At 34.5% G+C, this 72,089-nt stretch overlaps 3 protein-coding genes across 5 annotated transcripts; 1 reads left to right on the plus strand and 2 right to left on the minus strand.

Moving 5' to 3' along the window:
• Nucleotides 1–12,228: 12,228 nt before the first annotated feature.
• On the plus strand, nucleotides 12,229–18,307 carry LOC131662197 (internal alternative NAD(P)H-ubiquinone oxidoreductase A1, mitochondrial-like). Of its 3 annotated transcripts, none has more exons than XM_058931913.1 (9): nucleotides 12,229–12,807; nucleotides 13,176–13,389; nucleotides 13,783–13,943; nucleotides 14,080–14,145; nucleotides 15,163–15,326; nucleotides 15,962–16,076; nucleotides 16,211–16,390; nucleotides 16,470–16,653; nucleotides 17,866–18,307. In XM_058931913.1, the coding sequence occupies exons 1-8, from the start codon at nucleotides 12,241–12,243 to the stop codon at nucleotides 16,620–16,622; spliced, it is 1,620 nt and encodes a 539-aa protein (XP_058787896.1). In that variant the 5' UTR covers nucleotides 12,229–12,240; the 3' UTR covers nucleotides 16,623–16,653; nucleotides 17,866–18,307. The 3 variants fall into 3 exon arrangements, with proteins under 3 accessions (XP_058787896.1, XP_058787897.1, XP_058787895.1); XM_058931914.1 differs by having other exon boundaries at nucleotides 16,470–16,648; XM_058931912.1 differs by lacking the exon at nucleotides 17,866–18,307 and having other exon boundaries at nucleotides 16,470–16,870.
• Nucleotides 16,851–17,994, minus strand: LOC131662198 (jacalin-related lectin 3-like). The gene is made up of 3 exons (XM_058931915.1): nucleotides 17,841–17,994; nucleotides 17,445–17,666; nucleotides 16,851–17,345 (listed from the first exon to the last, which is right to left on the minus strand). The coding sequence occupies exons 1-3, from the start codon at nucleotides 17,841–17,843 to the stop codon at nucleotides 17,049–17,051; spliced, it is 522 nt and encodes a 173-aa protein (XP_058787898.1). The 5' UTR covers nucleotides 17,844–17,994; the 3' UTR covers nucleotides 16,851–17,048.
• A 2,022-nt stretch (nucleotides 18,308–20,329) lies between the features above and the next one.
• Nucleotides 20,330–23,290, minus strand: LOC131662196 (jacalin-related lectin 3-like). Its single transcript, XM_058931911.1, has 7 exons — nucleotides 23,042–23,290; nucleotides 22,709–22,912; nucleotides 22,055–22,510; nucleotides 21,752–21,979; nucleotides 21,283–21,654; nucleotides 20,879–21,100; nucleotides 20,330–20,779 (listed from the first exon to the last, which is right to left on the minus strand). Exons 1-7 carry the CDS (start codon nucleotides 23,051–23,053, stop codon nucleotides 20,483–20,485), a joined length of 1,791 nt encoding a protein of 596 aa, XP_058787894.1. The 5' UTR covers nucleotides 23,054–23,290; the 3' UTR covers nucleotides 20,330–20,482.
• Nucleotides 23,291–72,089: the final 48,799 nt, after the last annotated feature.

Here is a 72,089-nt window from a genome sequence, read left to right on the forward strand (position 1 = left end):
GAGTGGAGATTGAAAGATTGAAGATAATTTTCGAATTTTCTTCCGTGTTGGTGATTTTCTGTTACGGTTTCGGTTAGAGGTGAAGGATTGAAGATTTCTAAGATTGCAGAGAAGACTTTGTTGATTGAGTTTGCAGGTCAATGATGGAAGATGAAGGTTGAAGAATTCGGTTACGATTTCTATCACAGGTTTGTTGAGAGAAAAAGATGAAGAGTGATTGGCGAAGGTTATGGTAAATGGTGGATCATGGAGAAGGTGATTCCTTTGGTTTGTTCTCTTAGATTTTCTGTTATGGAGATTGTAGTTGAGGATTCAGAGATTGTCAAGATGATGAAGGTGAGAATTGGTTGAAGAAAATCTCAGAATTGTTGAACAATCAAGAAGATGGATGAAGAAGATTCAAGAGGTTCCGAGAGAGTTTGTTACAATTCAGTTATAGGTTTGTTACTGATTTTTCGTTATGGATCCCTCCCCCCTTTCTGTTATCGAGTTATCTGGTATATGCATCTTTCCCTTGGCTGAACCGCTGCTGTGTTTTTTTGTTAGAGTTATGCGAACCGGTTCAGTTTATTTCTGCCTTGTGAAGCCGTGTGGTTGCAGGATAGCTTTTGGATTTGAGTTAGCTCTTCTAACGTTGCAGGGATGCGTTTTTTTTTTTTATATCAAGTGCAGGGATTTTTGTGTAGCTTTTTGGACTGAATTTTTATTGATTTCTTGATACAACAGGTTTGTTATGCAACTCGGATTCGGTCCCTTCGATGCGTAGAGCTGCCTCTTTGTCTTTGGCATCGGAATATGATGTTGTAACCGACTATGGTTTTCTTTTGAGTATGCAGGGATGAAACGGTTTAAAACTTGGATTGGTTTCAGCCTGTTTCCTTTTGCTGCTGGAATCAACTCTCTTTTTGAATTTTATTGGTTTTGTAAAACATTTGGATATTGAATGAATTTTGGATTATATTTTTGTATAACTTTTTGTCATTTTTGTAATGAATTTGAATGGGCTTTTGGATGTAATTTGAACGTGGACATTTTAAATTCCAATTACTCTTGCATTTCAACAATCCACATGAATCTTCTTTTCACATTAAGCACACTTAAATACCGATTCAATCGATTAATTTGAACACACATTTGAATTCATAGCATTAAGTAATCTCTTGAATGAGTGTTTCCAAATAACAATTCCAACTTAACCTTCACTTCTTAAAACCTTAACTTCCATCATCGATCCAAGTCAACTTATATTGCAAACAAAGTAACAATGTTGAGAACAAAAACTTCCTTAATCACAATGAAACCTTAAGTTCATCTTTCACGCCATGACTCACATTGGTATTTCAATCCACCATAACAACAATGCCTTGAGTAGTCTTTGAAGAAAACAGTATTTGAGGCATAGAGGAAACCTCAACACATAAGCCAATTAATCCTCAATCAAACCTCCACAAATTCAAGCACTCACATGAGAAACTCTTTATTATTCTTTCTTTGACTTTTGAGCGACGAAATACACGTCCTTTCATAACTTATAGCACAGGAAAGAGGGCAAATTTTGGGGTGCAACAAATGTTGGCTAAGTTTATTCTGTTACGCCTTAAAATCACTTAATACCAATCTCTTAAAATCACTTACATGTGAGAGTTATATTTAAGTTAGTTAAAATCCATTCCCATAATTTAAAAAAACATTTTAATACGCAATACATTGCGTTTTATTTTTCATATTTATTTTATTTTTATTATTAAGAATTTTAAAATTTAATACAATATTAATTATTATTTTAGAAATGTCATTCTTAATTATTTGTTAAAGAGAGATAAATGAATGTAATTAATATAATATTATAATCTTACTAATAAAAAATATTTACATTTTAGTCAAGTATAAAAAAATAGATAGAAGTGAAATGCAATATAATAATTTTAGTTGATTGATTATCAACCATTATTTTGAAAAATATGAAATTCAAAGTAACTCTCTCAAATATTTAACGTGAGATTAGATATAAAGAGATATGCTTTGATATTGTCATTGTTGCTGATATGTGAACCTTTACACATATTTCAACCCTTTTTCAAGTTGTTACATCAATTGTGTAGAAACAAAATAAACAATTATTATTAAAACATTAACAACAAAGTTGCAGATAATTTTTTTAAAAGTTTAATAAAACAAAAAAAAAAAAACTGCAACACATCTTGATCTTCAATTGATCTACAATCTTAAAAAATAAAAAAAGAATGAAAAGTCATAAATAATTCAGATTTAAATGATTCAAATCTAAAAAAAATTAAAAATTAACACAAATATAAAAATAGTCATAGTTGGTCACGTTCATTTTTTTCTTCCGTAGAAAATCCTTGTAATTTTAATTTTTAAAACTTCCTAATATAAAAATAGGAAGAAAAAAAGAGACATCAGACTCCACTTTAATGTGAATCTTTTTCAAATCAAGAAAAATAATATACAGATCATATCGATCCAAATATATTCAAAAATCAAAAGATTGAAAATCAAAGATCCAAAATAGAAATCTACATAAAACAAAATCAACAGGGTATGAGTAGTTTCTTACCACTGACAATATTTAGTACTCCTGGTTACTTATGATCACAGAAGTTGTGCTCTCATCGTCATTGCATATAAATTTTCACTATTGTTTTACTACCCATTTTCATCTTCAATTGATCTATAATATGAAAAAATTAATTAAAAAATGATAAGTCATAAATGATTCAGATCTAAAAAAGTTGATGCAGATCTAAAAAACTTAAAAAAAAAGGTAGTACTGTTGAGATTCATAGACATAAAAACAAAATGTATATCACTCACCTGTTATGATGCACCTTAACAACAATCTTCCAAAGGAAACTTCAGTTTAATGGGTATGGAAAGAATGGTGCGTTTTGGTGGAAGTAGGGTTTGTTTAGTCCAAACCAAATGGCCAATGCTGATTTAATGAGAAATAAAAGATGGGTTAAGTAGACATCTGTGATAGCAAAGAGTGATCAAATAATAATAAATGCTTAATTGTAATTTTGGTCCCCCTATTATCTTTTTTTTTGGGTTTTGGTCTCCCTATTTTAAAATTCGGAATTTTAGTCCCTTTATTTTAGTTTTTTTGAGGATTTTGGTCCCCTTGCAAATCTGAAGACAATTTTTAATGAAATGAAACTCAAATTGATGACATGTTCAACATAAATCTCAAATCAAATTAATTTTTTTGAACAGTTCATTGTTGAACTGACACTAACACATCATCAATGTGAGCGTCATTTCATTTAAAATTGCCTTCGAATTTGCAGGGGGACCAAAATCCTCAAAAAAATTAAAATATAGGGACTAAAATTCCGGATTTTAAAATAGAGGGACCAAAACACAAAAAAAGGATAATAAAGGGACCAAAATTGTAATTAAGCCAATAATAAAAAAATGGATATAGGTTGTTGGGAAAACACAAAAGCAAATCTTATAGGTTGCAGAGCATTTAATGAGAAACAATGGAATAGTTGTATCATGGTAATATTAAATTTTAACAAATAGTTTGCAAATTCAAACCATCCAGCTTCAGAAGTAAGTTTTCAAATGACAACCAAAGGGAAGCTATAACACCCCAATTTTAGTAATTACTTATAGGGTTTAATATACTTCACCCCCCTGCCATTATAGCGAGTTTTGGTTTGAGCCCCCTGAAGTTTTTTTTTTTATTAAAAGCCCCTTATAAAATATAAATCCTGGATTTACCACACCCTTTTACCCTCTTTGCTGACTGGGCTTTGATGATGTGGCAAAATAAGACTTAATGATTGTATATGACCATGGCTTTTACCCTTTTATCCCTTATATTCAATTAAAATATTAATTAAGAAGCAATTGAAATAGTTTCCTAGTTCTCATAACATCACAGCAATGCAAACCAACATCATCATCAGCACAGCAACGCAAACAACAGCAGCATCATCATCATCATCACATGGACACGTGCGCGCTTACTCATTTGGTGAATTACCCAGTCCCTGGTGCCAAGGACCCTCTCTGAACCATATTCCATTCCAACATACACGCCAGCTATAGTTCCTATAACCATAGAAAAGAAATACGTTAAACAGAGCTAATGCATTTACTAGTTGAACTTGCCATGCTACAAAATGCAACACAAAACTTACCCTAGTATGCACCTTCCTTACACATCTTCTTCAGCTGCAACAAGACTAATTCTCATCAACAAGGAACCAACCATACCATGCTCAACAAAATATAGCGTAAATCAACATTTTAGTTCTTGAAATTGTAAAGGTCAGTCAATTTAATACCTAAAATTTACGGGAAAAATTAAACTGAACAATGTAACCGAATTAAGTTATTTCTCTAAATTTAGCACCACAATTTTGAAGGTTATACATTTGTCCTCATGTAGCAAGAGACTATTTTTTAAGTCAATATAGATCTTTTGTTGATTTTGATGAATGTAAACAAAGATGCATATATTCCAATATGTAAAATAGTTATAATTGCAGTATATACAACTGAAAATATCAATGTTAAATTGGAGAAATGAAATCCATCCAAAAGAATCAACCATTATACCAACAGTGTTAAATAATGAACTTACAGTTTTCTCAAAATCATTGCTCGAGACACTTCCTGAAACATACAAGTTTAGTTAGTTAGACAAAGATCTTCACAAATGAAAATAATAATTTAAAAAGAAAAAGTATAATACATTGGTGTTGGTCTATTAGTATAATTTATAATCCAAATCTAAACAAGAAAGTAATATATATAATAATAACCCAAATCAAATTCAGCTGCACTCTTTTCATAGATATATACCAATCTTTTAAATATAGCTGGTTGTTACTTAAAAAATTGTCAAAATTGCTTAATATTTAAATTGAAGGTTAACTATAAACTACTACTTTCAAGTTATTATTACTATTATTTTCTATATTCTGTTAAAATATTGTCATGTAGTTATTTTCTTGACCCTGGTTTATCTATGTTTTAAAGATAGATTAGCTATGTTTATTATGCTACCTTACAAAGGATTAAATTAAGAAATAAGAGTGAAACACGGGTGTATCATGCATATTGAATAATATTGTATAATATTGTCATGCAGTTATCTTTTACTTCATCCTAAGAAATAAGAGTGAATCATGCATGCATATATACACATTGTATTATATCTCCTTGTCTGGTCTTAGAATGGATATGATGTAATGCAAACACAAGCCATGGTTGGTGGCTACCAAGGGGATTGGCAGGAGTACCAGTATGTTGAACACGTAAGCCAAAAGCTGCATTCCAGTTTGGTGTGAAGATGCAAGAGATGGTCGGAAAACACGTAAGCAAAACAAGGACCAGAAACTCAATAAGTGAGAAGAAAATGATGAAATGCTGAATAACACATGGCTGTAGTGGCTTCATGCTTGCTTTGGTTTGTTAATGGCTGAACAATGGAAAAAGAAGAAGGAAATGTTTTTCAACCAGGAAAATATAAATAATAAAGAGTTTCATGTTTTTTTAATTAATTAAATAGTTATTTTACTGCCACCTAAGTCAATATGACATTGCCCAGTCAGCAAGTGTGGTAAGAAGGAGTGGTAAATCCATGTTTTGGGTTTTATAAGGGGCGTTTCGTAAAAAAAAATCTTCAAGGGGGCCAAACCGAATCTCGCTATATTGGCAGGGGGGTGAAGTATATTAAACCCTTACTTATATATATATATATATATATTTATATTAATTAATTAATTATTTGATGTTGTGAATAATTGATTTTTTTTTTATTTGAAGGATGTGTGCTATGTGATGGGTTAGTCAGGTTAAAATGGAGAACCGTATGATTATAATTAGTTTTAGTGTCGGTTAGTAAATAATTATTTTATTAGTGATAATTATATATTGAAATAATAGAAATAAGGTAATTGGGCCTAATATTGATAATAAGAAGAGTAAAAGTGGGGGTATGTGTTAGTAAGCCCATTAGTTACTAGAATAAGAGTTTATATAAAAAGAGAAAAATAGAGTTTGTAAGAGAAAAATAAGAAAAGGGGCTAAAGTAGAGAAAGGGGGAAAAGGGAGAAAGAGGAGAAGAACACCAAAGAGAAAAATCAACGAGTCATCAAGAAATCAAGGTAAGGGTGAATTTTCATTTGATTATGGGTTTTCATTTGGCATACTCCTCGACAACGACACCAAAAATTTGTTGCTTGAAAATGTATGGTGTCAGATGCAAGTATAAATGTTATTTTAGAGTAGAAAGTAATATAATAGTAAGGATGTCGAACCCACAAGGAGTGGAAAATAAATAAGATTGATTCGTAAAATTTTCTTTTGTAAATGAGCTTAAGAAAGAATAATTATAGTTGATGGTTGTCACAGGTTCAATTTTTAAAGTAAACAGTGAGAAATATATAGGCAAGAGTAAATGAGAACAATAACGGAGAATATGTTAGGCAATGGTCCATTAATATAACTTGTTTATTGTGTGTACATGATATGTTATGTCGTGCCAGAAGAGGTCAAAAAGTGATCTTATGGTATATCTCTACAACACTAGTAACATATACAATAAAGTAAGGGGACAAGTCTCTATGCCTCACTTGAAACTTTAATGCATGTATGGTTTCATTCCAAATTTCCTCATGATTGTAGCTCTTTATGTCTAAAGTAGGTAATCTAGTGAATATCTCTATCCTACTATTTTCAATCACATTTATCAAAAGTTCCATTTATTGTTGGATGTCCCACAATAACAAGCTCATAGCTTTTCCTAAGTTGATTAGTCAAAGAATCAGATTTATAACAGTATAATGCATGAAAAAATAAGGCACTAACAACACATTATTTAATACAAATGACAACTTCATATTAATTTCACATTGCTCAACATAAAGGAGTTTATCTCATGATGAGTTTAGTATATACATCAATACTGGATCCTAAACTAAACATTCTTAAACACATAATAAAAAGAAATGAAAATTTAAGAGTAACTTCTTCGTCTTCTTCCAATCTTCAATCAGAAAGAGACAAGCTCAGTCACACCAAATACTGGTAACATACACTTGAGATGATGAGATGAAGAAACTGTCTTCTCTTGTTCAGCTTACTCTAATCACCAAATTTTATCAAGTGTTTTTCTCTTTGAATTGCTGAACTCTTTGCATCTCCTCAAAAAGGTCCTTTTATAGTCACTTTCATCTAGGTTTTTTGTGTTGTCTTGGATCATGGGCTTTTGGATATTCGTGATTTTTGGCCGTAAATAATAAGTAAGTTTCCCTCCAATTCCCCCTTTTTCGTACCACTGCAAAGCCATGTACAATCAACATGTGGGAGACAAAGTGTCTTGTGGCAGGCTAGTGGCACATGTATTCAAGAGGCGGTGTCTTGGTGCAGTCCTTTGTAGTAGGGTGACAAGATGGGTGCTATTATGCAAAGTTATATCTTTTATCGCATTGCATTTATATCTTTGCTATTTGATTCAAATACACTCCATCCTGCAGATTGGTGCCATGTATGCCCTAAAACTGTGAATGTCTCCTTTTTGTAACTTCCATTGGATCCAACTCTCCACTTTCAACTATGCTTAAAACGCTGTTCCAGAACTATTTTGCCAAGACTTATCAGAAGTCATCTCTACACAAGTAATACACATATAAAAATTCACAAACACGAGCACCTATTATGCTCTTTATAATCTACTCAAAAATAACAAAATGCATTACATTCAACTAGTAAATAAATATATTAAAAATATAAATTTAAGTGTTAAAGTTTATAATAACTCACAAAATGTGAGTTATCACATGTCAAAAAAGGTTGTCAACACATAAGAGAAACTATAAGAAAAACGCAAGGTAAACACAAAAACAAACTTTGCGCCCCATTAAAGTTGTGTATAGCAATGTAATTTCACTAAAGCATGAAGCGAAAAAAACTAAAACTCATAACTGCCCTACAAAAACCCTAATAATATAAGAAAATGCAAAAAGAACAGAAAATTCATACTAAGACATTACCTTGAAAAGATGAACTCAATGACTTAGATAGTGTATGTTCTATACCAAAGGAGATGTCACAAGCATGAATCAACAAATAATGAGAGAAGATTTAGGAGGATCACATAAATGAGAGAGGAGCTTTCAAAATTTCATAGATGGTGAAAAGAATAATACGATAACCTGATTACTCGTTATATATATTCCCTAAGAAACGTGAACCATACGATACCTGACATTGGGAAGTGCGGACCACATCACAAAAAACCAAGATTTTCACACAAACTATTTAAAGATCACTCGAAAGCCCTTTAATTAGAAAGAATCATTATTGTTATACATATGGACATGTGTTTAGATGTGCTTACAAAACAATAATACCCATTAAGACTATTCTGCTCCCTTTCGCCAGAGTTCATACTCAAGACAAACCCGACAAAACCCTTGCCGTACAATGTAGGAACAAGGGCTTAGGAGGAAATTGTTTCAGGCCGTCCATAAGGCCTACGAAGAAGGCCCAATAACAAACGCTGAAAGAGAAGTCACACCGAACAAGTGAACCCCCATCTCTATCAAGGACACACGATAATGCCCTCCATTGCATCTCTCGCCGTTGATATTTACTTGAACGATCATCTGCACAAGGCTGTGAATCACATGCGGGCTATTTTAACCGCTCATGCTATATAAAGATCAAATCAGTTCATTTCAGGTATTCAATCCATTATCACCATTGTACTACTTTTCACTCGGCAATTGACTTAAGCCTAACTTTGAGGTTCACCTCCTATTCACTATGAGCCTTAAAATGCTAACTTTTAGGGTATGTTTGGATTGATGGAATGTGGTGGAACAGAGCAGAAAAAATCTATTATCTAGATTTGTAAATGAAATGGAATATGGTGAAATCCATTTCATTCAATCATTTTCTATTCATCTAATTTGTGGCGTATGCAATCGAATGAGATATTTTTAATAAAATTTCCAATCAATAGAGTGAAATGTATATTCCTGCTCGGTTCAATTACATTATGTCATCCCCTTTTGTTCCATGGAGCCAATTATAGCCTTAGACTATGTTTGAATATTATAAAATGAAAGGAGTGGAAAATATAGCCTTAGACTATGTTTGTCATTCCATCCAAATCGAAGGATATAAAAAATGATAGAAAATGATGGAATGAGATGAAATGCATTCGATCCAGTTCCACTATATTCCATTCCTTTCCATTTCATTTCATCAACCCAAACATAGGTCCGTCCTCTCCACCATATGGGAAGGTCACTCTAACTTGCCAAGATCTCATTTGATCACTTCACTGCATATTTTAGTTCTCTAGTTCGCAAAGGGAACACCTTTATTATTTACCCCAACCAAAGCCATAGCTTCCAGAATGATTCGCTCCAATTAGGGTTGCACAAATTATCCGGTTAGAAGAAACCGATCCATATCCATATCCCAACCATATTAAAAAAACCAGAATATGTAATAACCGGTTATGATTGCATCCATTTATTTTTTAGAAAACAGTTTGGTTTTATAACCGGTTGAAATACTAAACACCGTATCCAAATTTTTAGCTGACTCATTTCATTTTAGTGGCACACCATTAAAGTAAATTGCATTTATAATATACTTTTAAATTTAAATTGCTATTAAAATACAACGTGTAAACGATATGGTACCGTTAAACATGTGTGCAACATTATGAAATAAACTCTTCAAAATTGAATTTTGGTGGATGCAACAATTGCCTTAATAATTGATTTATGGTATGTTTGTAGTATATATATTGTTTAACGAGTAACGAATTTTGTTAAATAATAGAATCTTTTTTAAAAAAAAAATATTTTAACTGAAAAATTGATTTCAGTTTTGTTTATCTAAAACAAATTTGAAGTATTTTCATTTATTTATTATAATTTTTAAATGATAAATATTTAAATAATTTCTCATAAAATTTTTTTAAAAACATAATTGTTTAAAAAATATGTAATTTTACTATGTTTAATTTTTAAACAATAAATATTTAAAATAATTCCAGTTACTTCATAATAAATTCTAATAAAAATCTTATCAAAGAAAAAAATCTAATAAAATTAATTTTAAAATAGATTAATTGACATGCACCATTAGTGTAAAAAAATTTACATCATTGATGCATCACATTCATTCATAGAAGATATTTTAGATGCGATTAAAGAAAAAATCAAATATATATAAAAATTCAACAATTATAGATTTTAAATGTGATTAAGGAAAAAGTCAAACATATATAAAAATTCAATAGTTATAATAGACTGACAGTATAAAAATTCTTTATAGTATCAATGTATATCAATTAAATTCTTTATAAAATTTAAAATTAAAATTAATTTTTGTTCAAAAGCTGTAGCAAATGTGCATATTACTTTTGTTAATAAATTTTGTTTCGTCAAGTTGGAAGCAGAACAAGTATAGTACTATAGATGATTTTTCAATTAATTTTCCATTAAACTTTCATCAGGATAAGTATAATACTTAAGTGTTACTTTCACTAAAACCGGTTAGTTAAATAAAAACCGGTTATAAAACCAGTTTTGTTTTGCTTAAACCAGTTGTAAAAAATGGTTTTTAAATCCAATCCATATTATTGGTTATTATGTGGATATGGTTTGGGTAATAGAAAATCCAAACCATGAACACCCCTAGCTCCAATGGCATGAAGCTTCTTTCATCTTCTCTCTTCCGCGAGGCCTGCGAATCCTTACATGTTGTCACACGCTCCTTAATCTGTCCTCCACTCACCACCCAAACGTTAAACGGAAAATAATTTCAGCTATATGAACAAGAACTCCATCCATTTTCGTTTCCGTTTAGCTTTTTGGTGTTGTATGAATTTCAAATACATGAAGAAGTTTTCAATATGACATTGGATTCTCCACTTTCCAGAGTTTTCAGAGGTAATTGATTCACCTTTTTCATTTTCTAAACAACATCGTGCATGCAATTTAATCTTGTTCTCTCACCTTTTACAATTACAGTTCATGCATGCTACTTGTTTGATTATTGTCCTTTAATTTGTATGTTTTTTCCCATTCAGTATCACTGTCAACAGATAATCATGAAAGATGAGAGTTCCAAATATGGAATAAACCATTTAATAATGAAGGGTCTTTTGGAAGAGTTGAGGTGCACAAATTTACTTCTTTTTTTCCATCTTGGTTTGCTTTCCTGTATTCCTGTTATTATGGTGGCTTTAAGTTATAGTTTTGTAGTAAATCAAACATGTTGGAGTGCCAAATAGGTAATGGATTGGAGTTTTGTGCTTTCCTTTAACATACATGTAATGATGTCCGTCATTGCCACAATTTATTATGTGTTATCAACCCATTTATGTAAGAAAATATAATTTATTGAATTGTTGTTGTATCAAACATAAATTTTTTACATTATAGATAAAGGAACAGTGGCTATTATGTGAAATTGGTAGCTAATGTTGGCTATTCAAGTACAACTTTTATTTTTGACTTTTGATTGAGAATATGGATAGCTTCGTTGCTGTTGTTCATTGGCATTTCTATGTCCTCTAATCTGATTCTATATTTGCCATATGTACCAATGATGGTTGCACGCTACTTTCGATTATATGTTTTCATTCATTTGTTCTTTGGGTCTAACTCTAAATAGGTACATTATGGAGCACTAAGCAAAAACATTTACAAAAAGCTTAACTTATTGCCTTTAGCTTTATTAGAAAGATCCTAAAGTCCCATCAGTATTCATATTTTGACGAAGAAAACTCTGTATCACAAGTTCTCATTGAAAGTCAGCGTAAACTATTTTCCTAAACAAACCACACACAATCATAAGTAAGTTTTCCTTGTTAAGATTTTTTTTCTTGCAGAAATTCCTTTTTCTGTCAAATAGTTTAATGGCGATAGTCAAACACCCTAAGTGTAGAAAAAGAAGAAAATCGCGGGTTTGAACTCGCATGACAACACATTAAATATCACCACATACCATTTAAATTATACTTACAAAACAAATAATTTCTTATTATCCTTTATAAAGAATTATAAAAAGACAAGTGTCAAAAGAAATGAGCTACCTTAACTAAAATCCAAATGTTCTACACACATCAAGCTGGCCCACCATATATAACTACCAAAATAACTAACTCATCACAAAGCCCACATCTATGGATCTTATTTACTTGGTTCACTTTCCACCCCCAATCTATATTTTGTGATGGATATCTTCCATCTCATATATTCTAACACACACCATAAAGAAACACACCAAAAAGAATCCATAAAAAACCCATGTGAGGTTGAGACAAAGACCATAACCAGAACTAGCATGGCTTGGTTAAGAAATCTCTCAAAATTTTCCAACATTAAATCATCTCAAAGACCCAATAAGACTGACCCATTTTTCCTTTTACCATCCTTCACATTTTTCTCCCATTTCAGCTCCCAACCCATTGAGGAAAAGCCTTATGTTAAGCCTGTTGAGCATTCTTCAGGTTTGGAACCAACAAAGCCTCATGAGAAACCAAGGGTGGTTGTGTTGGGTTCAGGCTGGGCTGGGTGCAGACTTATGAAAGGGTTGGACCCTCATATTTATGACATTGTTTGTGTCTCACCTAGGAACCACATGGTGTTTACCCCTCTACTGGCTTCCACTTGTGTTGGAACTCTTGAGTTTAGATCAGTTGCTGAACCCATTGGAAGGATCCAACCAGCTATTTCTAGAGAGCCTGGTTCTTATTTCTTTCTTGCCAATTGTACTTCCATTGATGCACATAATCATACGGTGTGTTAAGCATTACCTTGATATGATTTGTTTTTTCTGATACTTGTACACTGTTTTAAATATCTGCTGCATCATGATATGTGATATTTGTGGAGAATAACATTCATTCGTGCGGTCGGTGCGGTTTCTATCCGGCACTGCGGCTGCGTCATGACAATAACGTTGACACACTCGTAATAATTTGAAAACAAAACAGATTGAATATAATTGCATCTGTTGGAGACCGAAAAGACCCTTAATATAAAGTGTCAGTGCTACATTGTGTGCGACCACTAGGAACAGATAATTTGATATTAATTTTGGACGGAATATTGGTACTTGCAGTGTGGCTTATATGGGATATTTGTATTTGATGTTTGGTTTTGAAGGTGGAGTGTGAGACTGTAACTGATGGAGAGCAGACAATAGATCCTTGGAAATTTACAGTCTCTTATGATAAGCTAGTAATTGCATTAGGATCACATCCGTCTACTTTTGGAATTCAAGGAGTCAATGAACACGCCATTTTTCTTCGCGAAGTTTACCATGCACAGGAAATTCGTAGGAAGTTGCTCCTAAACTTGATGTTATCTGATGTTCCAGGTCTGATATAATCTTTTAGCACATGTTTGGATAAACAACGTAGTTAAGCACTTACAGTATGCATGCTTATCATAGAAGTGATTATGTATAAACTATTTCTATTATAAGAGGTAAAATAAAGTTAAGTTGTTTCCATTTAAGTAAGTTGTTTTCATAAGCTAATATGAAAAGCTTATGTGAATAAGCTTAAAACATCTAACAAACATATCATAAGTTGTTTCTGTAAGCTCTCTAAAAGTAGGCGCACAACTGTTTATACCAGTAAATAAGATAAAATAATTAAATCCTAGCAAACCCTTAATCTTAGTAATAGTATGTTAGAAAAATGTATTTTTGAGTTATGTGACATTTAGCTTTCTGTTTATTACTTATGTGTTTTTATTTGGGATACAGGAATTCCAGAAGAGGAAAAGCAAAGGCTTTTGCACTGTGTTGTTGTTGGGGGTGGTCCTACTGGAGTTGAATTCAGTGGTGAACTTAGTGATTTTATCATGAAGGATGTACGCCAAAGGTATACACATGTGAAGGATTACATCCGTGTTACTTTAATTGAGGTATGTTTAATAGCATAAAAAATTTAACACAGTTATGGAAGTCATATTTGGTTTAAGTAAATTACCATTTTATTCATGCCAAAGATGTCTTCTAAGGTAATTTATGTTGTTAACCAATTTGTTCATGTTCTATCAGGCAAATGAGATATTATCTTCTTTTGATGACCGACTCAGGCTCTATGCTACCAAGCAGTTGACTAAGGTAAGCTATATCTTGATCGATGCATTCTGCAATTTGGAATGTTCCATATGAGTAAAATTTTAACATGATTCATTAACATTATCTTGAGGTGTTTTTGATTGGTTGTGTTGTGTCTAAGGACACTATGTTGAATTGTTTATCCTCAGAATTATGATAGGACACCTAAACACCGGCATGTCTAGAAGGCTGCAGGAGAAGTAAAATAACAGTTAGTTAGGATAGTAGGAGCTTTGCGCTGGATTTGGAGTCTTTGACTCTAGTTTATCATTTTCTTTTTTGTTTGGTCACCATTGTAGAGCTCTTAAGCTCATCTTTTTTCATTCCATAATATACATTTTCATTACCTTGAATTTACGGGCTCTATCATTGGTTCGACCTGTCGGGTTGTCGAGGGAGAGCCAGCATTCGTGAAGTTAGATGAATGAAAGAATTGACACATTGAAAGAAAGAACAAGAAGATTGAAGGGATATGTCAAATCTTTTATGGCGGAGTTTCATCAATTGTTACATGCAGAGGTGGAAAAGTGTTTGGGGGTTGGTCCACGGAGGAGGATCTCAGTGACGATGGTCACTTGTTTTCTAGAGATACGTCACTGGAAGGAGGGAAGATCAATCCTCGAGTTCTTGTGGAGAAGGAATCAAAGGATAGCGAGTTTTAGGGTCGACTGGAAGAGACCCTTTCTCGGCAAGTGAAAGAACAACCACAGTCAATGGTAGCAATCCTCCATATGAGTATCACAAGAAGAAAATGAGTGAAAGAATTTGAGATGTGCTCCAGTGAATCTCAACTTCTCTTCCCCCTCTCTTATAACAAAATTCCCCTAAAATCAAGGAATATTTTACTACTTCTACAACCTTCTAGAATAGAATGTGCCTAAGTGTTTAATGTCCTATCAAATTATGTCTTACACATACAGAAGAACTCTTCATGATAGTAGTACTGTCTGAGTTGACAAGTTAGTTGTTAAAAGTTTTCCATATTAGTTTTATATTTTCCAATATTGTAGTTTATCTCAGTCAGGAGTTCGTCTTGTTCGTGGCATTGTTAAAGATGTTAAAGCTCAGAAGATTATCCTAAATGATGGTACTGAGGTTCCATATGGTTTGTTGGTATGGTCTACTGGTGTTGGTCCATCACCTATTATTCAATCTCTAGATCTCCCAAAAGCTCCTGGTGGAAGGTTAGTCTCATTTCTCAACATTGTGGCATCACTTCACATCACAGTTATCAAATCGAATTTCAAATCGTGAACCAGAAGACCTTTTTTTTTTTTTCCAAATTATGAGTAAAATCTTATTAATTATTATAAATTATAAGATACATTTTTAAGTGAAAAACAAATCACATAAAAAACTTTAAGCTGAAATATCATACATGAAGTTTAAAATAATTCTAGATTCAAGTCATATATCAAATGACAAGAAAAGTGCTTGGTTATACAAAGTTGACCGCATAAAGTAGCTGGCTACACTAAGTTTAGGCAGTAATTCATTAAAATGAAATGAGGTTCATCATAGAGAATTGGATTTCATCATAAGAATTGAGATTCATGTCCAGATAGATACACACTAGAGATTCGTATCAGGTGAGTTCAATTTTGTTCAGAGTGAAGATGCGACTCACATGTATTGTAAGATACTGACGACCATGCTTCACATTGAAAACCAGGAAAATTTATGAAGTCAGCTAATTTGTGGATAGACTTGGATCTTTTATCTGTCATGTAAGGAAAGAAGGATTAGCTACATAGTGTGACCCCATCTTTTCTATAGCTTATCATCTCATAACTAAATTCTGAGGGTTATTTTCTTTTAGGGTTGGGGTTGATGAGTGGCTTCGTGTTCCTTCAGTACAAGATGTGTTCTCAATAGGTGACTGCAGTGGATTTGTTGAAAGTACTGGAAGACCAACACTTCCAGCATTGGCCCAAGTAAGTGATATTTCTAGTACTGGAAGACCAACACTTTCATTTCATGTTTTCATCCTTTAGTAGTGCTGCTAGTTTCGAATTTTCCAGAAACTTTGTTTTCGGGCATTTGATACATAACCGTTTGGATTTCACAGGTGGCAGAGAGACAAGGTAAATATTTAGCAAATACGTTGAACAAAATTGGTAAAGCAGGTGCAGGACATGCAAACAGTGGAAAAGAAATAGAACTTGGGGATCCATTTGTTTACAAGCATCTTGGAAGTATGGCAACTATTGGCAGATACAAGGCTCTTGTTGACCTTAGACAAAGCAAGGTAATTAATATTAACATCATTCCCGAGCTTTAAAAACTTTCATGTTATTATTATTACCTTACCAACCAATCTCACGTAGGAGGGAAAAGGGATAGCACTGGCAGGAGTTCTAAGTTTTTTTATTTGGCGTTCGGCGTATATTACACGCGTCGTCAGCTGGAGGAACAGATTCTATGTATTTATCAACTGGATTACAACTCTTGTGTTCGGTCGTGATATAAGCAGACTATGATAAAAAAACAGTGGCAGAAGAAAGAGGTAAGGTAATTGACTCCCGAACTTGAACCTTGAAGGACAAAGCAATGAAACTTGCATCTTGAAACCAATGAAGATTCATTTTTTTCTCTTGTAGATTTTCATAAATCAGAAGTATGACTATCCTAAGTCCTATTGTATATATTGAAAACCATGAAATCATTTTTCATGCTCATAAATAAACTATTCATGAAAAGTATGATCATAATGAAATCAATTTTATTTGTTTACATGTACATAGATGATTGGACTGAAAAATAATTGTCACATGTTACTCTTGCAATTGATATTATGTTTGAATGTATAATTAGGAACTTAGAATAGAATAAGGACAAATCATTATTTAGATAGTATACAAGTAACAATGTGATCACACTGCTCACACTTCATTATTCTTCACAAATCAAAATAGCTTGAAGAGGGATGATGATCTTGAAGTTTTCTGACTTCCCAACCAGTGCTGCATATGGACCCCAATAGCATCCAAATACATGCTACTCCTCCCATGAAAACCTACCACCTTTCCCTCTGTTGTGGTTGAAGTAAAAAATTTCCCTACTTCATCACCAAATGGTCCGTATTTTCCTCTACTAGTATAGAAAGTCAGGGACTTAATCACTATCTCTTGTTCATCGGTAGTAAGTGAACCATAATAGCCGGATATGCAAGACAGAACCTCATTTGGATACTCCAATTTTATCTAAAAACACAATATAGACATTATTAGTAAGACACAGAATAATAAGCAAGTCCTTTCTGTGTTAGCAACCATGAATATTCTTAAGAATCATGTTCATACCCTATGTGTGGTGCTTCCCCCATTACCGCCATGCTTCACAGACCATACAGATTGCTTGTTTCGATCATACTCGATTTGAATTGAGCAAATTCCTTCAGGTGATTTTGTCAAATAAATCTGCTTAATAACAGAAAAGACTCCATCATCCCAGAGTCTACCTCCTTCCCCACCCCATGGACCTGGTCCAAATTGAGCTGGTTCTTTAACCACACCACGAGAAACCTGTCAAATAGACGAGAAATTACTGTGAAGATACCATAACATAATTTAACAGATAGATTAGTAAGTTTCATATTTTTCAAAAAGTTATTAACTTATGTATGTGTTAAAATAACTGCGCATATAAAAGTATTTTGATTCACAAGTAACATAAGCTGCTATGAACATGCAAACTACCATCTTCTTTTTCCTTTGTACTTAGGTAGAGAAAGTGTTAAGATGGCTATTTTGGAGAAGGCTCAAGAGGAATTTATGGCAGCAAAAAGTGGGGTTTATGCTTGACAGATTGAAGAACAGGTTAATTTGGAATCCACCATTAAAGGAAAGGGTTGAATGGTAGAGAATCAGGTTCCATGTTGAAATCAGTCTCATGTTTAGTATAAGTTTCATGCATTTGTGTGAGTGTCACTTACAAACAGTGTATTCATACAATCTTATTCTCCATTTTCATCATAAAATTCTCTTTTAAAAATGGAATGAACTTCTCATGTTATCCTAAATTCTTCATTTGGAATATAGGAAAGTGCATTCTACCTATGTAGGTTGAGCTGGCAAGTAGAGAATCCCTAAGTAGTATTTTTTTTTTTGTTTACTCTAACTACTTTAGATAAATGCATATTATACACCCTTCATGTTGATCAAAAGTCTAGTAATCCTGTCTTAAATTGAAATTCATGTTGATGATGCGTATGTAATTTAAGTTAACTCCTAATTCTAAGTTAAACTCAAGGATTAGAATAAATCAAACCAAGCAAATAAGCTTTTGCTAGAATTTCAAAGTTATCACACCATGAACTGATGTTCGTCATGTACCTGCAATCCTAATATGTGATTTGAAGACAAGAATAAGATTTCTTATTATAATTGAGAATCTGCATAAAACAAGATTGTTGAAATACAAGAGACTAAGAGACATTTGAATAAACCGTGTGTTTTGTAAAGCACTACGGAGACTTTATTATATATAGAGAGATTACAACTAAATACATGATATAGTCGATGTGGGACTATTCTATATACAAATATTCTTAACACTATATATTTATAAATATCAACAAAGATTTTCAGCAAGATTTCTTGTTGGCATAGTGATATACGTAATAACGTTCTGTGGTAGTAAATTGAATGTCAATTTCCATTCAATTTTCATACGTGTTTCAATGGAAGATATTAGGCTTAAATGCAATTTTTTATCTCCATGTTTTAATTTAAAATAAGGTTATAGTTTCTCCATTTTAAAACTCACTTTTAAAATGAAGTGTGATGGCTTATGTGGCTCCAACTAAGCAGTTTTTTTCATGTCACTTTTTATAATTACAAATTGATATTAAAATTAAAAAGAATACAATTGATATTTGTTGAATATGTATGGATCTTAACCCCAAAAGCTAACTCAAGAGGTGAGGTTGTCCTCACATATTTATACACCCAACAGTCCGGGAATCTAAGCAATTTGGAATTTCAAACAAACTCTAACAAACACAAATACCAACTTCAACACCCACCCTCCCGCCTAACGTGGGCATGGGTCAAATGCCCACATTGAAGTTCTTAACCCGACTGTGATACCATGTTAAATATGTTTGGATCTCAACCCCAAAAGCTAGCTCAAGAGGTGAGGTTGCCCTCAAATATTTATACACCCAGCAGTCTGAAAACCTAAGCAACGTGATCGTAGCCTTGTCGGAGCATTGCAATACTTGACGTTCACTCGACCAGACATCTCATATGCAATTCAACAGGTATGTTTATTTATGCATAACCCAAAAACTCAACACATGTCTGCCTTGAAACGCATTATTCGATACATTAATGGTACCATAGATTTGGGCCTCCATCTGTACCCTTCATCTGTCGACAAGCTCATTTCTTTCACAGACGCAGATTGGACCGGTTGTCCAGACACAAGAAGATCTACCTCCGGCTACTGTGTAAATCTCGGTGACAACTTGATCTCATGGTCCGCAAAACGCCAACATACCTTGTCTCTTTCAAGTGCCGAAGCCGAATACAGAGGTGTAGCTAATGTTGTGTCTGAATCATGTTGGTTATGCAACTTACTCTTAGAACTATGTTGTCCTCTCACAAAAGCTACTATGGTATATTGTGACAACATCAGCGCGGTTTATCTTTCCGACAATCCTGTTCAACATCAACGCTCCAAACATATTGAAATGGATATACATTTCGTGCGTGAGAAAGTTGCTTGCGGGCAAGTACACGTTCTTCACATTCCCTCGCGTTTTCAGATTGCTGACATCTTCACAAAGGGACTTCCGTTGCAACTTTTTGATGACTTGCGTGATAGTCTCAACATTCGTTCGCCTCCAGTTTCGACTACGAGGGTGTATTAGATATGTAGATACAGAAAGATTATTATTAAGTATTGATTACAAATGATTATTAGAATCATAACCTCATATTTTTATTGTGTATATAAATGACTATCAAATCAATGAAAAGGCACAGCCTAGTTTATCTTACATACAGGTTTGTATCAAGAGAGTTCTATTTAGTACCAATTGAAGATGCGACTCACATGTATCGTAAGATACTAATGACCATGCTTCACATTGAAAACCAGGAAAATTTACGAAGTCAGCTAATTTATGGATGGACTTAGATCTTTTATCTGACCATACTTACATGTACATAGATGATTTGGATTGAAAAATAATTGTCACAAGTTACTCTTGCAATTGATATTGTGTTTGAATGTATAATTAGGAACTTAGGATAGAATAAGGACAAATCATTATTTAGATAGTATACAAGTAACAATGTGATCACACTGCTCACACTTCATTATTCTTCACAAATCAAAATAGCTTGAAGAGGGATGATGATCTTGAAGTTTTCTGACTTCCCAACCAGTGCTGCATATGGACCCCAATAGCATCCAAATACATGCTACTCCTCCCATGAAAGCCTACCACCTTTCCCTCTGTTGTGGTTGAAGTAAAAAATTTCCCTACTTCATCACCAAATGGACCATATTTTCCTCTACTAGTATAGAATGTCAGTGACTTAATCACTATATCTTGTTCATCGGTAGTAAGTGAACCGTAATAGCCGGATATGCAAGACAGAACCTCATTTGGATACTCCAATTTTATCTAAAAACACAATATAGACATTATTAGTGAGTCACAGAATAATAAGCAAGTCCTTTCTGTGTTAGCAACCATGAATATGCTTAAGAATCATATTCATACCCTATGTGTGGTGCTTCCTCCATTACCGCCATGCTTCACAGACCATACAGATTGCTTGTTTCGATCATACTCGATTTGAATTGAGCAAATTCCTTCAGGTGATTTTGTCAAATAAATCTGCTTAATATCAGAAAAGACTCCATCATCCCAGAGTCTACCTCCTTCCCCACCCCATGGACCTGGTCCAAATTGAGCTGGTTCTTTAACCACACCACGAGAAACCTGTCAAATAGACGAGAAATTACTGTGAATATACCATAACATATTTTGACAGATAGATTAGTAAATTTCATATTCTTCAAAAAGTTATTAACTTATGTATGTGTTAAAATAACTGCTCATATAATTTGATTATGTTCAATTGTGTTATTTGAACATCAAATTACATACACCTTTTGACTGACCTCTTCAAGTGGTGCTAATTTAGAAGGCACAATTTTTGCTGGCCACTTAGCACTGTTTATTTCTGTAATACTTGGTTCTCTTGAGATGATTTCCATGGAGGGAGATGTTGCTACTGGAACTATTACTTTTCCTTCTATCACATGTACACCAAGAGCATCTAGAAATAAACCTTTTCTACCATGAATTCCAACTACCTTTCCTTCATTCAGCTTTGTTGTGAAATAAGTTCCATATTCATCTCCAAATGGTCCATAAACCCTCTTGGTAGTGTGGAATGTAAGTGACCTTATAGTAGAAGGCCCCATATACATCAAAGATCCATAGTAGCCTGACATATGTGTTAGGACTTCATATGGAAAATCAAAGATAATCTGCAAAATGATGCATAAAAATAATTAGGTCCTGTTTGGATAAACTACTAATGTAAGCAGTTATAGCATAAGAGTTAATTGCTAAGGTTTATTAAACCTTTTCATGTTTGAATCCTCCAGCCCCACCGTGTTTGTATCCCCATACAGCCTCTCCATCCAGATCATACAAAACCCTAATCCACACAATTCCAACGTTGCGTGACAAATCGATTTGTCTGATTCCAGTGTAAGGTCCATCATCAAAGACATATCCACCACTACCACCCCAAGGTCCATATGTGACCACACCTTCAACTATTGACGGTGCCTTCACCATCGAAACTATCTGAAGTCGATGAAGAGTTTTCAGTTTCACATGAAAAAGTTGAGAAAAACATCAAGGAACACTTTTTTTCCTTACCTTTTCTTTTGGCTCAATGCTGTTAGGTTCTTTATAGGAGAAAATCTTCTTGGTTGGTGAAGCTTTGACAGAACTATCTTTCTGTTTTACAGCAACAACAATGTCAAAGCCTTGGCTAACACTTCCTTGTATTACAGAATAACCAACACTCTCAGTAGTGTTAGTCATGTGGTTCTGTGAGCTTGACAAAGCTTTGGATGGTTTTGGCTGCTGATGGGACCTCAAATGGACTCCAATGGCATCTATGTGCCAACCATACCTGCCATGGAATCCAACAATCTGGGCTCCTGTCACTGGCAAGGAAAAGTATGTTCCCTGTACAACTCCATATGGTCCATAGATTTTCCTGTTACTCTCAAAACTCAGTGATCTGATGAAGATTGGCCCCCATTGATTTAAGCTACCATAGTATCCATCAATGGATGTTAGGAACTCATTTGGGTAATCAAGCATGATCTGCACCACAGTCATAAATATATAGATGATATGATGCTCTAGTTTGATTAGTAAAAACTAGCAACATGCACAATCGCATATGGCAGAAAATAACAGTTTGTTCAATTCTGCAATGCTACAATACTCTTTGTACTAAATAGCGTATCGCAGAACAATAACAATTAGTCTGAATTCTGCAGAAGGGCATGGAAAACTCACCTTGTCAATTTTATGGCCTCCACTTCCACCATGCTTAACTGACCAAACAGAATTCTCGTCCTTGTCATATTCAATTTGGATGGAGTCAATTCCTTCATCATGAACTATCACCAATTGCCTTATTGTTGAATAAACACCATCATCCCAACTGTATCCTCCACTGCCTCCCCATGGTCCAACTGATACAGGTTTCTCCTCTAAACTCTGCACTCAAAAACATCATTCAATTCAAAGGTGTTAAAAAGTGTGAAAAAAAGACAAGGTAGTTTCACTTGAACACATAATTTGAAATAAAAGTATATTGATACATAAGTAACATAAGCTACTATAAACATGCACTACCATCTTCTTTTTCCTTTGTAATTAGGCTAAGAGAAGTTGAATACAGGTGGCTGCAAGTGTTAAGATGGCTACTTTGGAGAAGGCTCAAGAGGAATTTATGGCAGAAAAAAGTGGGGTTTATGCTTGTCAAGATGATGAGAAGGCTAATTTGGAATCCACCATGAAGGGAAAGGGTTGAATGGTTGAGGAATTAGGTTCCATGTTGAAATCAGTCTCATGTTTAGTACAAGTTTCATGCATTTGTGAGTGTCACATAGCAAACAGTGTATTCCTACAATCTTATTCTCCATTTTCATCATAAAATTCTCTTTTTAAATATGGAATGAACTTTCATTGTTATCCTAAATTCTCCATTTGGAATAATATAGGAAAGTGCATTCCAACTATGCAGGTTGAGCTGGCAAATAGAATCCCTTAGTAGTATTATGCACCCTTTCATGCTTAGTTGTTCAATAGTCTAGTAATCTTGTTTTGAAATTGAATTTTATGTTGATGATGCTGATGGAATTTAAGTTAACTCTTAATTCTAAGAGAAACTCAAGGTCTAGAATTAATCAAACTAAGCAATTAAGCTTTGCAAGAAGTTCAAAGTTATCACATCATGAACTGATGTTCATCATGTTCCTGCAATCCTAATATGTGATTTGAAGACAAGAATAAGATTTCTTATTATAATTGAGAATCTGCATAAAACAAGATTTTCAGCAAGATTTCTTGTTGGCATAGTGAGGTACGTAATAATGTTCTGTGGTAGTAAATTGAATGTCAATTTCCATGTGTTTCAATGGAAGATATTAGGCTTAAATGCAATTTTTTATCTCCATGTTTTAATTTAAAATAAGGTTATAGTTTCTCCATTTTAAAACTCACCTTTAAAATGAAGTGTGATGGCTTATATGGCTCCAACTAAGCAGTTTTTTTCATGTCACTTTTTAAAATTACAAATTGATATTAAAATTAAAAAGAATACAATTGATATTAAAAAAAAAAAAATTTTAAAAACATTTCATAAAATAAAAAACTTAAATCAAAACTATGTTCATGGTTGGTTCATCATGTTTCTTCGCACATGAACCCTAGTACCTCAAACCACAATTGATTGACGTGGTTCTCCACTCATGTAGTTGCCATGTTCTCATATGCTAATCAATTTATCGATGTTTACCTTCATCTCAATTTCATGTATGACTATTTGAGTTCTAAGATGGGATATTTCGTGTCCTCTTTAGTATGAATGTAAACTTGGTCTCGATTCTCAATTGATGACATCTTTGATGGATGAGAAATCAGTTATCGTTTGTATGGATGTGAGATGCATAAGTTAATTTTGATGTGTTATTTGTAAATATGTGTTCCTTAACAATAGTTCTATGCAAATTGATAATTCTTCTCTTTCGAACTTTTTAAAAAAAAATTGTGATGTGTTTGAAGGGAAAATGCAAACTTTTATTTGCTATGGATCCTTAAGAATGATTATTACTCAAAGATTAATTGATTATCTATTGTAGTGTAGAACAATTGATCGTTGAAATAAATTGATAACGACTACAACATGAACGATAACTCATCTATTTAATCCACACGAACAAAATCTACAACAAAAAATTCTTTCGTCTACAATGCTAGTTGTGAACGAACGAATGTCTTATAGAGAATACGAACTTAGAATTAGTGCAAATATAATTTTGAGAATACAAAATGAATGACTATTATTTTAATAAAATTTCTGGTGAAAAAACTGGCATGGCTCGTCCATTTAGCTTGTCTTTGGCAGCATCAACAAAGGTTTTTGGTCTGCCCCCTCTAATTTGCCCTCCCTACCCTACATCATACTTTAGCGGGCTTTGACATGATGGACATGCCCATTTTCCATCACTAATATAAGAGATATACTTATAGAATAAATTATTTGCACCATATCTTACGGTGTACGATATTTCTCTAATTAGTGCTAATGTATCATAAAAATACATCATTGAATCATAAATGAATCTTATTTAATCTCTCGTTTATCTATCTTTGTGTGTGTAACTATGTAAGTTCACGTAATATTGACGATAATAATAATTTTTTAATATAATAAATAAAGAGCAATGTCTAGCAACACATCACTATTATTCAAGTGATGAGAAAGTCATGTGACATAACATAACCTTTATGAGATAATGATCACATGTATAATCAATCAACCTTTTTCTTTTATATCTATATTGAACACAATGCATAGTTTGTGTCAGCCAATGTTATATTTCTTGATACCCGAATAACATAATAACAACAAACAATCGCAATATCTCATATTGACTTATTTCAGCATGAGCATGCATTTATGGTCATACTTGATAAAGATGCATATAGATATTACTTATATATGTAGAAGAGAAAAACCACATCTAAGTCACTATGTCTCTCCTCATGACCCGTTGACTCGTTGAGTACCTAGTTAACCTATTTTTATATTTGTCTTGTTATTGACAACGTTTGACGACACTAAACTGACTGATTTCTCAAGTAGGGACTATAATGATTTCAGGTTAAACGGTGTATACACTACTATCACTGTAAGGATAATTTATGACACTTACATAAAATATTAGGTAGTTTTTTTATGTGGGGAAATTCAATATATATGAGGACGTATCAAATGAGAACTTTGATTATTATGAGAACTGAGAACTTTTAATAACAACCATACGATTTAAAATCAATGCTTAAATCAGCATTTATGTGATATGTATTTAAACCAGAATCTATCTATTAATTATTGTCTCTTAAAATTTGAGTGAAATCTGAGGCATTCATTTTAAATCGTATGATTATTATTAAAAATTCTCAGTTCCCATTATAACCAAAGTTCTCATTTGATACGTCCTATTTATATATATATATATATATATATATATATATATATATATATATATATATATATATATATATATATATATATATATATATATATATATATATATATATATATATATATATATATATATATATATATAGGGAGCATATCAAGTGAGAGCATTTTTAAATGAGAGATGAGAGAAATAAATATTAACCATTGGATCCATCAAGAGAGAGAATGTTAATACATTAATGTGGCTATTAATTTCTCTTTCTTGATGAATCTAATGGTTGATATTTATTCCTCTCATCTCTCATTTAAAAATGCTCTCACTTGATATGCTATATATATATATATATATATATATATATATATATATATATATATATATATATATATATATATATATATATATATATATATATATATATATATATATATATTCAATCCATGACCTATGACATATAATCATGAGTCTACTCACATATTAGTCTCTATGCACTATGGTTGTCCTATTTGACAATAATATTTGACTACAAATAATTTTAGAATGACATCCTTATATTTAATGGTGTCTCACATTTAACTACACTTAATTATCCACGAAATATTTTAACTATTCTATGAACTTTATTACTAATTTGCTTTGCCCTTTATGTCTTAATGTGGAGGAAGACTTAAACCACCTCTTTTTTCGTGTCCTTTTACTAATTTATGGTGGAGAAAATTGCTTCTTTGAATAAGATTGGTTGATGATTCCGTGGTTGATTCGATATTGTGTCGTCTTTGTTGGTTGAAGAAGCATTTTGGTAAGGTGGGTGGTGTTGATTTTAGGTGGTTCTTCAGTTTAAGTTTTTGTTGGATTATGTGGAATTGTAGAAATAATGTTATTTTCAATGGGTTTGATGTGTCTTCTTTTGATGGGTTAATTCTAATGAAATCATGTAATAGGTCCTGGGAGAATTGGTTCCTAGACCCGAGACTTTTCTTATTGTGATTGCTGGTTGGGTTGTTTTGTTTCGGGGTTGTGGGTTCTATCCCAACCGGTTTTTCTCTCTCTTTGTATTTGGGTTAAGCACCCCTAGTGCTCTTTTAATCCAATTTTAATTATAAAAAAAAAATTTATTACTTTAAAAACAAACATAATATATTAATTAATAGACATATATATATATATATATATATATATATATATATATATATATATATATATATATATATATATATATATATAATGATACTTCTACGTAATAAGAAGCTCTGTGAGTGGATTAACTTGTCAAGCCTTGTACTCTGCACAACTTTACATCTCCCATTTGATTATCTCACAAATGAGATGAAAACACTGAAGTATGTGTTTGATAAAATTTGGTTGTGTAAGATTGACATAGTTAGATATTTATTCTATATAGCTTTATTGCAGGTTAGCGCCATTAATTTTAAGGGAAAAGCTAACGTTAATGAGATATTTATAGAATTTTTTTTGAAAGGCGTGCATTTAATGTATCGAAACTATAAATATAACTTTATTGCATTTAATTATAATTAGGGCACATGTTAGCACGACCCTAATTTTAATGTTTTTGCATTGAAAGAAATCCAATTATAAAAATCAACATTAATGCAAAATTTCTAGCATATAATAATACTTTTGTGTAGAAATTCAAGATCCAATAGTCAAGCTAAACCTTTGTTTTCTCAAGAGGATTCCTACCTAGGGAAGGGACGGTTGTGTCATAAGTAGTACTCCCTCCGTCTCATAATAAGTGTCTCATGTGCATTTTTTCCTTGTCTCAAATTAATTGTCCATTTACAATTCCAATGTATCAATCATTATTATTTTTCCACTATTATACCCCTATTTATTAACTTTCACGTTATTCAACTACTATTAATAGGGGTATTCTAGTAAATGACATTAACCTTTTTACTAAAACCAACACATCCAATCATTTTCTTAAAAACCGCGCATTGCTCAAATAGGACATTTATTATGAGACGGAGGGAGTAATATTTTGAAGGAGACCAAATTTCCTTGCCACATATCGGGAGTTGTAAAGTTCAATTAAGGTTTTGTTATAGCTACAGTACAACCTAACTCTAGGCTATACAATATATTTGTCATTCAAGGTTCTTGCCAAATTTTCCATCACTACACTCTAAGCCAAAGAAGAGAGGTTAGTGTTTGTGGTGTTCAAAAAGTTGGAACACGTTCTTAGAAGGGGGTAGGATCCCAATTGGTTGAATTAAAGGAGTATAAGCGTTTATCACATCTGAAGTGTCAATCGAGGAGATATGATAACAAACTAATGACTCGTGTATATATATATATATATATATATATATATATATATATATATATATATATATATATATATATATATATATATATATGGCTCGCACGTTAGTTAGTTTTTCTAAGATGTTGAACAGAGAACGATAAAGTAGGAAATAAACAGAGAGTTAGGATTGGGCATGGCAACAAAATCAGTATCTGCGGGTACCTACTCAACACGTTTTGAAGCTGATGGAAAAATTCGTTTTGATTGGGTTTGGGCTCGGGTTTGAATTTTTCCCCATTACAAAATATGATGATGAGTCGGGTAATAGGAACATTAGTACCCACCCAAATCTGTTCCGTTTATTTGATTGTGTATATTATTATATATTTTTGATAATTTATAATATTAAATATGTGGTCAAAATTTTAATATTTTGATTTGTATTTATTATTTAAAATATTTGAAATGTATGTGAAGTATTTTAAAATTGTTTTATTTTATTATTTATAAAGTAATTTAATTTTGGAAAAATAAGTATTTATACTAAAAAAAATTGATTTCACTAAATAGATGGTGGCGGAGCAGGGATACTCAAACCTGTTTAGATTTTAATTTTCCATCTCCGTTTAGGTTTAGGGCGGAAAACGGAGATTGTTTGGAGATTCGCGTTTGAATTTGGGGATGTAATAACCGTTCCTGATCCGCGCCGTTGTCATCCCTACATAGGACGAATCTCTTTGGACTATTTGGCAAGTACTTACAATCATAAATTTTGGACTATAACTATAAAACCAACTTATACATAGAATTTACTGAATCAATAGAGTAAAAAAAGGTATTTTGATTTGCGCATGAAACACTACTAATGGTCTTGTTATTGAGGTCTAAGAATTTTTAATAACTTGAAACCTTTTGAGAGAAATAAAAACTCTAGGTTTAGGATGTAGGAATCATAGACATTTGAAACCTCATACCCTATGATTAGCAAGCCAAGAATGATAATCACATGATGGACTAAGGAAGCTATGTACATGTGGATAATTGAAAACAAGAAATATTGAGAAATAGGATAATTGAATCAAACGTGAGACACAACGTTTTTTGGATAGGGAAAAAAAAAATCCTTGCATCACGTGCATAAATAGTCGAGCAAGATTACTTTTTTTAGGTCATGTTGTTTTGACTAATAAAACTAATGTCGTCCTATAAATATTAAACTTGTAAATATTTTTAACACATAATTAATAAAACAATCTATTTAATGCATTATTATTCTTTAATATTTTCTTATTTTTCTTTTTATGTATTTTTTAGTTTAGTAAATCATGACACTGACACTATTTAACATTCACAGTAGATGAATATAAAGCAGGTAGCCCTCAATAACCATATTAGAAGATGAATACAAAGCATATGTATATATATAGAAGAATGCAAAAACAACTTTCATGGAAGAATGATTTGGCCAAACGGTTATACGCTGCTCACGGTGGTCGCCCTTTGGTCGAAATTCTCATCTTTGTGGTTTAAATTGAAATGCTGGGGAGTTCTTTCTATGGGAAAAGGTTATTACGAATTCACGTTTTCAAACACAGAGGATATGAGAAAAGTTTGAGCCACCGGATCCATCAGCCTCAATCCTTGCTCTTTGAAATTGTTTTCGTGGACCAAAGACTTTAACCCAGCTTTACAAAATAACACTTCTGCTCAAGTTTGGGTGCATTTTTCTCGGGCTTTCACAGGAATATTGGAGACCTCGAATCTTATTTGCGATTGCAAGCTATGTAGGTACTCCTATTTGCAGTGACTTAGCCTTTGCTAAATCTCGTGTCGATAGAACTTTCGATCATTTTATGAGAGTGCTTATTGATATGGATTTGTCTTTGCCCCTGAACCATAACGTTTTGGTTGAAAGAGAAGGATTTTCATTTTTCTCTGACATTGAATACGAGAACGTACCAGCTTATTGCGGGTATTGTAGGAAAACGGGACATGTTGTTCAAGATTGCAAAATGCTCAGGATACACCATTCTAATGGGAACTTGAAGAACTAATAGCCTAGGAGTCAAAAAGTTGGGACAATTCCTCCTGAGACTGTTGTAAATAATGAAGAGCATTGGGTGGAGGTTGGAAATAGGAAAGTTGTGGGGCCGGTAATACATATTCCTGCCACCGTTACTGGAGCCATTTTGGAACCTAATAACCATGTTGAAGCTCTTACTAGTCCTGTTGTTGGTGGATCCATTTTGGAACCTATTAACCATGTTGAAGCTCTTACTAATCCTGTTGTTGAATTTGCAAGTGCATATATTGCAGTCGGTGTCATTGGTCTTAACTGTTACGATTCTTAAAATTTTGTGGTGCAGCCCCCGGATGATTCAGGGTCGACTCTTTCAGTTTTCTTGGATGCAACTCAGGACCTTCTCGAAAGCAACAATGAGGGTTTTCTTCATAGTTCTTAGGCTACTTTTGCTGAACTACCTGAGCCAGATGGTGCTTTTACATTGTAGGGCTAAAAGAGAAGAAATCTTTAAAGGCTAAGAAAAAGCACTCCACTAGGTCTCAAGCAGGACCAAAGAAACCTTCCTTATGAAGTGTGTTTTTCGGAATTAGGAGTCTGGCTAATGCCCCTTCTCGATTAGCCCTGAAGCGTATTCTTAATACACATAATCCGAATTTTGTTTTTAATGTTGAACCAAAAATATATTTTGTTAATTTATCCAATAACTGGTTCTCTAGATTGGTTTCAAGCTTTTCTCCACTAATGATTTGGATAAACCGTTTCTTTGGTGTGTTTGCAAGGAGGATTATAATACAATAGTTCTTTCGATATATGATCAATTTGTTGCCTTTACGGTCAGTTTGGATAATAAGGTTTTGTCTATTGCTATGATATATGCTAATACAAATCTTTGTAAAAGGAGGGATATTTGGAGTGGGCTCATTGACATGCAAGTTACTCATTCTCTTCCTTAGGCTTTTTTTGGAGACTTCAATGCTATAATGGATGCTCATGAGCATAAAGACATGCTTAGCCCTGCGAAGAGGCCTATGGAGGAGTTCTAGAATTGGTCAAATAGCAACTCTCTCATTCACTTTCCTATTGCGGGTGCTACGTTCACTTGGTCTAATAAGCAGGAACCGCAGTTTTCTGTCGAAATGAGGCTTGACTGTTGCATTGGGAATTCTAGTTGGATTGTTATTTGCAATTTCATTGTAGTCTCCTCCCTTCCCAAAACCTGTTAAGATCATCATCCTCTTATTCTAGAATTCCACGTCAACTTTGCGCGAACTGTTTCACAATTAAAATTTCTGAGTACATGGTCTCTTCATGACGGTTGTAAACAGGTTATAATCTCTTCTTGGTCTCGGAAGTTTGTTTGTTGCCTTATAGTTATTCTCTCCAACAAGCTTCAACTTCTAAAAGGGGACCTTAAAAATTGGAACAAGCATACTTTTGGAAACATCACTGACAACGTTAAAATTGAGGAAGAAAAGTTAAGAATTATTCAAAACAATATTCAAATGGATAGCTTAAATGATTCTCTCAAGTTTAGGGAATTTGATGCTCAGTCCAAGCTTTCTAAGGCCCTTGCTATGGAAGAACAATTCTGGCGTAGTAGATCCAAAATTAAGTGGAGCTTGGAGGGTGATCGTAACACGACGTATTTTCATAGAATATCCAAAATTAAGCAAAAATCCAAGCCCATATCCATGCTTTTTTCTGGAGATAATCCCATCACAGATCCTATTGAGATTGTCAATCACACGGTCCAGTATTTTGAAAATCTTTTTTCTGCTAAGTTGTCTTCTGTGCAGGATTTCTCTATGGTGGATCACACTATTCCTACTATGGTTGATGCGGCGTCAAATGGAATCCTGACCAACATTCCTTCTATTGAGGAAATTTCTGCAATAGTTTTTAGTTTGAATGGTACAGTGCTCCCGGTCAGACGATTTTGGAGCGGCGTTCTATCATACATATTGGGACATTATCAAGCAGGACGTCTCGAATGCGGTGATTCAGTTTTTATCTTATGGTTGGGTGCTTCCGAGTTTTAACGCCAATATGATTATTCTTATTCCTAAGATCAAAGGGGCAAACTCGCTTGATCTTTTCAGTCCAACAGTGGTGGCCAATTTTAAGTTTAAAATTATATCTAAAGTGCTTGCGGACAGACTTGCAACCATTATGTCGTTGCTTGTTTATAAGGAGCAACACAAATTTATACACGGAAGAAGGATACATGAGTGCATTGGTTTAGCATCTGAGGCCTTCAACTTACTTGACACTAAGTCTTGGTATGGTAATATCGCTCTTAAAGTGGACATCTCGAAAGCTTTTGACACTTTTCGGTGGGATTTCTTGCTTAGAGTTCTGTATAATTTCTGATTTAATGCAAACTTCTGCTGCTGGATCAATTGTGTTATGCATTCTCCCCAGCTCTCGGTGAATGTCAATGGTAGTCTCAATGGGTATTTTTCTTGTTCTCACGGAGTCCGTCAAGGGGATCCTCTCTCTCTCTCTCTCTCTCTCTCTCTCTCTCTCTCTCTCTCTCTCTCTCTCTCTCTCTCTCTCTCTCCCTCTCTCTCCGTTACTTTTCTGTCTTACGGAAGAAGTCTTGAGTAGAAAGATTAACTTATTGGTTTCTTCGAAGCTGCTTGAGCTTTCCAAGGGGCCTTATAATGTTACAGTGCCATTGCACATACTGTATGCTAATGACGTCATCCTCTTTTGTAAAGGAAAAATTTTCAACATCAAAGTCTTCATCTCTACTTTGGGTGATTATGCAGCCGTCTCGGGCCAATATGTGAATTGTGTAACACCCCTCTAATACCCCGCGGTAATTAATAAAATTAAATCAGAGTAAACATGCAAAGGGTGTCACAATTCAAAAATAAAAGAAAACGCACGTTCGACATATGTCATGCATTCACTGAAACATCTGAATTATAACTCATTAGATAAAAATCATGTTTACACAGCGGAATCAAATCATCAAGTCAACATTACATCGTTAATGTATCAGACTTCAAATAAAATAAACAATAGAGTTATAATCGAAACTCAAAACATCGCATTCCCAGTGTTACATCTATCAGAGCATGACACCGACACAACAACTAAACCGACTTATGAGCTAATCCTCACCAAGTCGAAAGCAGCTATCCTCAATCTGAAAATATCAACAGTAAGGGTGAGTCTCATCACAGTTAACAAATGTTATTGCATCTTAAATAACAACACATCATAGTTTATCATTCACCCAATTACATCATATTCAGATTATCAGGAACATCCATTGTTTACACAAACATCATCAGAACACATCTTTCATACAGACAATCATACCCAACACTAGTTCAACAAAACACGCAAGCAACACATCATCAATATTTATAACACTTGAATACTTCCAATCATGTTATAAAAGTATGCATATGTATGAACTGACACTATGCATGTGGTACCAACATCATCAAATGGGAATAACCCATGACCGATCTAACATCATCCAGATACGGCCCTGCCAGCACAGATTCCTCACAATGGGAATCATGCCCTTCACTGATCCAACACACCCTTATGGATACAGTATCATCAATGCACATGAATGAATGCAACATATACAACATACTTATACCATCGTCAAGTCTAATGAGTAACATCATCAAATACTCATTTCATCATCATCATTAACATCATCATCATCATCAAAGTATGTTTATATACATTAGCATCATTCAATACAATCAATCATCATCATCATCATCATCATCATTTAAAGAACATACATGTGTCCACATCAATCATCATCATCAATAAGAAGAACACACATGTACCCACATCATTCCAAAACAAATCAATCAACATCATACAATTCTCTACAATCATCACATTATAATGTTTTCAAAACAACATCTTATACTGTCACATTTCATCATATATGTCAACAATACATCATCCAATCAAACAAATCGTCACATGATTAATATTTCAACATAGCATGTATTTACACATCTCATCACATATATGTACAATACATCATTCATCAAGAAATAAAATCATATTAAAAAAAATAATTGTATTCACACCTCATTTCATCATTTAAACACGTAGGTTATCTCATAAGATTCATCGTGCACGAAACGGCACTAAAAACGGACCTACGGTTCGAAAGTTACACATCATTTAACTTTTCCAAGAAAACAACTAACGCTACAGCACGCGGCGCAACCAAAGTTCGCGGCGCGACCTGAAACACAAAAACACGTTCGCGGCGCCAACCTATGCACGCGGCGCGAAACGAGAAAAAGTTACGCCTTCGCGGCGCCAACACGGGGACGCGGCGCGAACTGGCGATTTCGCAGACTATCGGGTCTGCGTCAGATCCTGCGATCTGACTCAATCCGAGTCCAAAACTGTCTCTAAACGTCATATATAGGCAGTTAATCATCAATTGCATCATTATTCATCATCACACATCAAAACAACACATAATCAACCAATAATCCATGCAATTTTCATCAATTCATAACCTCCCTAAACCTAACATATGATCCAATTGACTCAACAACATCCCTAATCAATATTATTATCTAAGAACACGATAATAGATGATAACCAGAGAGTCCCCCCTTACCTTAGCCAAAGATTCTTGATTGGTCTCTCCCTCCATTGCTCCTCTTCACCTACCAGCTTTCCAATCCCTCATCTCCTCTGCTCTGCTTTTCACGTTCCTTTTTCCTTTCTCCCAATTTTCCTTATTTTTATGAAAAAAATAACATTTTAATTAGTAAAGGGCTTTACTAACATAGCACCCCCTCTTTACTAATACCACACTTGGCCCAACACTATAAACCATCTTTCTTCCAATTAAATCCCACAAACCACCAATAATTCAAATTATAAATTAAATTTCCATTTAAATTAAAATTAAAATATACGGGTGTTACAACTCTCCCCCACTAAAAGAGTTTTCGTCCTCGAAAACATACCTCAAGTAACCAGCTCGTATAAGAGTCCTTCACCTGACTCTCCAGCTCCCAATTAACAGTACCATCAGTCAATCCTCAAAATCCATCCGACATAACCAACAGGAAACATGTTTCATACATTCAAATCCCAGTTCTTACGTCGCATTTGACCATCCAATAGTATACCACTCGTAATATCTCCAAAAGGTTAACAACAATAGAACATTGAGGTACAACCTATACCATACGCTCAACAACTGAGTACTACAATTACACAATCCATAGTATAATCACACTTGATCAACAATGCAGTAATGCATTCCATCTACCAACATACCAACCTTAGACACACTCTCCCATCTGAGCGATAAAATAATACTTACACTTTTCACCAACTGCTTCCTTCAAGAAACTCAATACTCATATTCCCATACCATTGAATTCCAATTATCTGAATCCTCTTAAGTCACGCCATCAATTATCCAACACGTTACATTCCGCTTTTGTTGCACTATTCTGATTACTCATTACAACCATCATTACCAATTAGACTTCTGAGTTATACCCAACTCTGGCCCTCTTTACTCATTCGTTCAAGAATCATTCTTTACCATCCATGGTACTAATCCACCACTCATCAATACTTACTCGCACTCAAAACAATTCCTGAGTTACCACATCTATTAAAACATTCCAACCATCGGAATGAGTGCACACACAAGTAATTATAATCACGCTCATCAGCCCCTATACGCCATTTCTTACAAAACAACTCAAATTGAGTTTCACTCTTTTCTAAGAATTAAATCAATTTCTCTCTTCATAGAGTATAATTCTTCATTATATCTGGAATCTACAATGTCACCTCAATAACAACGCAAAATTATTACAACATCATATAGCATCAACTCTTCGTTTTAATTTCGCCGAATACATACTTGTTAACTACGTACAACCGTAGTACATATTCATCATCTCGGTAATTATTCAAAAGAGTTACAATCCTTCGACACGACATCCTCGCATCCACTGGATTCTAAATCCAACATATAGATCAATACATATTCTCTATGTAGGCTTCCGACATATTAATTCCTTACTTCCCGCGAGTAGTACTCATAACACTACTCCACATCACACTTTCGCTGCGCGACTCTAATTACCCGTCTTAAGTCATCATCCAATATATTGCACTCTTTTGTATTCACTTCTTCATAAGTTCACACAACATAGTGAGTGATTATTCCCACGGCTTCGCATTCATCACATCTTATATCATTAAGGTAACAAAACAAGCTCATCTCATCTATATGATTCCATCTACTACCAACAAGAGATTTAGGGTGATCAAGTCCTAAATTTGTCAATAAGTTGAAAATCATATTTAAGCATAAACCGTCGTTACTACATAATAGTGTCCTTTCCGAGTTTATACCCAAACCCATTAACATCGTCATAGTTCAATAATCCACTACGGTGCCGTTCTTCTAGAATATTCTTCCGAAGCTCAAAACATCAGTTACACAAATCCAATCACTCAACCTCATTACACCGTTCTCGTCGATTCTGAATTCACCGCCTTTACCTTGGTAATTCAAAGTCAACCTATCGATCAACTCAACATCCTCTTCCTAACCTTCTCTAATCTCGTCAAGAATACCACTAGTCATCTTCTAGCATACCCAATCTAACACTATTAGGAGTGCCCTCACATACCAACTAAAGTCTCAAAATTGTCCAATTAAATTCAACTCATTCACCATTAGCACCGACATCATGCAGCGACGCTCAATACGGTATTCCCAAAACTCTCCAAATGGTATACTCAATTCTTAAAATTACTCCTCAAAAAACCTTCTAATTATTCCTTCAATCCGTTCAACACTGACACTAACACCCCGTGCAGTACCAATAGACAAGTCTAGTTATAAGAACAAGAGTAACCGCAACTTCACTTCTTTCCAATGTCATCCTGTCACGATTAATTATGTTACAGCTGATGCAACTATTTTTATAACAAAGTTCATCTCGTTAGCTTTACGACGCTTCAAACGGAACTCAAATCGGATGCCCGGAACTCCAGTTATGAATTTTCGAAGTTCTGCAGCTATTCAGCAATTTTCCTGCGTTTTGCTTACGAAAATCTCACTCCAAAACTCATTTTCTTCAACTCGATCACATTCCAAACAGCTCCTTATCATATCTCTTCACTTCCAAACATTCTTATAACTTGAGCAACACATCCTATCGCTGAAGTGCAATTTCTGGAACATTACGACAGTAATCCTCTTCGCAAACTTGCAACTGAATCTCTTCCAAGACCCAAGGCTACTCAACTGGCAACTTCGCAGCACACCAGCAGAGCTGACACATCGCAAATTTCCAATTTTCCTCTCCTACAAATGATCACCAAATACCTCTAATCATCTTCCTTCAAGATGTTCCAACTCAATTACCAGTCAAATCTTAATTCCAAGTCACCTTCGATGCGGAAAACAACAATCCCAACAACACTTGCACTATTGCCAACCACGGCCTACAGAATCAATCATCTTACAACTGAAACATAACCGAGAAGCCAAGCTTCTCCCCCACTTATTTCAATCCAACACCTGCAACAAGAAAAACAAGTATCGACAGTGATTCACTCACATGTCGTGTACCAAGGGATAAAACACCGACAGTATACAACTGTCGTGCAACTCAACTGACTCGACAATTGGCCGGACGGACCGACCTGCTCTGATACCACTATTGTAACACCCCTCTAATACCCCGCGGTAATTAATAAAATTAAATCAGAGTAAACATGCAAAGGGTGTCACAATTCAAAAATAAAAGAAAACGCACGTTCGACATATGTCATGCATTCACTGAAACATCTGAATTATAACTCATTAGATAAAAATCATGTTTACACAGCGGAATCAAATCATCAAGTCAACATTACATCGTTAATGTATCAGACTTCAAATAAAATAAACAATAGAGTTATAATCGAAACTCAAAACATCGCATTCCCAGTGTTACATCTATCAGAGCATGACACCGACACAACAACTAAACCGACTTATGAGCTAATCCTCACCAAGTCGAAAGCAGCTATCCTCAATCTGAAAATATCAACAGTAAGGGTGAGTCTCATCACAGTTAACAAATGTTATTGCATCTTAAATAACAACACATCATAGTTTATCATTCACCCAATTACATCATATTCAGATTATCAGGAACATCCATTGTTTACACAAACATCATCAGAACACATCTTTCATACAGACAATCATACCCAACACTAGTTCAACAAAACACGCAAGCAACACATCATCAATATTTGTAACACTTGAATACTTCCAATCATGTTATAAAAGTATGCATATGTATGAACTGACACTATGCATGTGGTACCAACATCATCAAATGGGAATAACCCATGACCGATCTAACATCATCCAGATACGGCCCTGCCAGCACAGATTCCTCACAATGGGAATCATGCCCTTCACTGATCCAACACACCCTTATGGATACAGTATCATCAATGCACATGAATGAATGCAACATATACAACATACTTATACCATCGTCAAGTCTAATGAGTAACATCATCAAATACTCATTTCATCATCATCATTAACATCATCATCATCATCAAAGTATGTTTATATACATTATCATCATTCAATACAATCAATCATCATCATCATCATCATCATCATTTAAAGAACATACATGTGTCCACATCAATCATCATCATCAATAAGAAGAACACACATGTACCCACATCATTCCAAAACAAATCAATCAACATCATACAATTCTCTACAATCATCACATTATAATGTTTTCAAAACAACATCTTATACTGTCACATTTCATCATATATGTCAACAATACATCATCCAATCAAACAAATCGTCACATGATTAATATTTCAACATAGCATGTATTTACACATCTCATCACATATATGTACAATACATCATTCATCAAGAAATAAAATCATATTAAAAAAAATAATTGTATTCACACCTCATTTCATCATTTAAACACGTAGGTTATCTCATAAGATTCATCGTGCACGAAACGGCACTAAAAACGGACCTACGGTTCGAAAGTTACACATCATTTAACTTTTCCAAGAAAACAACTAACGCTACAGCACGCGGCGCAACCAAAGTTCGCGGCGCGACCTGAAACACAAAAACACGTTCGCGGCGCCAACCTATGCACGCGGCGCGAAACGAGAAAAAGTTACGCCTTCGCGGTGTTAGCTGAAGATTTCGTTGAACAAATATATGTGCTTCGAAGGAGTGTATGATCGAAGGCAAGGTGGTTACTGATGACCATCTCTGAGAAATATAAAATGGCTACTGATGGCCATGTTTCGATAGCAAGAAACGTCTAAGTTTTTTATGAAGGTGATGGCTACTGAAAGCTATTGGAAGGACATATCCTCGAAGACTTAGACAAAATTTATAAATTTGCTTAAGTATTATTATTTAGCGTGTTTGTTAGTAAGTGTTTATTAACATACTGCCACGCGTCGAAGATAGACTCAGGCGGGAAGATTTGAAATTCGAAGATAGTTGCGTAACTGCTTATTCACAGATGTCATCGCTGGAAGTTCTTATGAGAAACGTGGCAGCGGATTAGCGTAGGGCCGTTATGGTCGAAACTAGTATAAATAGGAGTTTTTTATGATAGAATTCCGTGTGTTCATTTTGTACAAATCACTCACATATTTACTCAAGTATCAAGCGTTAACGAGAACGAGTTCGCTGAGAAAATGTACGTATGACACCACCATCTTAATACATGAGTATTATCTTTTATTGCTTTTCGTTTTCGAATATCTTTAAATTCTTGCATTCTATTTACTTCTTGTCATTTACATTACTGTATCTTTACTTTCATGTTATTTACTTTCATGTTATTTACTTTCATGTTATTTACTTTCACGTTATTTACTTTCATGTTATTTACTTTCATGTTATTTACTTTCAAGATCTTTAACAGTTTTATGTTTTAAGATTCTTTACATTTAAACAGAATTGCATGTTACGTTATCTGCGTTGTTTACATTTTAAAGTCATAATCACATATAATCAAGTCATCACTAAAAGTGTATGTTTTCAATCGAATAACATTTGTCGAAGACAACGAATCATGAACATGGTTCCAAAGAATATTGATAACAATCTAATTGACTATGTGTCCTAGGATCAATCTAGTCGATCCTGCGAGTAACCAAATCATATTTATTATAGTTTGGAGGACTAGCGGTTGTTTACCGGAAATCACCGTAAACAAATTGGCACGCCCAGTGGGACAGTGTCGAACGGATTGTTTTAATCAATTGCTTTGTTTTGTCTAGACAATATCAAGACCTTGTATGAACCTTAGGAACGGTAAATTAACAAACAGTGCACAACCGGTTCCCAAACGAAGGTACAACAAGAAAATGGCTGTTACAGCCAGTGCAGGGGGTGATCAAGATCCCTCACAAGGCACAGGATCAGGAGCGGCAAATTCGAATTCCACTCAAGGAACAAGGGATACAACGGGTCCAAATGGATCGAGACCTGCAGATAATTCCCAGTCGGTGCCTGAAAATAATACAGGACTTTCAGGGACTTTGCCAGTTTCAGTGTCAACAACTGCACCTTCGACCACGAGTGCAGAGGAAGTATTACCGTTTCCCTCAACAAATGCTGCGAATAACTTGTCTAGTCAAGGCACGAATTCAACTTTCGAATGGAGGCCAAATCCTCCATACGGGATGCCATTTCCTTTTGGATCAGGCGTACGAGGGGCCGGACCTACTTATGTCCCAACTAATAATGCGACATTTTCACCAAATGTGGGATCTGCGAGTCGAAGTACACACAACGTTGGTTTTTCTACCCAGGTGCCTCATTATACCACAAACAGCCAAGCAGCATTTCGACAAGAAATGGATGCAAGCAACCATGATATGCTAGGGGCTTTAGCCAAAGAATTGACTTCAATCTTTACCCCATTGTTGACAAACATTACTTGCACAAATAGGGAAAATGTAGAAACTTTCCAAAAGATGTCATCTCAAATGAATCGGATGGCGGAGTTCATGGGTGTAACACAACCAAAAAGGAAAGATAAACAGCCCGCATACCAAGAGGGAATGCCCGTTTTAGAACGTATACAAGATGAGGGCCCATCATCGAGACCAACCATCCGAGATATAAACTCCTTGCGGAGGACGAATTGGACGGAAGAAATTCCAGTAATTAATTTAGAGACTTCAAGTCAAAGAATCGTCCCCGTTCGACAAGAAACGGAGGAAGAACAACCCAGAGTAAGAGTTGTAGGTAGAAATGAACATCCAGATGGGGTTGTTCAAAGAGTCAGAAGGGAAAATCTGGCCACAGAGAATAACTTGACTGCTATGATAGAAAGGGTGATGGCCAATAATGGCCTAAGTACTGGACTCAGACGTCCAAATTATACATCCCCTATATCAGACTATATTATGCAGACAGAATTACCTAGGGGCACTAAGGTACCCAAATTTACAAAATTTTCAGGCGAAACTAACGAATCGACAGTGGAACACATTGCTAGGTATCTAACAGAAGCAGGGGATTTGGCAGGAAACGAGGACTTGAGGATCAAGTATTTCCCTAGTTCGCTGACAAAGAATGCCTTTATCTGGTTTACTACTTTGCCACCCAATTCGATAGATGCGTGGGCATACCTAGAAAGATTGTTCCATGAGCAATTTTACATGGGTCAAACTAAGATAAGTTTGAAGGAATTGGCCAGTGTTAAGAGGAAATTCACGGAGACTATTGATGATTATTTGAATAGGTTCCGTCTGTTGAAATCTAGGTGCTTTACGACAGTTCCTGAGCACGAACTTGTCGAAATGGCTGCAGGTGGTCTAGATTACTCAATAAGAAAGAAATTAGATACCCAATACCTTAGGGACATGGCCCAGTTGGCAGATAGAGTTCGACAGGTCGAACGCTTGAAAGCAGAAAAGGCTAGGGCTAACAAAAGTCATAAGAAGGAAAGGATAGCGTACGTCGAAGCCGAAGACGCTGATGATGAGTCTTTCGATGACTCATATAGCCTGGAGGAAGTCGAAATAGACTTAGCAGAATTAAAAGAGGCACCACCTTATGCCTGCAAATTGTTAAATCCTGCAAATGGAAAGAACCCTGTAGAAAGTGATAAGAATGATAGGTTTCCTAAGAAAACTTATACATTTGATATTACTAAGTGTGATGAAATATTTGATCTATTAGTAAAAGATGGCCAAATGATACTACCTCCTAATTCCAAAACTCCTCCGTTGGAACAACGGAAGAAAAGAGGTTTCTGTAAATATCATGGGTTTTTAGGCCATAAAACTTCACAATGTTTTCTTTTCAGGGATCTAATTCAAAATGCTATCAATGATGGAAGGTTGAAATTTGCTGACAAGACCAAGAGTCACATGAGGGTCGATACCAATCCCCTAAACATTGCTGATGCTAGCCTCTGTGAGGTAGAAGATATCAACATGGTGGAAGTATCGGAGATCGAAGTGGCGGAAACTAAGGCAATGCTCAACGGAAAGCAGGCTACTGAAAGCCTAAATGATGAAATAATCTTCAATACTGAGATTGAAGAAGCTTCCCAAACAGAGATGACTGAAGCACCAAAAGAAGAGAGCAATGAGGCCACTGAAGACCTCAGGATAAAACTCCAGAAAATCCAAATCTCTGAAGTTGCTCCAGCGGTGGTCAACATGGTTAGCGCCAGACACCCAACATCTGAGTTTGGCGAACTAGAGACACGGCTGACAAGGCAGAATGGGGGTATTAAAGTTCCTCTAAGAGCTGAAAACCTCAAAGACTACCTATGGAATTGCCATGAGAGAAATGGTGGAAAACAATGGATGTGCCCAAGGTGTTCGATCATGCTGAATCGAAGAATCGAAGCCAATTTCGAAAGGGCTCGACGTGAAAGATGGGAACACCCAGGGAGAGAACCAAATCCTTTACTACAAGTGTACCCAAGGATGGATGAAAGCTTATTAGGATTTTTGATCAGATGCCACAAAGGGAACTCTGAGGTTGCACTCTGCCCCAGATGTGGGGCAGCCTATGATGAGATGCTAGCACGATCATTTGAACGTGTGCACTGCTCCATGAATCAAGAAACTCAGGGGCTACGTCCTGACTTGTATGGTTTCGATGTATGGACCCCAACGAAGAGACCAGATAGTCCACACCCTAGAGTTCGAAGGGTAACGTTCAAAATCCCTGCAGATCCACCTAGGGATAGATGGGTACAAGCCGATGCAAGAACCAACAAACGGCGTAGTTGGGACCAAGGAGGAAGAACCGCAATGGCATATAGGAGACAATTTCAAAGGCCAAATCGAGAGACATATCGATTGGAGAACTATAAGGGAAAAAACCCTATGTCTCGGTCCCAATGGAGGAGGCACCAGAGGATGAAAAAGGCCCAGAAGGAATATAGACCAAGAGAAACTGGAGAAACTAGCAGCAACCAAGTCCCATACCAGGGAACAAAGTCAAACAAACCTCCGGTGGAACGTGCATTGTTCGAAGCTGAAAAGCTCTTGGATGAAGAAGATAAGATGCGGTCAAATTCCCGGAACGAAGAGGACAGAATGACAAATGATTTTGATTCTGATGGAGTCTCGTCTATAAATTTAAATTGCAATGTTGTGTCCGTACTCCCTCACGAGTTTAACCAGGAAACTGAGGTAGAAGACTGTGAGGAGGCTGATATCGAAGAAATGGCAAAACACAGACCTGTGTGTTACTATGTGCTAAATAATGGTGCAGTCGAAGAGCAGAATGCTTTCTTCGAGAGGCCTGATGAGGGTATGAGAAATCATTTGAAACCACTCTATATTAGGGCTAAGATTGAGAATGTTGGCATCAATAAAGTCCTAGTTGATGGGGGAGCAGCAGTAAATTTGATGCCCCAGTATATGATAAAGAGAATTGGCATGTTCGATACGGACATAAGACCACATAACATGGTCCTGTCTAACTATGAGGGTAAGATAGGACAAACACTGGGAGTTGTTCAAGTCAATTTGACAGTAGGCTCAGTTACCAGACCCACTATGTTCATGGTTATACCAGCAAAAGCAAACTATAACCTGTTGCTCGGAAGGGAATGGATTCATGGAGTAGCAGCTGTACCCTCAACAATGCATCAAAGGGTGACAATCTGGAGAGAAGATGGCGTAGTAGAAAACATCGAAGGTGATCAGAGTTACTATATGGCTGAAGTTAACCAGGTAAATAAATCCAACTTCGATAGGAATCTGGCAAATATAGGACCTTGTCATACTGCAGAAGAGATGTACACCCCAAATAAGAATGCATTGTATTATCTTACTTTGCACCCAAACGGATTCCAATGGGATAGAGAGATCATGGATGGTCCAACGGATACAGCACCTTTAGAAGATCATGCGGCAATACGGCCAACAGGCTGGGACGATGACATAAATCATGTCTGAGTCTTCATTCTTCGAAAAGATTTCGGCCTACGTGGCCGAGAACAAACAGAAGGCGGCTCTCGAGGCCGAATTAGCAGATGTAAAGGTAGATACCATCCAAATCAAAGAAGAGATAGCAGAATTGGAGGTGCATACAGATTTCGAACACTCCAAAGATACGATCCTAGACGAAGAGATTATGGACGAAGGATCAAACCAAAGATTAGATGCAATATACGACGAAGAACCTTTAGGGTTCGAAAAAGACCCAATGGCTTCTAATATAAAGATGTTAGCCCAAGATCCACTCGAAGAAGTAAACCTCGGAGACAGGGATCAAAAAAGGATAACATATATCAGCGCGAAATTAGAGCCAGAACTAAAAGCAACGGTCATCAAAATGCTGAAAGAAAATAGAGATTGCTTTGCTTGGGATTATGATGAGATGCCTGGTCTAGGAAGGGATCTAGTCGAATTGAAGCTTCCAATAAAAGAAGGGAAGAAACCTGTGAAGCAAACTCCTAGAAGATTCGCGCCAGAGATCCATTCGAAGATTAAAGCAGAGGTCGAAAGGCTTTTACGTTGCAAGTTTATCCAAACTACAAGGTATGTCGAATGGATTGCCAATATAGTACCTGTAATTAAAAAGAATGGCTCTTTACGAGTATGCATAGACTTTCGTGATCTTAATGCAGCCACTCCTAAAGACGAATATCCCATGCCTGTAGCAGAAATGCTGGTAGACTCAGCCGCAGGTTTTGAGTATCTAAGTATGTTGGATGGATACTCAGGATATAATCAGATCTTTATTGCAGAAGATGATGTATCCAAGACAGCGTTTCGTTGCCCAGGGGCAATAGGCACTTACGAATGGGTTGTAATGCCTTTTGGTTTAAAAAATGCTGGGGCAACTTACCAAAGAGCAATGAACTCTATATTCCATGACTTTATAGAAACATTCATGCAAGTATATATAGACGACATTGTGGTAAAATCTACTTCGGGAATGAGTCATCTCGATCATCTAAGCCAATCATTCGAAAGAATGAGGAAACATGGGTTGAAGATGAACCCCCTTAAATGTGCTTTCTTTGTACAAGCAGGAGATTTCTTGGGTTTCGTAGTCCATAAAAAGGGAATAGAAATCAACCAGAACAAGACAAAAGCCATCATGGAAACCAAATCTCCATCCACGAAGAAAGAGTTACAATCATTATTGGGAAAGATAAATTTTTTAAGAAGATTTATCTCTAACTTGAGTGGACGCACGCAAGCCTTCTCGCCTTTACTACGGCTTAAGCAAGGAAAGTTCGAATGGCGTGCTGAACATCAAGAAGCTTTCGATCAGATAAAGCAATACTTGACTTGTCCACCAATCTTATCTCCCCCAAACGGGAAGAAACACATGCGCCTGTACATTTCAGCATCAGACAAAACAATAGGCAGCATGCTGGCACAAGAAGATGAAAATGGCATCGAAAGAGCCATTTACTACTTAAGTAGAGTACTCAATGATGCAGAGACTAGATATACTGCTATAGAAAAACTCTGCCTTTGTTTGTATTTCTCTTGTATTAAACTTAAGTATTATATCAAGCCAGTTGATGTTTACGTTTCGTCTCATTGTGATGTTATTAAGCATATGTTATCCAAGCCAATATTACATAGTCGAATTGGCAAGTGGGCTTTAGCCCTAACGGAATATTCGCTAATATTCCAACCTCTCAAGGCAATGAAAGGCCAAATTGTGTCAGACTTCATTGTCGATCACGCAGTGGTTGAGAATCATCAGCATTACGTGGACCTAAAACCTTGGAAGTTGTACTTCGATGGGTCGACACATAGAGAAGGTTCTGGAGTTGGAGTGTTGATAATTTCTCCTGATGGAATTCCAACAAAGCTCAAGTACAAACTCGAAGGACCATTATGCTCCAACAATGAAGCTGAGTACGAAGCGTTAATCGCCGGACTTGAGGCTTTGTTAGAACTGGGGGCAACCAGAGTCGAAATTAAAGGAGACTCCGAATTGGTTACCAAACAATTAACAAAAGAATACAAGTGCATCAAAGAGAATCTAATCATGTACTTTGTCATTGCAAATAGGCTACTCAAGAAATTCGAATATGTAGAATTGAAACACGTATCAAGGATGAATAACCAAGAAGCGAACGACTTGGCACAGTTGGCTTCAGGATACAAAGTATCGAAAGAAAAATTGGAAGAATTGATCGAAGTAAGAGGAAGAGCAATGTCTACTAAACTTTCTCCGAGCGATCTAGAGAATTCACAATTGGGTTATGCCAACAAAGAAGAGTTCGAAGTCCTAAATATTAACTCTTTGGCAGACACGGATTGGAGGAGCCCAATAATCAACTATTTGAAGAATCCTTCGACGGAGACAGATAGAAAAATCAAGTATAGAGCCTTGTCATATTTTCTAATGGGGAATGAATTGTTCAAGAAAACTCCTGAAGGGGTATTGCTGAAATGCTTGGGTGAAGCAGAAGCATACTTGGCTCTATCAAACGTACACAGTGGGGCATGTGGTGCACATCAAGCAGGACATAAGATGAAATGGCTTTTGTTTCGTTATGGGATGTATTGGCCTTCAATGTTGAAAGATTGCATAGAATTTGCCAAGGGGTGCCAAGAATGCCAAGAACACGCAGGTATACAACATGCTCCAGCAAATGAACTCAGTACAATAGTGAAACCTTGGCCTTTCAGAGGATGGGCTTTAGATTTAATTGGAGAAATTCACCCCAAATCATCCAGAGGTCAAAGGTACATTTTGGTAGGAATAGACTATTTCACAAAATGGGTCGAAGCAATACCATTGGCAAATGTGGACCAAGAAGCGGTGATTGAGTTTATTCAAAAATATATTATATATAGGTTCGGAATCCCAGAAAGCATAACAACTGATCAGGGATCAGTCTTCACTGGACGAAAAATGCAGGACTTTGCCAAGGAAATAGGATTCAAGTTGCTAACATCCACACCTTATTATGCTCAAGCAAATGGACAAGTCGAAGCAGCAAATAAAATTATAATTGGTCTTATTAAGAAGCATGTGGGGAAGAAACCCAAGAATTGGCATAAGACTTTGGATCAAGCACTTTGGGCTTGTCGAACATCTCCAAAAGAAGCTACAAATACAACTCCTTTCCAGTTGACGTTTGGACATGATGCGGTACTACCAATCGAAATATGTTTGCAGTCAGTAAGAATACAAAGACAAGCAGACATTTCTCCCAACGTTTACTGGGAGTTAATGATGAATGAGTTGGTAGATCTAGACGAAGACAGGCTTCGAGCATTGGAGATGATTAAAAGACAGAAAGAAAGGGTATCCAGAGCATACAATAAAAAGGTGAAAGGTAAAACTTTTGTTAATAATGATTTAGTCTGGAAAGTTATTTTACCTATAGACCGAAAAAATCAGGCGCTTGGTAAATGGTCCCCACATTGGGAAGGACCTTTTCGAATCTTAAAAACATTTTCGAACAATGCTTATGAAATCGAAGAATTAGCAGAAGATCGTAGGATCTTAAGAGTAAATGGGAAGTATTTGAAGAAATATAAGCCAAGCATGTTCGAAGTTAAGATTGCAAAAACGTAGACACTTGAGGTGTCACGAAAAGCCAAAATGGTTAGCCATGTGTCAAAACACATGAGCCATATTGATCAAAATGGCTTTACATGCAGAATAACAGACTTAAAAAGGAAAAGTCTAAAGAAATTTCAAAATATTTGTCATTCATAACTTGGGTTTGCATGCATTACAAAAGATCCAAACAGGATCTGAAAGTACAACAAAAAAAAAAAGAAAGCATAAAAACCCTAAGATAAAGAAAAAAGGAAAGTTGTTAGTTAATCCTTTGGTTTAAACCCTCCAAGGACAACACGGGTGAAGCTTCAGCTTCGAACATGTCGATGGCTCCGCCCTCACGCATGCGTCTCACTACACCCTTCCTTTGAAAGATGAAAGTAAGAAGTCTTCCGTATGGGAGGCAAGTCACGTTCCTCTGCCGTTCAGTACCAATAGAGACAGCTTTCACGAGACCTTTGAATATCATCAAAGGAATGTTGATCTTCTTCCCTCGAAGACCACAGAAGATGAACTCCAAATCTTCAACCAAGATGTCGTTTTCGTTGATCCTCCGAGGCTGGAAGTTGCCCACGAGCATTTGATGCCAGATCCTAACAACTCTGGCACTAAAAGGATCATTGTCCATGACGGACCTCAGCATGAGATGCGTGGTCATGTTAAAGCCATCGTCATCAAAGCGTTCCCCAGAGTTACTACACCTGATTAAGTGAGCAATGGTGGCAGGAGTAATACTGAAACGTGCATGCCGAATCTCAGAATCTATGGTGGTTCTACCTTCAGGATCTATGCGTACAGTAGCATTCATCCAAAACTCAGCCAACATGTTTGGATAAACAGCACCTTCCAAGACTTCCTCAAAGTAGAAGTCCAACTCCTGATTGACAAACAAAGTTTCAAGAGTGACAAAGTGGCGAAGGAGTTCATCCTCAGAAAGTCTGAACTCGCTCCGGATAAGGGTTTTGATTTCATTGAAAGAGAGGATTTCGGCCATTATGAAAAAAGAGAAGAAGGTTTTGGAGGAAGAAAGATGGTTTCTCTTTTCTGAGTTTAGGAAAGAAGAGAATGAGTGAATGAAGAAAATAAGGGTGATATTGGACCTTTATATAGAAAGGGAATACTAAAGGTTGGTTTAGTTTCTTAATAATTGATTAGACTGCAGTTGGTTTTTCCAAAGAGAGGAGTTATTACATCCGCCGTTTCCCGCCCTTGGAAGTTGAACAGCAATCATGAAACTGATTCACGCACGTCTTGAAATGACGTTTTGAAAAAGTAACGTTACTGTTTAGTCATGATTAGGGCTAAAGAAGTAGAAACGTCAAGTCCAAAGGCTAAGAGGTCGCGAAGAGTATTCGGAGTTTACATGTTGCATTAATGAAGAGTACTGTGGAGGATCTGAAAATATATTTTGACAAGAGATTGAAAAGATTTGCTAAGAAATAGTGCTGATAAATATTATATTTAAACGAAGGGAGAAGTTAAGCATATAAATAAGTGCTTTTACAAAATATATGAGGTTTCGATTATAAATAAGAACGCAACAGATAATAAGGTGCGAAGCAGCTAGTTGAAACCCTCAGGGAGGTTATTCTTGATCTTTGAATATTGTGACTCCCAAGAAGTCATGCGGAGTTCAATCACCGATCGTTGTTTTTTCAACCTTTCGATCTCAGGAATCAATTTTTGAGCAGCCTCGAAATGTGTGATCCCTGATTGTACTATTTCGACCAACTCCTTTTGGTTGGATTGTTGGATGGTTGCCTGGCTGCGTTCAGCTTCCTTGATTTTCTCCTCAAGTGCCTTTATCTCTTGTTTCCAGATCTTGATATTTTTTGCATGATCATCAAAGGCCTTCTGGTCTTCTGATTGCTTAAGTTTGAGGACCTCGCCTCGTTGGGTTGCATCTACTGCAGAATTCCATGAAGAATCACGGGAGGCCATTGCTTCAGATAACTCTCTTTCGATACTTCGTTTTCGAAGGATATCAGCTTGAAGTTGCTCAACCAGAGAGCCTAACAGAACAAGTACCTCTGAGACTGTTGTGGAGACTTGAAGTAAATCTACTTTTTTCAAAAGTTGATTTAAACCATGACTCTTAAGAGGATCCCGAATGAGGAGATCCACAAGATTGACATCGAAGAACCGCTCTTTGATTTGTCGAAGCAGGCTAGAAGTGTCTTCTTGGTTGCCAGACCCCACAGTCGCAACTGGAATAGCGTCAGGACTTGGAGACGAAGAAGTATCCACATTCATGATAATCTTCAAGAAACTAAGAGGATCAGCATGCTTTAATTGTTCTAGCTCCGAAGGCGTAGGGGCAGGCATTGAAGTGGTCCCAGGATCAGCTTTTGTGTCAAGAGTCGAAGCTTCTTGAAAGTTTTGCTTTTCTAGTTTGGAAGTTTCCTCCATAGCATCTGATTCAGACACAGTGTCGTCACTATGATGAGGATGCAGATTCACATTGTCACTACCTGAGAGGGCGTGATCTTCGCCTTCCAAACTTTTGTCTTGATGAGTAGCTGGAGACTCATCAGTAGAATGACTTTCTTCAACGGGTTCATCGGGCAGCATAGTGTTGATGGGCTGAGCATCTTCGACCACGGGTGAAAGAGCAGGAGCTTTGTCTCGAGAAGTATCTGTGTCAGATAAAGCAGAGTTAGTCATAAGAATAAACCTGTAACAAGTTTGTCAACGAAGCTAAAGATTATTATTACCATAGAGTTTGGGAACATCAATGGTAAGACCAGGATCTTTGAAACCTGAAGTAGCAGTGCCAGCATCATCCTGCAATAACAAGGTAAAAAAGTTAATCCCATTATTTAGATAAAGTCACAAGTTAATATGCGAAAAAACCTGAAAGACCTTGGTTTGGATATTATCTGGACTTGAATTGTGACTTTCGACAACAAGTATGTTGCTAGTTGTCTTCAAAGGGGAATCTTCAGAGGACGCTTTATCAGTAGGAGAAGCAGTTTTGGAGGGACTTGCTCCCTTTCCCTTTTTCGAAGGAGTAGCAGATTTTTTGTCTTTTCCTAAGTCCTTGTCTAGTGCAAGGAGGAGATTTATCCTCATCATCTGAAGCAGCGGACGAAGAAACTTTCCGTTTCGGACCAGTTGGGGGCTTCGAACTCTGAAAAGACAGATGATAAGCAAAGGGACTATTGATTACAGATTATATAAGATTAAGAACGCAAAAGGTGCGTACCGTAGGCTTTTTATCAGGATTGAGAGAGCCACTTTCACTGGGTTTGTCGCTTTGGGATGTCCCAGGATTCTTTTGGGCAGGAGTCTCTTTGATCTTCCTCCTATGAGCAACAGCTGTAGTCGAAACTGAAATTAGTATACCAGCCAAAAAGGAAAAGTCAGTCGAAAAGATTGTCTGAATCCAAACCTTCAGGTATTGGAGTCAAGACACGAACGTGTTCGAGATCTATATGGAGATGTCCTTTGAAAGTATCCAAGGTATGCTTAGTCGGAACCACCCGTTCAGCGCGTTTTTTACTACTGTTTTGAAGATCTTTTAAAACGTTGCCACACACAAACCAATCTGGAAAAGGGGGGCTCAAAGCCACACCAAAATCCGCGCTTGGCAGTGGAGGAAATTTTGGAGGATTAAGTTTGAAAGCCACTTCATAACGTAGTTCTGATCGAACATACGAGGGCAATTTCAACTTATCCAGTTTGGCGGAAAACTTTTCGCGCAAAGTGATTGCAGCCTCATGAACGGTCCGACTAAGATCATCAGGCCTATAGATAGTTTCAAAAAATTTTTGGAAAGCTTGTATTTCTTTAATATGAGTTGTAGTACCTTTACGAAAAGTCTCCTGCACATCAGCAAAAGCTGCAGTTAGTTCCTGCGTCAAACTATCAGCATCAAAGATTTGAGAAGTATAATAATTCGTCCACCATTGATGGAAGTCTGGTGTACAGTAAAAGGAAGGTTCGAAAGGAATAGGGGAAAGGTTGGTGACGCCAGCATATCTGTTAACTTTTGTTTCACATTCTTCTTCTGACAAGTATAAGGTGTGGAAGCACATATGACTCCTTTTCTCATATAAGCATTTTGGTTTTATTTGGACCAATCCAAACTGTCGTGAAACCAAATTTGGTTGATAGCACACAAGAATGCATTGCCCTTTCGATGGTCGAAGACGGTGGAGGAACAACCTTGGAGTCAGAAAAGATTCCCAAATTTCCATAAGCTCAGTTTGTTGATCCTGAGATGTTGGTGGGAATTTCTGAGTAAACCATTCAGGACCCTTGGTTCTATGTACAAACGGAGCCATAGACGGATCGAATTGACGACGCTGGGCAAACATCATCATATACGCTAAGAAGTATTCTTGAAGTTTCCCAGGCTCTTCTTTTGGAGTCAGGTAAGCCAACCTAGTTCCTTCAATAGTTCGATTCCTGATTTTGTCATTTTCCTCCTTGACTTTCCCTCGAAACGGAAGATGAGCTTCGAACGTAGCATTTAGCCACAGTTGCAAAAGCCAGAAAGGTCCAGCATAAAGTAAGGTACCAGATTGGTAATTCTTGGTAAGGTTTGCAGCTTCGCTAAGGTTTTCATAAAGAAATCCCAGAAGTAGTTGGCCAAGATTGAGCTTTTTTCCATTATGCAATTGATTAGCCATGCAAAGATATCTCTTTGCAACTTGTATGGATCTTGAGCAGAAAGCACATCGCGAAAGCCATAGCGCCAAGAAGGCAATATGTTCGTCATCAGAGACTTCTTCGTTCGCGGTAACATGATGTTGTTGGATAAACGCAGTATAAGTAACTGTCGAATTATTAAAGCCAATTGTGTCATCATCCATCTCAGTGGGATCGAAGTCTTCCCCAGTTGGTCGAAGTCCTGTAATCGCAGCTACATCGAAGAGAGTAGGGGTGACCATTCCACATGGGAGGTGGAAAGTGTTGTGGGAAGCATCCCAGAAATGGACCGCTGCTACTAGCATGGGTTGGTTATATGTTAAGCCTGTTTTTGATAGTTGGATCAAATCGTAGATTCCTAACGATTTCCAGTCAGATTCTTTCTTTTTCTCTACTTTTTCTAACCAGGCAAAGTACAAGTCAGGATCTTTGGCTAAAGGGAGTGACCTAAACACTTTCACAAAGTTGGTCATATAATTTAACCTAATTTTTGGCAAAGCCAAAGGGGCTACGGTTGAAGTTTCTTCAACATTAGCAGATTCTCCTGAAGGAGAGCAACCCTCTTCATTTGTGTTAGCTTTGCTCACTAATGGCCTAGTCTTATAATAAGCAGGGAAGAACCTACTTAGGGTTTGGTTATCTTCACCCGGCAATGGACCCATAAAAGCAAAAGATTTTCCAGAAAGTTCAAAGGGTATGATTACCTGGGAAGCGTAGATAGCGCGAACTTCTTCAACGTTAGGGTTTGGGATGTGTTCGTGTTCACCAGACCGTGTGGTGGATTGGAGCTTTAGAGCAGGTTGAAGAACATTGGAAGATGAAGCCATCGGACGAGTTTTGAGAAATTCAGATTTGAAAAGTTTGAAGATGTTGGTTCCTTTGTTTGATGAAGAAGACGGAGAAATAGGAATGAGAAGTTGTAAAAAGAGTGCAAGTCCAAAGTATTTAAAGGTTTAACGGAAATCCTTTTTAAATCTTTTGGGTAAAACCCAAAGGACACGTGGCAAATGATGATTTAATCCAATGGCGGTCAAAAGATTCAGCCTTACTCCTAGTATATAGGAGTAATGATCAGGAAGTAAGGTCAAGGACGTGGGAATGTAAGTTATGAGAAGACATTTTTGAGAATGACAAGACGTTTCGGAAACAGAGATTATCAATGATTATGACGTTTAGTCAGTAGTCTTGGAACTATCAAAAATTTAATAAGAGACGAAATCTTATGATGGCAAAAAACGCCTATTTCTGTTGATCTTCGAAACAGGCATTTATTGGGGGCAATTTGTTAGCTGAAGATTTCGTTGAACAAATATATGTGCTTCGAAGGAGTGTATGATCGAAGGCAAGGTGGTTACTGATGACCATCTCTGAGAAATATAAAATGGCTACTGATGGCCATGTTTCGATAGCAAGAAACGTCTAAGTTTTTTATGAAGGTGATGGCTACTGAAAGCTATTGGAAGGACATATCCTCGAAGACTTAGACAAAATTTATAAATTTGCTTAAGTATTATTATTTAGCGTGTTTGTTAGTAAGTGTTTATTAACATACTGCCACGCGTCGAAGATAGACTCAGGCGGGAAGATTTGAAATTCGAAGATAGTTGCGTAACTGCTTATTCACAGATGTCATCGCTGGAAGTTCTTATGAGAAACGTGGCAGCGGATTAGCGTAGGGCCGTTATGGTCGAAACTAGTATAAATAGGAGTTTTTTATAATAGAATTCCGTGTGTTCATTTTGTACAAATCACTCACATATTTACTCAAGTATCAAGCGTTAACGAGAACGAGTTCGCTGAGAAAATGTACGTATGACACCACCATCTTAATACATGAGTATTATCTTTTATTGCTTTTCGTTTTCGAATATCTTTAAATTCTTGCATTCTATTTACTTCTTGTCATTTACATTACTGTATCTTTACTTTCATGTTATTTACTTTCATGTTATTTACTTTCATGTTATTTACTTTCACGTTATTTACTTTCATGTTATTTACTTTCATGTTATTTACTTTCAAGATCTTTAACAGTTTTATGTTTTAAGATTCTTTACATTTAAACAGAATTGCATGTTACGTTATCTGCGTTGTTTACATTTTAAAGTCATAATCACATATAATCAAGTCATCACTAAAAGTGTATGTTTTCAATCGAATAACATTTGTCGAAGACAACGAATCATGAACATGGTTCCAAAGAATATTGATAACAATCTAATTGACTATGTGTCCTAGGATCAATCTAGTCGATCCTGCGAGTAACCAAATCATATTTATTATAGTTTGGAGGACTAGCGGTTGTTTACCGGAAATCACCGTAAACACGCGGCGCCAACACGGGGACGCGGCGCGAACTGGCGATTTCGCAGACTATCGGGTCTGCGTCAGATCCTGCGATCTGACTCAATCCGAGTCCAAAACTGTCTCTAAACGTCATATATAGGCAGTTAATCATCAATTGCATCATTATTCATCATCACACATCAAAACAACACATAATCAACCAATAATCCATGCAATTTTCATCAATTCATAACCTCCCTAAACCTAACATATGATCCAATTGACTCAACAACATCCCTAATCAATATTATTATCTAAGAACACGATAATAGATGATAACCAGAGAGTCCCCCCTTACCTTAGCCAAAGATTCTTGATTGGTCTCTCCCTCCATTGCTCCTCTTCACGTACCAGCTTTCCAATCCCCCATCTCCTCTGCTCTGCTTTTCACGTTCCTTTTTCCTTTCTCCCAATTTTCCTTATTTTTATGAAAAAAATAACATTTTAATTAGTAAAGGGCTTTACTAACATAGCACCCCCTCTTTACTAATACCACACTTGGCCCAACACTATAAACCATCTTTCTTCCAATTAAATCCCACAAACCACCAATAATTCAAATTATAAATTAAATTTCCATTTAAATTAAAATTAAAATATACGGGTGTTACAAATTGCAGCAAGTCCGTCATTTTTGGTGGGGCAATGTTGGCTTATAGGCTTAATATTCTGTCGGAAATGTCGGGTTTTAAAATTAGTGCAGCTCCTTTAGTTTATCTCGGGGTTCCGATTTTAAAAGGCAAATCGAAAATGGTGTTTTTGCGGCCTATTACGGATAAAGTAATCAATAAACTATCCTCTTGGAAAGGCTCGTTGTTATCCTTCGTTGGTAGAATGGAACTCTTCAAATCTGTCATTCAAAGCATGTTAACACATTCTATGACCATTATTGTGTGGCCTATTTTCCTTATAAGAGACATTGAGCGTGCGATCAAAAGATTTATTTGGAGTGGGGATTCGTCTAAAAGTAAAGTCATTACCGTTTCTTGTAATACGATGTGCACTCCCTTAGTAGAAGGAGGGCTCGGTCTTCAATCTCTTATTAAGTTGAATGAAGCTTTCAACTTGAAGCTTGCGTGGGATCTAGTTAACTCCTCTGACTCTTGGACAATGTTGCTTAGGAATATAACTCTTATAAAGGGTAAGTTCATAAATTACCACATTTTTTCTTCTATTTGGTCTAGTCTTAAATCTGATCTGAATTCTGTTTTGGATATTTCTACTTGGTGCTTGGGAAATGGGGAGTCCATTAGCCTTTGGTTCGACCGTTGGTGCGGTGATCCCTTTCATCTAGAGGTGGAAGATATGAATGGTTTGGTTGATCATAAGGTGAGCAACATTATTGTTAATGGTGATTGGGATTTTTCAAAATCTATTTCACCTATTCCCCTTTTGATTCAATTGTGTATTCGTAAATCCCACATCCTGCATGATCTTCAAGCGGATACTAGAGTTTGGAAGCATTCTCTCAATGAGGAGCTCTCTCCTAAATTTTTTTATGATTTTAAGAGGCCTATAGGCATTCTTTTGGATTGTTGGCGTTGGATTTGGGCTAAAATAATCTCACCCTAAAAATCCTGTATGGTTTGAAAATTGCTTCATAATAAGATTGCCACACACAAATGATCAATGGAAAAGAAGGAATTTTACTTTTCTATCTCGGTGTGATTTATGTAATGAGGATGAAGAATCTTCTCATCACTTGTTCTTCATATGCAAATTTACATCTCATCTATGGGTTTGGGTTGGTCAGATGCTCCAGTTTCAAGGCTCGATAACAGGTTGAGAAGATGTGAGAGTTTTGTTTAGTAAAAGGGCTTCGGGGCAATGTAAAGCCTTACACTGTGCTGCGGTGATTTTTGTTATTAACGCTATTTGGCAAGCTCGTAACAAGTTTAGATTCAAAAACTTTGGTGTTAGTTTCTCTTCCTCTATTTCTAGTATTCTGGATGCGGTCTCCTTTGTTGGAAGCACCGTGGATGGTTTCTTTCTGGATATGCAGGAATTTATAATTCTTAAGAGTTTCCGGGTTACTACCTGTTCTCCCCGAGCTCCAAGGATCATTGAGGTTATTTGGAAACCTCCCCTAGGAATTGGATAAAAATTATCTGTGATGGTGCTTATGTTGCTCCGGCTAGGAACTCTACTTGTGGGGGTATTATGCACAATAGTGATAGCGACTTTCTTGGTGTTTTTGCCATTTGGTTGAGTACTTCCACTTCTCTCATTGTCGAACTTTCTGGTGCGGTGTTTGCAATTGAGTTCGCCTTTGGAATCACTGGAATTATCTTTGGTTGGAAACTAATTCAACGACAGTTGTTAAGGCTTTCAAGTCTCCTTTTTGGTTCCTTGGCATATTAGGAATCAGTGGGTCACTTGTATAAATATAGTATCTAATTGGAATTTTATAGTCTCTCATATTTATAGGGAAGACAACAGTTGTGCTGATGCTTTTGCTAACCTATGCCTTAGTTTACCTGATCTAACTTACTATTCTTCCATTCATGCTTGTATTCAAGCAGATTTTGTAAAGAATCGGCTTGATTTGCCATTCTTTAAGTTTATTTCCTCTTGATAGAGTTTTGGTGGTTGTCCCCTTATCGTTTTTATAACAATCTTCTTTTGCTTTATAACTTCATTTAGAAAACAAAACATTTACAGCAGAGAGACAAAGTTCATACATGACATACCCACTTGAAAAATATAGAGCATGTTGAAAGTTATCAATGACTTTCAAGTTCAATAATAATAATAATAATAATAATAATAATAATAATAATAATAATAATAATAATAATAATAATAGAAAAAAATGTAGGGGCTATTGGAATTGAATTTGAGTTTTATATTTTCAAAGTTTTTGGACTACTAAATAATGTATATTTAGTTGAATAACTTTGTCTTCCTAATTGTTTTTTGAAATAAAATTCAACTAAATTTAACATATATATTATCAAATTTTGGTGACTCTTGTTACATGATGATGGGTATTGAAATTCTGTATTACATGTGTTTAGTGTGATTTATATTTAACTAAATTTTCATAAACGTAAATTAAATAATATATTATAATATAAAAATTATGTTTAAAATTAAAAATTACAGTCTAAATCAATTTTAAGAAAATATAATCTAAATCAATTTTAAAAAAAATATAATCTATTATAATTGACAACAATTTAACATGTTAAAATCATTTCTATGTACTTCATGTTTGAAACCACATATAATAAAGCTCTCACCATGATAATTGTATATATAAGATATAATCATGCATAAACACGATTAAAGCCATTACCTTTTAATAATGACATTCAACCAAACATTAAGAGGTGAAATCGTGCATAAACACAAAGTGGAAATCAAGTTGGCTTTGGTCTGTAAATTTCTCCAACAAGTTAGGCAATGGGGCCAACATACATCACAAAAATAGGGAAGAAGGAAAGCACTAGCAAATAGCAATGCTTTTGTTGGTAGCAAGACAAGTTACAAAAGACAATTGTTTTACTTTCTGACAGCACCGATTAAATAAAGTAGAAAAACATGTTTGGAGCATGGTTCAAAGACATACTACTTTTTATTCTCCCAAAGATACTCATTTTATTATTAAAAATAAAAAAGCAACCCATTTTTTATATACAAAATAATAATTGGACGCTTCCTAGTACAATTGGAATCTTTTAATCAATACTAGATCTCAATCATAATAGACAAACAATAATATATGAAACATATAAACTAGGGCTTTTAAAAAGACTATGACCTCGTTCTAAAGATAAAATAACTGAATTGTTATGTTTGATTAATAAATTAAATTATTGTATAAACAGTTTTAGAATCAAATCAAAATTATAATTGAATTTAATCAAAGTTATAAGCGAACCGAATCGAAATTAAAAATTAAAAATATAAAAAAGCAAGTTTTAATTTTTTTAAAAAAATATTATAATAATTTAATGGTTTGATTTTTTAATAAATTGTTCGGTTTGAGAAAAATTAACTTTTAACAATTTGATACGTATTAGAATTTTGAAACGGATATCAAACCAATAATTATGGTTCGGTTCGATTCAATTATGAATAAATTAAAATGTTCAATTCAATTCGAATAAATATTTATTATGATTTGATTCGATTCAATTTGATTTGATTTTTTCGATGAATCATCCCAGAAAGTAACTAAGATCTTAATTAACTATATAATATTGTTTATGTTTTGGATGGATCTAACAAGGCTAATTATATATTTAAATGTAAGCAAGTATATATATTATAGTGTTAGCAAAAATTCGTTTAGAAAGTGTAAGATTTTTTTTATTTAAATATTAATTTGCTAGTAAAGAAGTGATCACGTGAGATAGAGCAGCAAAGGTTTCAAAGTAATATTAAACAACTAAAAGTATTTGAGATTTTAGTGGATGTCAAATCAATGACAGACAGAGTAAAAGAAGGATTTGATGTAATATATATTTTACAATATGGTTTAGTATAACATAAATATTTTACAAATATCAAAATTTAACATAAAAAATATCATATTCCAAGACATTCTATATAGTTTTTTATTTTCTTATTTATTATTGGCTCGTTAGAATCTGACAATTTAAAACGGTTAGAAATGTGATGTTTGAAAGTATTCATTGATTTTATGTACTTCAATTTTAATCATTTTTGTTTTTATTAAGAGTTTGGTTATTTATAGGTTGGATTAAAGTGCTCCATTAACAACAAAAGGAGCTACTTATAAGCTAAATTAAATTGTGTTTTATTAGTTTGTAATAGATGATTTTTTTTTTTATAAGGAAGGATTATATTAGATAGAGTATTAGGGGTACTCGAACCCGCTTATAAAAGAAGAGCGAACAAACTCAAACAGAAAAATTACTAATCAACTGGAATCTACGATAAATAATAGATGATTGAAAGAAGTTGTAAACATTATATTTATCAATGTTAAGAGTTTTATTAAATAAATAAAAATGTTCAATGTAGTATTTAAATCATTAGTTTTTTTCATTTAATAAACTAAATTGTAACATAATCACAAATAAATGTAAATGTAAAATGTAATACAAACAAATTAGTCCTTCTTTCTCTTATATGCGTTGTGTGCCTAATTATAACATTAGCAACACTTTGAGTTCAATTTTTTATTGGTCTAATGATAAGAGTTAATCAAATAAACACATGCGAAGAAGTGAAAATGTACGAACACATAAAATATTCTCTTAGTTAAACCACTAGCTCGTAGCAATGGTGGCAATTCTTTTTTAAACACATGATGCATATTCTTAATCATAACTTAGGTATAACTACTCGATTTAACTTTCATGCTCAAATCAAAAAAAAAATTCTTGTAAGCTATTGTTCTTCTTCAAGGAAGAATACAATATTTCGTTGGAATCTAGCAAACTTAATATTAGAAAGGAAGATAAGAAGTATAATTACTACTGTCGAATTTAATAACAAGAGGTAAAAGAAATGTTGAAAAGGCTGAGTAACAGTAAGGCAGTTGTGGGCTAAAAACATACCTAATGAAGTATGAATTTTTTTTAGAGATAAAGGCATTGAGGGACTCACTAAACTCTTTAACAAAATTATGAGGTCAAAGCAAATGTCGAATGAATGGAGAATAAACACTTTAATTTCAATCTACAAGAGCAAGGGGATATACATAATTTTGCAAATTATAAAGGATTAAACGTATGAGTCATACCATGAAGTTATGAGAAAAAGTGATTGAATGGAGACTAAAAAAAGAGACTCAAGCCAGTGAGACTCATTTTGGTTTTATGCCTGGGAGGTCGACCATGGAAGCAATCTATCTACTACAACGTGTGATGGAGCAAGATCGGGTGGACCAACAAGACTTCCACTTAATTTTTATTGGCTTGAATAAGGCGTATGATATAGTACCTAGAGAAATCATGTGAAAAGACCTAGGAAATAAAGGGCATAAGATTGCATATATTCTAGGTATCCAATATATGTATGCAGGGAGATCGACTAGTGTGCTGACACAAGGTGGAGAGATAAGTGATTTCCTAAGAATAGGTTTGCATCATGGTTCAACCCTGAACCCCTGCCTTCTGACTTTGATTTTCAATGTACTCTCGGAACCCATCCAAGAGCTAACATCGAGATGCATGCTTCTTGTAGATGCAGTCCTACTTGAAAAGTCGAAGGAAGTTTAAACGTCGTATTGGAGACTTGGAGTTCGCCTAACCAGAAGTAAGATAGAGTATAGGAATGTAACTTTAGCAAAAGGAGAAATTTTTGTAACATAGAGGTGAAATTTTGAGACCATATCATCCCACAAGCCACGTAATTTAAATAATTCGGGTCTGCAATACAAGGGGTGACTGAAATACTAGAAAGGCACCGCTTAATATGTAGGGAAAATTTTATCTAACTGCGGAAAGATATTCAGTGTTTTAAGGATTGAATATTAGGCGATTAAGAATCATCCTAAAAATAAAGTAAGTGTAGTAGAGATGAGGATTTTATGTTGGATGTGTGGCTAGATTAGACATGATAAGATTAGAATTTACAATATTAGAAAAAGTTTTGAGGTAGCACCTATAATAGAAAAGACGGAGGAAAATAGACTTAGATGATATGAGCATGTAGAGAGAAGATATGTAGATTCTTTGATAAGAGGAATATATCATATGGAGATGAGTCAAGCAAATAGAGGTACAGAAAACTTAAAAAAAACTATAAGAGAAGTTATTAAGAAGGATTTTAAGATTAACGATATGGATAGAAATATAATCCTAAATCGAATATTATAGAAAATTTAATATTATTTTTTTCAAAGATATCAATTATTAACACTAATTTTTATTTTGAAATATATAAAACTAAAGGTATGCTTAGTAATATATCAATAATGCATTATTAATATATAAATTTTACTTTATTAAAATATCACACTCAATATATATATATATATATATATATATATATATATATATATATATATATATATATATATATATATATATATATATATATATATATACACACACACACACACACACACACACACGTGTGTGTGTCTGTGTAGTGGGGAAAAATTGAGATCAAAGTCATTGATTGACTTGACTCACATTTTAGTGAAAGTCGTCACCGCGCTTTATTGTTTCCAAAAGAAATGGGAAAAGAGCGAAATAAATCCAAAGAAGTTTTTAAATAAAAAACAACAAAAAGCTTAGATCTTAAGTACGGGTGTTGATTATGTAAGGGGAAGGTGTTAACACCCCCTATATTTGTGGTACTCCACAGGAACCTTTTTGAAAATATGTGTCTTAAAAGAAATTGTGTGCAAAAGAAAAAAGAGTTTGTTTAATTTTTAAAATAATACTCGGCAAGACATAATATCTTGTGCCTACATACCTCCTAAGTACAATGTAGAATTCAGAGCAACTATAGTTCCACTTAAAAAGGGAAACAAAAGGATTTTAAAACTTAATAAACACTTTGTCATTGTGGGAGAAATACTTAGTTAATTATCTTGAACATGAGAACAAATGGACCCTTTGCATCACAAATGGAAGAAGGGCGCCAACTTGGATAAATCAACAAGTATGCCACTAACTCTTTCAAGTGGAAAATGTTCCACCATATCAATCAATATCAATGCTTTGGGGAATTACATCTCCATCATAACAATTACTCATGTTTAAACTTTTAAAAGAAGAGCCACAAAGGACAAAAGATATTTTTAGAAAAGTTTTAAAAGAAGTTTACAAACATAAGAAGGTTTTGAAAAAGGAAGAAGATTTTGAAAATCTAAGAAGAGGGGAGGAGATGAAGAGATTATCCTAAAGCATAAAGTAAAAGTTAAAGATAAGAACAATCTAACCAAACAAGAAGTCAACACTTGACATTAAAGAGTCAATGTAGATTTCCCATCCTTTGGATTTAAACCATAACCAAGCAAGCACAATACCAAGGTACCAGATGAAATAATCTCCAAATGAATCATGGAATATCCATATGTAACTTGCGCAAACTTTGGGAATGCACTATAGAAGTTGAGACAAAAATTGGGCAGAGTAACAGCTGCGTACAAATGAATTCCCAATCACAACGCCTTAGAATTAACCATCAAGGACTTTTAAGGAACTACCTGCATACACAAAGAGAAATAATCCAATACCTTGGAGTAAACTCCAAGGACTTCCAGACAGACAAAATACAATCACAATATCAAGGTCTCAGTCCAATAGTCCATCCTCCAAGCTTAGGGTAAGGTAACCAAAGTCCAAGTCCCATTAAGTTTTTTAGGGTTTAAGTTTGATTATCAATGTCTTAAGCACAAAATAAAAGTATGGTATAAGTGGACAAAAGAAAAGTGCATAAACATAAACATAAGTCCACATTGACAAAAAGAAAATAGGCATAAACATAAACAATGGTAAAGGATGATGAATGGTGATATAAAGCATAAAGCAAGAATAAAAGTAAAAGAAGCATAAAATAAAATTAGAAGTTAGTGGTTAATTGTTAATTGTTAGTTGTTAAAGTTAATGATCATTAATGGTTGAATAATGAACTTAGACCAAGGTTGATGAAAACTTATCAGAGAATTGATAAAATCAAAATCTCTACACAATAAGCTTTCAAAGATATTGAGCTAATTGTCAAATAATCAATCATCCTTAGGCTTGTAAACATAGGTTTAGGCCACGAATGATCATTTTCCGATACGGGACGTTTTTCGATGCGGGGAAAAATGTAGCGCTATGTTAAGCAATCGCCAAGTAACTTATATAGAAGTCACCCTACAACGAGGTTGGTCAATAACAATTTTAGTGTTAATGCATGCGAGAGAAACGATGTGTAGATCGTTCTCCGAAAGCAATACCGCACAAAAAGAAAAGAGGCAACGACCTTCATCAAGAACTCGAAACAATTCTAATGATATCGAAGATTATCATCGACCAAAATAAAAGAAATGAAGAAGAAAAACAAAGAACCACACATTCAAGGTTCCTTCCATCTTCAAGTTCAATCACTTAATATTGTGGATTAAGGCACTAAACATATCACTAACTCAAAGCACCAAAAATGAATTGAATAATTCACTTTATGATAGATTAGAATTAATGAATGTTTATCCAACATCATCAACACCCTAAGTCCATTGAATTTGAAGAGGAATTAGACCTCTAAATTTGCAATTCAAAGCAAACATCAAAAGAACTAAGTAGAAAAAGAGTAGTTACCAAAAAAAAAGTATAAAAAAAGGCAAAAAACTGCATTCTGACTTCAAGAAATTGATTTACCACAGGAGGAAGTCGATTTCCTGCGTGCAGTTTTCAAATTTGGCACAAGAAAGCCACTGGAAATCGATTTCCTATATGGGTAAATCGATTTCCTACACAAAATTTTCAAAAAAAATAGCATTCAAAGAGAGAAAACTTTGATCAAATATATTATCAAACACCTTATGATCTTGATTGTGATTGAGCACGAAAATTCCATCAAATCATGAAAAATTACCATCATTAGAACCACACAAATGTATCAATCAAGATCCACAAAGTATCACATCTTGAAGGATGAAAATGGATCTAAAGATTTACCAATTTATACTCAAATCTTCAAATCAACTTCAAGAACAACCTTCAACAAACTTTGATCTACCAAGAATTGATGAAGAAAAAGTGTTTGGATGAAAGTTTAGCTCAAAAATTTGTGAATCTCACTAACTTTTCATGGAATAAGAACTTTGAGTGATTTTGAGATTCAGAGATGATTAAGAGAGAACTTGCAAGATTGATTTTGGCTATCAAAAGCCTGTGAAATGAAGGAGAGTAAGCCTCTATTTATAAAATTGTAAATGAGGGTAGTGGCAAATTGGTAATTGCTATAGGAAGCTAATTTGAATTTAATTGGTGAAAATGGGATTAAAAATGGGTTTATGAAGAAAATTAATTATGGTAATGATGTGGAATATTGGTGATGATAAAAAAATGATCAAATAAATGAGATTGGTGCCAAAATGATATCATGTTGCCCTCTTTATTTTAAAAATTAGTCTCTAGAAATCGATTTCCTATATGGGTAAATTGATTTCCTCAACAAATTTTTCAAAAATTTTCTTTTTGAATTGCTTTGGCCCTGGATCGATTTTCTTACTTGTAAAGACAAAGAAAATAAACAAAAATGCATATTTTTTATTTTGGTTAGTATGAAGTAATATTCACAAATTAAACAACTAAGGATGCTTGGTGATTCCCCAAACGGGAAAATGAGCTCAGAGCAAAAAATCAAACCTCAAGAATGTGATCTTGATTAATGATTGAAATGCATATGATTGGGTGATCTTAGGGTCAAAAATTGGGGTATGGCAATATATATAACTTAAAAATAGTTATACTAATTATTTAACAATTATAATTAATTGACAGTGTAAGCTAATAATATAAATAAATTCTTAATGTATAAAATATATTTTAAGAAGATCTATATACACAATAAATCTATTAATTTTTTTAATATATACATTGAGGAATCAATAAATCTATTAATAAAATTATTTTATTATTTAAATTGGAAAATTTTGCCTAGAATATTATTTTAATTTTAAATTTACAGTTCTTTTTATGTAAATGTATATGTTCATATCTTGACTGAGAAAGAAATGAAATCGGCCTATTAACCTATTTAACCTTGGATATGGATCATAGTTGATTTAAATTAGTCTCAATCCCACAAAGGAAAAATCATGCAAGCTTAAAAGGTAAATAAATTTGTGATAAGGGTGGCGTCCAGAAAGTGACATCACAGATATGTCATCAAGCAAAAGGTTTTAGGACCGGAGAGTAGGCATTAACTTACTAAAGAATTAACATTTGTAGAAACCCTAATATGGTTCCTATAAAATGGAGGATATGCATCAAAATAAGGTACACACTTTTGAAACCTAAAATATTTCACCTTTTCTTTTAATCAACTACTGACTTAAGCATTGGAGTATTTGCAAGTATCACCCCTCTTTTCCGACTCATAACCAAATTGAGAATGAACTAGCCGGTATGAAAGCTCACTAGGCATAATCCTCTTATCATGTTTCAAACCTTACAATTGTAAAAGGAGACCTAGTAGAAACCACTTAAATAATCCTTAATGATAGATAAATTTTCCCTCCCCTCTGAAGAAAGATCTAATCATTTAAATAAAAGGTTTGATTTCCCCCTACTTGGACCGAGGAATGAGTAAAGCCAACTCATTATCCTATATATTCATTGATCTGGATCACGGTTGATCCAAATTGATCTCGTCCCCACGAGGGAAAAACCATGGACGTTTAAAAGGTTAAAAAAATGGCGATATGGGTGACGTTAGGCTAGAGACGCAAAAACATGTCATCAAGCCTAAGGTTCTAGGACCTACATAGCAGACATGAACTTGTCTTAATAAGCACCAAATTCGAGCATAAAGTAAAGGTTAGACTGTCTTATTATTAAACAAGATAAATATTGACATATGGTAGTATGAACGCTCTCGATGAACACTGAGAAATGAAAATCTATGCTAAAACAAGGTGTGATAGGACCTACATAGCAGACATGAACTTGCCTTAATAAACACCAAATTCGAGCATAAAGTAAAGGTTAGATTGTCTTATTATTAAACAAGACAAATATTGACATATGGTAGTATGAACGCTCTCGATGAATACTGAGGAATGAAAATCTATGCTAAAACAAGGTGTGCACTCTTAAAACCTAAAATGTTCCACCTCTTTCCTTAATGAACTATTGGCTTGATCGTTGAAAGGTTTTGTAGGAATCACCCCCTCTTTTCTAACTCATCATCAAATAAAACAACCTTCATGAATGACGAAGGAAACTTTTCCTACAAGGTCATACCTTTTCTTCCTTAAAAATGTCAGGAAAATTTACCAACAGATGATGAACAAAATATTCAAAGATAAGATAGAAGATATTTTAGAGGTTTACATGGATAACATAATTGTTGAATCTGAGGAGGAACTAGAGCACATAACCCACATGGAATCCATATTTGGCAAGGTAAGAAAGTATTGAATATGTTTGAATCCCAAAAAGTGCAACTTTAGGGTGCAGCCAAGGAAATTTATAAGATATTAGAAAAAAAAATATAGAAGTGAACCCACTTAAATTCCTAGCAAAAATCAACATGACAACTCTAAAAACCAAGAAGAGGATCCAAAAGTCAAATGATATATTGGGTACTTTGTCTCGATTTTTCTCTAGACTAACACACCATGCACTCCTGGTTTATAAACTCTTGATGAAAGAAGCAGCATTTGAATGGATACCCGAATACAACACATCTATCACAAAGCTTAAATAAGTGTTGTCATGGCCACTTATCCTAGTCTAACCAAATTAGGGTGAACCCCTTTTCGTCTACCTCTTAATGTCCCAAAAAGTTGTAGGAGCGTTTAAGGTGAAAAACTTTGGATCCTCCCAAGACCTGGTGTACTTTATCGAGAAGGTATTACAAGGTCCAGAAGTATGTTATCATAAGGTGGAGAAGATTTCTCTAAAACTTGTGGTAACGTCCAGGAAACTATAACATTATTTCCATGTGCATACCATAATAGTGAGAACTAACTACCACATTCGACAAATATTCCACAAACCGGACCTAGCAGGAAGAATGAAAAATAAGTTGTAGACTTGTTGAAGTTTGATATCTCTTACAAGCTTAGAAAAGTGCTCAAAGCTCACGTGTTTGCAGATTTTATAGCGAGATCACTATCGAGGAGTTAGACATATCCATCAGATGGACATTGTTTGTAGACGAGTTATCCATTATCAAGGGAAACAATATCGTACTCCTCCTAGATAACAGATGTGGCATCATATTAAAGGATACTATAAGATTTGAATTCTCCATTTCAAACAACCAAACATAATATGAAGCATGTCTGGCCAGGTTAAGGTTGGTGTCTGATATGGAAGTGAAATTGTTATAATAAAGTCAAATTCTCATCTCGTCACCTCACAATTATGAGGTGAATACCAAGGCGTAGATAGAATCATGCATAAATATCTAACAAAATTAATGACAAATATGGAAAAGTTGAGAAAGGTGGAGGTACATCAAATCCAAGACGCGAGACCATAATAACACAATCATTCATGGGACTTTGGCTAGCCTGAGTATAAATGAGGAGGTAAGCACGGTAGAAGAGGATGCGACAACTTCAAGTTTGTTGACATTAATAATAAAGTACATCAGATCTGAGCATTAAGTAAAGGTGACGTCAAACATAAAGTTATAGGACTTGGATAGCAAGCATGAACCTGTCCTAGAAAACATCAGATATGAGCATTAAGTAAAGGCTAGATCGTTAAATTATAGAACGAGTCAAATCTTGACATCTGACAATGCGAAGGCTCTCAATAAACACTAAGAAATGAGAAACCTAAGCCAAAACAAGGTACACACTCTTGAAAATTTAAAACATTCTCTTTTGTTTTAATCAAATATTGATTTGAGCGTTGAAATGTTTTGCAAATATCACCCTTCTTTTCCGACTCATCACTAAATCAGGAACGAATCAATAGGAATAAAAACTCATTGAACATAATTATCTTATTAAGTTTTCAACTCACAGTTGAAATATTTTGTTCATGACATGAAGTATCTAAACAAAAATTAATAAATTAAATTAGTTTTAACTAAAATTAATTTTGCAAAATATTTTATTTAAAAAGAACTTTGGTCGAAAATGAACCAAATGCATAGTTAGTTCATCTTTAAAAAAACATTTAAATGTAAAATAATGTCTAAATGACATGATTGTTCTTATGTCAGCTTACTTAAACTACAATATCTTTTAAATATCAAGTAGTAGTACTATTGATTTTTATTTATGGCTGAATTGTATGTCATATTTTTGTTTTATCAAATTGTGGTTCACTTTAAATAAGTCACCAGTCATGTCAGTTTGTTCAGTGCCTGAAATGACCATGAACCTTTGTTAGTAATTGTCAGGGGTTGTCACGTTCACGTTCTCTTTTGTTTGGTTCTTAAGAAGAATGTAACATGTGCCAAGTGCCAACACTCATGTTTTCAAATCAATTATTCAAAATTTTGTTACAATCATTTTCAATCTATTTTTTATTACATTATTTTAAGAAATAATTTCACATAAATAGTGAAATTATTCAATAAAAAATTGTTAAAGTAAAAGTTGAGAACACTTTTTATTTTTGTTATTTATTTAAAAAACTATATTGGGTTGAATTAGAAAAGATAATGGATAGAATATGAATGGTCTACTATAATATCCGCCTCCATGCATGCAATTTAAATAAATCATCGTATATGAATTCATACCGCGTGAACATTAATATTTATATTTATAGCATATTTCAGGAGTACCTAATTATTCATACTCATACTCGTTTATCCATAATTTTTAATAAAAATATTCAATCAACTAATAATATATCATGTAATTTTAAATTTTAACAGGACTAAAAAAATTCAAAAATGTTAATATTGAGTTAAAACAACAAAAAAAAGTTAAAATATGTATAAATTTAATTGTGATGTATTTAATAAAATTAATTAATTAATAAATTAACATATATACATGATGGTGTATATATATATATATATATATATATATATATATATATATATATATATATATATATATATATATATATATATATATATATATAATATATATATATATATATATATATATATATATATATATATATATATATATATATATAGGTGTGAAGTTTTATCCCATCTATTTTAAATAAATTTTACGGATATTCATTGAAAATGAGTTCCATTGTTATCCCTAAAATTGAATAATCTAGTGATAAAAATCCAGATAAAAGATGTATTATGAAAATCACAAATTTTATATAAAGAGAAATAAAGAATTTTGTGTTAACCGGTGACATTAACAACATGTTTGTTATACTTTTTTGATTTATTTTTAAGAGTTACATTTATTTTTAAATAAATTTAAATAAAATATTGATTTAAATAACATTTATAAACCATTGAAAAAATACTACCTCCGTTCTTTTATATAAGAGACAATTCCTTTTTTTAGATTCGTTGAATAATTAATGTATCTAGTCAATATACATACCAAATACATTGATTATTCAATGAACCTAAAAAGGTGAATTGTCTTTTATATAAAGAAACGAAGGTAGTATTTAATAAGAGTGAAGTCTCATTTTAGTCCCTCACAAAAACTGTAGAGGTCAGATTAGTTCCTGAGAAAAAAAAAGTTCCTATTAAATCCATTACAAAATTTAACCGAGTTATGTTAGTCCCTCTACTAATATTTTTTTCAAACTAATATTTTTTTTTACTTTTGAACCGTGACTGGACCACCAGTGAAGACCCATTTTAGTCCCTCACAAAAAAGGGAGAGTCCAAATTAGTCCATGAGAAAAAAAAGTCTCTATTTAGTCCCTTACAAAATTTAACTAAGTCATGTTAGTCCCTCTTTCAATATTTTTTTCAAACGATTTTTTTCGTATTTTTAAACTATGACTGGACTTGACAAGATAAACCTGCTTTTAGAATTTGAGTACCGGTCAGAGGTTGAGTTCCTTTGCACATGGTCTTCAGAGTCTAAGTTTCCACCAGAAGCTGGATTCCCTAGATGTGAGACAATAAAATCTTATCATTCAGAATTTGAGTCATCGCATATTCTGATCTTTCATAATCTGAGTCTCAAGCTTCTCTTCATATGTTCCTATCAGAGTCAGAATCCGGTAAATTCTTTGATTAATGATCCTGCACACTTAACATATGTTAGTGTACCTAATTGTTCATTAAATACTTTGTTATCATCAAAACCTAAGTGATATGGTATAAACCAATTTTCTTCAAACATACCATGTGTATTATTTTTGCCACAAGATTATTTACAAAAGCAAGAAATTATCCTAAATCACCTTAGTAACAAAACTAAACATTCCTAAAAGATTATTAACAACTAAAACAATAACGACACCTAATACACAAAAATACATAACAACAAAAACCGTAGTCACCCACCCATAAGCCTGATAATAAACCAAACAAAGAAAAGAACATCGTGGTATCGCGATGATTTATCTACAATCTCTTCATAAATAATTTCAATTTAATAGTCGTAAAATAGGAGTTCAGTCACAATTTAAAAATAAAAAAATACTAAAAGAGGGACTAACATGACTTGACTAAATTTTATAAGAGATTAAATATAGACCTTTTTTTCTTAGAGACTAATTTGGACTCTTCCTTTTTTGTGAGGGGCTAAAATGAATCTTTATTAGCAGTTCAGGCACAGTTCAAAAGTAAGAAAAAAATTGATTTTAAAAAAATGTTAGTTGATGGACTAACATGCCTCGGTTAAATTTTGTAAGGAATTTAATAGAGACTTTTTTTCTCAGGTACTAATCTGACTTCTACAGTTTTTGTGAGGGACTGAAATGAGACTTCATTAATTTAATAATGCAAACCTATTTTGATTAATTCTTCTCATAAGTTTTTAAAGATAAATATGATTTATATTATTCTAAAATCTTTAATAATAAATAACTAAGTTCTGAATGTCATTTTAAAAAAAATTGTAGCTTAATTATAGTTTTGGTCTCTTATTTTACTTGATTCATAAAATTAGTCTTTTTATTTTAAATTTAAATAATTTTGATCTTCTCTTATATTTTTTTGCGTTTAAAATTTATAATGTGTCTATTTTTAAGCTTGTGCAATAGTTTTGACAGAGTAACAACTCTTTATTTGTCACGGCGCAATATTGTAGGTTCTCCAAGTTT

Source organism: Vicia villosa, linkage group LG3 (assembly GCF_029867415.1).
Source record: "Vicia villosa cultivar HV-30 ecotype Madison, WI linkage group LG3, Vvil1.0, whole genome shotgun sequence".
NCBI lineage: Eukaryota > Viridiplantae > Streptophyta > Magnoliopsida > Fabales > Fabaceae > Vicia > Vicia villosa.

Bases quoted from the DNA above. Each gene is read 5' to 3' on its own strand.
- LOC131662196 (XM_058931911.1), bottom strand. The intron at 21,655-21,751 runs GTTTAATAAACC...ATCATTTTGCAG, and splicing joins GAGGATTCAAACATGAAAAG to ATTATCTTTGATTTTCCATA. The intron at 21,101-21,282 runs GTCAGTCAAAAG...TCTATTTGACAG, and splicing joins AATTAGCACCACTTGAAGAG to GTTTCTCGTGGTGTGGTTAA.
- LOC131662198 (XM_058931915.1), bottom strand. The intron at 17,346-17,444 runs GTATGAACATGA...TTGTGTTTTTAG, and splicing joins GGGGAAGCACCACACATAGG to ATAAAATTGGAGTATCCAAA.
- LOC131662197 (XM_058931913.1), top strand. From the start codon at position 12,241: ATGGATATCTTCCATCTCATATATTCTAACACACACCATAAAGAAACA. The intron at 13,944-14,079 runs GTATGTTTAATA...ATGTTCTATCAG, and splicing joins TCCGTGTTACTTTAATTGAG to GCAAATGAGATATTATCTTC. The intron at 15,327-15,961 runs GTTAGTCTCATT...ATTTTCTTTTAG, and splicing joins CCAAAAGCTCCTGGTGGAAG to GGTTGGGGTTGATGAGTGGC.